The following is a 72,089-nucleotide window of genomic DNA, read 5'->3' on the forward strand; positions in this document are numbered from 1 at the left end:
ATTCTAATGGATTCACACTACCATGGGCTTCCCCGTAGTGGAGGCTATCCCTAAAAATCAATCTCAATGTAAAGGATAGAGTAGCTATTGGCTGTTGTGTCAGGAAGAAGTCAGTTTAGGAAATGCAGAAATCTTCTCAGGGATATGGGATTGCTGGTTAGAGTTTTCCTCCCAATTGACTGAGTCTACATTCCCTAACACTGAAGGGTTCCAAATCCTTCTGGGCCATGTTGCACCAGCTGAAGGATTATTGATGTTGCTATTCTTCTCCTTTTCATAGGAGCAAGTAAGCACACAACTATGGGTCACTGATGCGAAGCAGCCAATTTGTCTGTGGAAAATGAAGTCTGGGCACTTTCTTTCATGGCTGAGGGTTTTTTATGCTCTCAAACCTCGTAAAGGCACGGTGTAGCTCCAGATGTATGTGTGGTTTTGTGTGTTTTTAATGTAGCTTCTTAGATTTTAATCCTTTAGATTAAAATCCATAATATTTTTCCAATATAGCAGAAGGTTTGGAAGGGTCAGCATTAATTAGTTTTATTATAGTTAGTAGCAGCTCTTGGCATACACGTATCTTTAATGGAATCTTCACTTCTGTGGGGCTGAAGCACATATGAATTTCTCACAAGAACAGAAAGGAGAGAAAATGCTAGTCTTCTCCATATTTCTAAGCAGCCAGTTATTTTAGAATCTATTGCAGATGTATCCCATTAACTGTCAACTTACTTAGTAAACCCACCAAATTACTGCACACTCACTCAATAAAAGTGCTAGATATATAAAATAGCAAGGAAGTTCTCAAGGTTTTGCTTAAATCTCAAACAGAAAAAAAAATTGGTTTTTTGGGTGGTTTTTTTTGTTTGTTAGTTTGGTTTGGGTTGAGTTGGGTTTTTTAAGCAAGGAGTGTAGCTAGGGAAAATGAATGTTGAAAAACAAGCAGCACAAAATGAGGGCTTACATTTCCAAACCTCGACATACCACATGTGCCTATAAAATACAGGAAATGGGTACAAATGTGAAGCTGCACACAGGATTAGAGGCACATGAACACATTTAAAGCAGGTGGAAATAATGTCAGCTGGAGCTGTAATGTTGGGTTTGTACCAGGGGGCAAAGAGTAGATGAGGCTGCACTGCTATTAAAGTACTCTTGATACAATTTTCTGAAAATAAACCATAAACACAAACAATTTCTGGCAGCCTTAAACAAATGTACAGATGTTAGTTGCATCTCTTCCCATTGCTTTTAAAACTGGAAAGTCTCCAGGCCTTTAGCTCAATTGAAAAAACTTCCAAATCCAGAGAGCTACTTTGTCAATAAAAGGAGTCTTGGGGAACACCACCGAAGTGACATTTTTTGTCAACTGGCATAATAATATCATGCAAGACCAACACATGACATCAAGCTATTGGAGAATTTGGTGCTAAATTATCATCAAACAGGTATGTCATGCATTAAAACAATGACGGTACGCACAGAGGGCAAGTAATAACAGAGCCTCTACTGCCCCCATAGACTCATCCCTGCAAGATCAGCACGGGCACAGGTTTAATCCTCTTCAAAAACGTCTGGTTTTCCCTACCACTTCCCAGTTAGGACCCTTTGGGATATCCTATGTCAGAAAGAGCCTGCCAGGATCACTAAAAGATCTACAGAGGAAACAAGTTTTTTGTCTCTTTTTGGAGAATTCTACCAGCAGTGAGGGTAAAAGTAACTTGCCATTAGCTATGCCCCAGGCTACAATCTCCTCCCTGAAGATCCTGGGGGCAGCTGGTGTTAAGAGTCCATCAGCCAGGAGAAAGTGCTGAGAGATGCCACAGAGGCACAGGATGGCCCCGACCCTGCCTGCATCCTCTGGGGTATGAGTAGTTCTGTGTGCACAGTTGGTAAAGTTTACAGCATCCTGTGCCTCTCCTGCCAAACTCTTGCTCACAGTGAGGATCCAAATCAAAGACTCTCTTACTTCTGTAGCCCTGCCTCCTCATAGCAGCTTAGATTACACATTTTCCATGGACTAGAGGAGCACCCATATCCTATGGCTTAAAAGCAGAACCTGAAGAATTGCCCAATCCAAAGAAATTTGTGTTTCCAAAAAAGACAAAATGTGAATGATTTCAGAGTCTGGAATCCCTTCAGTCAGCGTCTTCCAAAAACAACCCTGGCTCTACATCCAAAACCTACTGAGGGAGCAAAAACAAGCAAACCTTTCCCACTTCTGAAGATATGGAATACTTGCTTCAGTGCCCATTAAATGAGATAGTAAGTTTTCCTCCTCTTTGCCAGGTTAAACTACAGCTATTCCTTCCCATTCTCTTGTACTATGCTCTTCCAGAGCACAAATAAAGCACCATCTGGCCCTTCATTAACTCTATTTGATTCCCTTTGATCTCATGTAAACGATGAGAAAAAGATCTAAGCCTCCCTTCTCCTCTTTAGACATGTGCATAACTCACATCAGTGTCAATGAGAGTTAAACATGCCTACGGAGAGGAAGAAATAGAGACCACTGTGTTTTTCACTGTAGCATCTTTGCATTTGCAAAATGGAAACAAAACGGTCCAAAACCTAATTCCCAGATCAGATTCCTCCAGGTCTCAAAGTGAATCTTAGAGAGGATATAGAAATACCAAGGTACTGTGACAGGGCATAGTAGGGTTGTTGATGTTCTTATTCATAAAGCAAATCGTCTCAGTTGTCATGAATTCAAGCATCTGCACCTCAAAGGAAGAGAAAAAATAATAAAATTTAAAATGCATTTTGAAGTTTTCCACAATATACTTGATCTCCTGTTTATATACATGACAAAATTTGCTGTAAATTAAAGCCCAAGGTCACAGCACTTTCCAAAACTCCTCTTATATTTGCCCTCCCTGACCCCCCCTTCCCAAACAGCACCATCACTCCCCAGCTGAAGGGAGTAAGTTTAGGTTTATTTTTTCTCATTGCTGGTCAATTTCTATGAGCAAAAAATCCTCTCTCTGGTTTGCATTGCCCAAAGAAGCAGTGGATCTGGAGAGTTTGCAGTTGCCAGCTAACATACCACACTTTGAAAGGCATGGGGGGAAGTTTGTGCCAATGTAACATCACTGGCAGTGAAGGCTAGCGTTACATGCACTCGCAGGAGAACCCCAGTCACCTGCGCAGTTATGGTCAGGCAGGGAGGCAGGGACATTGCATTGCACTCACATCCCCTAGAATGGTATGCTTGGAGTGGGATGCTGAGGCTTTCACCCTGTCCTGCACCACACCCCGGCACTGAGCCTCCCTCTTCCTGTGCCCTCCTGCTAGTGGGTTTTTCAGCCTCTGTCCCACAGCTCAGCATTCCCTGCTGACCCTTCAGTGAGGCTTTCCATGGGTCAACTGATGGATCTCAGGGTGCACGAATGTGGTGAGAACTGACAAGCCTGTCCACGAACTCATCGTTCTAAATATATGGCTCTTTCCACCCAGCTGAAGCCCTCTATATGTATGAGTATATATTTGTATATATACACCTACACACACATATATAAGGCCTGTTTCTGCAGTCCAGGTGTTCCCAGCTTGAGCATCGCCTGTAGAGCCGCACTCCTACAGGACACGACGGATGCTTTGCTGCCGGACCAGGACCAGAAAAAACGGCGGGAGCGGAACTGAGGAGAGCGCAGCGGCTGCGCGGGGCTGCGCGGGCGCGCACGGCCCCTGCCCGACAGGCTCCAAGCCGTTTCGAGGCATCGCGGGTGACGGCTTGTCCTGCCATCCGCGGGTGCGGAGCGCGGCGGGAGCGGCGCGGAGCCGCGGAGCTCCGGCCCCGGCGAGCCGCGGGGAGCCGCGGGGACCGCGGGCGGGAGCCAGGCCCTCACAGATGGTCCATTTCGCTCCCCTGGCGTTTAATGCGGGCTCTGATCTAGTACAATAATCAATAACCATCCTTCAGTCTTTGAACACCAGGGGGCTGAGAGGACTTTTCAAGACAAATTCCTCGGGCGATGATGTATATTTCACACTTACTGTGCACTTTCCACTAAGAAAAGAGAGAAAGAGAAAGGAAGAAGAAAAAGGAGAAAAAGTAAAATCATATATAGAGAAGAAAACACTAGAGGAAATAATTGCATTTATCTACAGAAATCAACGAGTGAAAAAATCCCGCCTGCAAGGCATGTCTATATTTAATAGGGAATACTTATATGGATATACATGTATGTATGTATGTTTAGACATACATATTTATATTATCATATATTAATATATTATTATCTTAATATATTATATTTATATTATTATGCATGCATATACACACAGACATTTGTATATTGTCAAAAAGGCACCAAGGGGCTTTATCCACGCAAACCTTAAAGGTGGGTGATTTTAAAGCCCCGCTTTGCTAAAGTCCACCACTAGCACCTCGCCCTCTCCCCACTCCCCGGGAAATTACAAGCAGAGTACTCGCACAGTTTTTAATAACTGTCTCCCTTTCAGCACATCGAAAAAGCAATATATTTTGAAGATATATTTTGTATGCAACACTTGATAGGGAACTCGGGGGAAATGATCTCCTGGATGTTATTCTGAAAGCATTTTGGTCTGGCTGATTGCAGAAGAATTTACTTTTGACAAGCGAAATTTCTTCTTTCAGGTGACAGGGTAAATAGGGCCATGTTCGGGGGCTTGGCCGGCACCTCCCTGCAGCGGGCACCGGTGGTGGCGTGGGGAGCCAGTGTGCGTGGGCTGCTGGGCAGAGAAGCCTGGTTGATGACTTCAAAAATCGCTGCCGAGATGGAGCTCGGTTTTCTTCTCGATCAGTACCTTTCTACCCCTGTACCCTTCCCTCCTGCCTCTTTCCCCAACAGCTCCCCTATAACGTGCTCGCCCGCTGCTTCTGTGTGTCCCGGACGGGCATCGGGGCGCAACGTCCCCCTTCTCAGGCAGTCCCCCTAAAAGTAGGTACGAGGAACGGAGGGAGCGCGACTGCGAGGGGTGGTGATGTCCCAGCACATATAGAGGACTGCGGGGGAACCTCGGTGACGTCCCGGGATGCGCATTGCCCCATCACCGTTCCCAGACGTGGGCCGCCGCCAGCCCGCGACTCGCCTGAGCTTTGAGGATGTTTGCGGGGGTGGAGTAGGGGGGCAGAAGGCAGAAAACGAGTGCTGCGCCCCCGAGTGCGTGGGTTTGCTCTCCCTCGGTAGCGAGGGACAAGCGGGGTTGATCCGAAAATCCGGGCGTGAGACTGCGAAACGAAGCCTTCGGGCTCCCAGCATCGCATCCCTCTGCCTGGATAAAGAAAGACTAGTCGGGGAAGGTGCGTTTCAGTCAGCGAGACAGTGCAATTCCCCTCGCATATAAACACAGGAACGGCCTTTCATGAAATTCAGACAACTTTGTAAAACACCGTCTACTCACACGTTCACACCGAGAAGAGCAGTAAAAGGATATGAGTGCAGGGTCTGGATTTTATATTTTCCTGTTCTCTGGGGTCTGGTTTTAGACGGAGGGGATTGTGTTTTTTTTTATTTTAGGGATTTTTTTTTTTCTTTTTCTGTGTGGGGAAAGATTAACCTTTCGAGCTGAGAAACAGAGGTGCTCCCAGGAATTTTCCCCCCACACCCCCGTGACACACACATCTAGGCGAGAACGGCCGAGCCGCGTTCTGCGGAGCGGGGAAAGGGAGGTTACTGCGTTGAAAGCTAAAACAAAGGGCTCTCGTGTTTCCCACCGAGCAGTATTGGGCTACTCATGGCAGTGGAAAAGTCAAGTCCTTAGCAAGTGAGGGAAGCAGGAAGAAAGCCAGTTCAAGGCGGAGAGGCAGGAACTTTCGTTCAGAAATTGATCTACGCTTGGAACAGGAGAAATTGACTCTTCCCTTCGCATCTGTCCGATTATTTCGGTTTATTTATAGCTGATGGGGAAATATGATCTTCTCCTTCCCCTCCCTGGAAACAGGAAAAGCACTAGTAGCTCTCTTCTACGGGATAAGCTTTTCTACTGCCGAGAACAAGCGCTGCCTGCGGGACCCGGTGGGGGAGGCGCCGCTCACCTCCTGCCCCCGCCGCTCCCGCCACCCGCCCGGCCGCGCCGGACCGCTGCCCCTCGCCGGGATCAGTCCGACAGAGCCTTGTACCCCCTCGCAGGTCAGGGTCGTGTTTCGGGGGAGTTCTGCCAGGCGTGGAAAAGGCGGCCCGATCCTGCAGTCAGACTCGCAATAACGTTCAGAGGAGGACTGAACTGAGCAGAGACCGTAAGGTCAGCTTCTGAAGCAGCCCGCTGGGCTCTTTCGTGGCCATTAAGTCCTTAAGTAACCTTGCATTAAAAACACAGAAAAAAAAAAAAGAGAGAGAAAGAAAAAAAAGTGCCTTCTTTGACACGGTTCAGTAATAAAGCAATCGAAAAAGCTAAACTGCTCCCATTCGGGTGCTCCAAGAAGGGAATTTGCAATTAGCTGCAAAATCCCCCTGTGAGTTAATGAACTCTAATTAATGAGGTATAAATTCACTAACTGTCTTTGCTTTCTTCTTTTATTTTTAACTTTTTTTTTTTTTCCACTGGACCTCCATGGAAATGTCTTCATTTTCTTGTCATAATACAGAGAAACTACAACTGCGACATTCTGCAATATTGAAAGAAGAGAAAATACTCGCTTGGGTACCCTTAGCTTTGTAAATAACTGCTTTGCCAATAGATGGCATAGTGTCCTTTCCATTGTGAGGAAGTTCCGCTTCCCCGTTTATTTACCTGGCTTGTTTGTTTTGCTCGCAGCATTTTTTTTACGCGTAAACGTCTCTTTGCATTTCCTTCCCTAGAGTACAGAAAACATAGGTATCTTTAAAAAGGTATATTGCAAAAATTAAAATTACAGATGTAATACATACTGTGAAACCTATAAAAATGCGTTTACAATGGTTACTTAAAAAAGAAATTTATAACTTTCATATGTACCTTACTCATGCAATATGCAACTGCCATATGTTTCCTAGTTCCATAATTCAGTTTTTCCTGGACAGCTGGAGCAGGTAGTACTTCTTAAAGTACATTTCATGTAATATGAGAACTAGCCCTGACTAAAGACCGAGGGTTGCCATAAAGACACAAGCCCTGCTTAAAAAATGTTGTTTAACTACACATCATTTCTTACAATGGTATGATATAAACGTTCCCGTATACTCACGTTATGATAAAAAGGGGATATACTGTATCTTTTTACTGCTGAAATCTCAGTCTCGCAAACATAAATATTTCCAATTAGTTCCTCTACCCTAAACTATAGTGATTTAAGGCTACCTGATTTAATTTAATTCTATACGTTTTCACGTTTTTCCTGAGACAATAGTGAAAATCTGAGTTAAATTTATAGAAAAGCAATAAAAAAATGTAAAGCCAGAGGTTTCTTCAACTCTCATTTAGGGTTTGCAAATGTCTATTTTGTGACTGGAGTAATAAAAAGGCTATTTTTAAAAATCGTTTGTCTGAAACGAACAATAAATATAAGTGGGACATCGTATTAAAGACTGGAGACTTCCTTAAAAATTATTCATACTCGTGGCTGCGTTATTACAAATTAAGATAGTAATATAAGCGCTATAAAACTCAGTCACCAGAATATTTACAATTTTATCATGGATGCCTTTATATTGTGTTTTCAATTCTTTAATGCATTTTCTCGGCATTTTCACCCGTCCGGAAAGCCGGTCGGTTGGCTGCGCGTTTATTTCCGTACGTTGATCTTATTTATACTCCGCAGCAGGGGAGCGAATACTTTTTTCCCCTAAGTTTTAAAACGAGACCTGAGGCTGCGGGGGCACGGCGGGCAAGGACGGCCGTGCCGAGGAGCTTGCTGGGGTTCGCGGGGAAAGGTTGGTGAGGATGGCCGGGGGATGACGCGCTCCTGGCCAGAGGACCGGACTCCCGGTCAGCGGGCACGGTGAGCCGGCCCCGACCCGTTCGTCTCCTCGATGCGCGGCCGTCACGGCGCAGTGCGCCGCGGTGCTGAAGGGGGAACAAAATGTGCCACGCCGCACCGATTAGCCATCCTCTAACTCCACTCGCGGCGGCTGTTTGAGGGCCGCCGTTCCGCCGCCGTGGACACGCTCCTGGCTTGGCTTCGGGGCGACTGGCAACAGTCGCAACGAGGCTTCTCCCGGTCCGGGCTAAATCTGGGTCACCGCAGGCGGCAAAGGGCTCAGTGTGCGATGAGGGCGCGAGGGATTGCCCTCGCCTTCCCGGCTCGGTTCCCTTTTCTCGGCTCCTGAGGTAGGAGCAAGGAGCGGGATGCTGCATGCTTTCTGGTCCTGGAGGCTGAGTCCGGATCGGCCTCGCCGTCCCCTTGTTGTGGGAACCGTCAGTTGGGTTGTCCAGTTTGAGCCCAGGGAGTCTCAAGTGGTGGGAAACCGGCCCCGCTCCCTCTCGTCCCAGCTCGGCCTCGAAGCTAAAGCCCGTCGGGCGGGTGCACGAGGCAGTGTGTCCGAGACGAGTACTAGGGGGTTACCAAGGCTCCGTGGGCCCGGGCCAGGCGTGGGATGAGTTGGGACCGCCCGCGCCCCTCGCTATGAGCCGCGCTCGTTATGCGCCCGCGGAAGGTGGCACACACAAGTGGGAGCAAGGTCTGGGCCGTTCTCATCGGAAACCGATGGAGAGCCCCGCCGCCGCTCCGGACCACCGTTCGTGCCGACTCCCTGGTGCCACCTTCTCCGCCGGGCTGCAGCCCGCCTGGCAGGGGGGAAAGAAGCCTAGCCGGAGGGTACCCGGCGGAACGGAACGGGTGGGCTGTAATACCCCACCGTGGCCAGAGGGGCTCAGGGGGCTTTCCTGCTTCTTTTAAATTTAAGCCGCGCTTAACCTTCTCTCGACCCTCTTTTGAAGGTCATCTGTATCTCTGGGACAGTCGCTCTAGGCTTGCCGTTCACCCCGTTATAGGAAAGTTGAAGCGGTTATTAGCACGCGACACCAGCAAGCAAGAGCAAGGGAAAGGGACGGGGGCGAAGGTGCATTCGGTATGCACAGAAACGGAGTTTGCAGACGACTTTCTCATTGGCGTCTGTAATTTTTCTTCAGTTGATAATGCTTGACTGACTAGCCGCCGTCAGCTACCTGCTGTCAGTTTTACATGTCACGTCTCCTTAGGGTGAAGCGATTAAGCTCACTTGAGGGGGGGCGGGAAGAAGCGGTTAATGATATAAATATGTTTTCCTTAGTGACCGCTCCTATGGGTCCCTGCTGGGAAGTTACAGAAAACCGTGTCTTTGAAGGAAAAAGGATGCTGTGGATATTTTACTCTCTGGTGGCACCCGGTTTCAATGTTCGAAAAGATTTGCAGAAATCACACTGTGAATGACAAAACATGGCCACAATCATCCCTTTAATGTCACTCGAAATTTTCGAAAGAAAGGCAGGAAAACACCTTTCTGGTGAAAAACAGTATTTCTTTCCCCTGGAAGTCTAAATATGTGATTGTCCTCCGTCAAATAAGCAGCACCTCACCCAATCGCCTTAAAATCCGGAGCGCATTTTAAGGTCCAGAAATAAAAGTAACCCCAGAAAGGTGTTTTGGATACATATATTACTCCATTAGCAGATCATTATATAGAGAGATTCTTCTCTCTTTCATCATCCCATAAAAAAATTAATCGGACAGACATATGGATCACAGGTTGTTCGATAAATTTAAATCCAAACAGTTATTTTAAAAAGTCAAGAAATGAAAACACCATGCCACACAGCAACCTACAGAAATCTAGCGAGGAGGAAAAAAATCAACAAGCTCCCGCCCTCTAGAAACAAAAACAATACGTGCGATCTGTCCCTCTGCCGTAGGGCGGGCAGGCTGCGCGCACCCCGCGGTGCGGCGCGGTGGGGTGCGGAGCGGTGCGGAGCAAAGGGTCAGGGTCTCCTCGGCGGGAACGCGCGGCAGCTGGTTCTAAGGGGAGGGAAAAGAATAAAAACTGGGCAAGATCAGCAACTCCGTGCCCAGAGGCTTCTCCGGGACCCCCGCGGCAGCCCCGCCGCTTCTTTCCCGTCCCCGCCGGCGTTGTGCCGAGCCGCAGAGAGCCCGGCGGAGGAGGGGGGCAACTCGCCCCTGCACCGGCAGGTCCCTGCGGCGGCTCGGGGCTTGCCCCGCTCTCCGGGCCCGCGCCGCATTTCTCCAGACGCGCAGCCTCGCCCCAAAGCCCCCGCGCCCCCGCCACCCGCAAGCCGGGCCCCGCCGCCGCGGAGCGCGCCCTCCTCCTCCCGCGCTCCTCCGCGCCGCCCCGGGCTGCGGCGGCGGAGTTGGTACCTGCTCCCGCGGGCCCCGCCGGGGCCGTCGCACCGCGGGCGGTGTGGCGTGTGGCCCGGCGGCCGCGGTCGCTAGGAGAGCGGAGCGGGGCGGCGGAAGGTGCCGTCGGAGATGGCGAGGAGGCTGCCGGAGCGCTCTCGGACATATAACATCCATTTCCTTCCTTCCTCTCCCCTATCGATCTCATCCCCACCGCGACGGCGTTTAAACTCTTGCAAGATTCTCTAGCTTAGCACGTTTCGATCACTCTTGCACATCTGATTTCCTTCAGATTCAATCACGGCTGGAATAGGCAGAGCAGACAGACTTTAGACCACGGAACACTTAATATGTCCCAGATTTAATGTAAAGATAAACTAACTCCGCAGCACTGTTCGTCGGTGACAGGCATTAAGCATTTTTTTCTCCCCTATCAATTCAGAGCGACAGCCACTGCAGGGGAATTTTTTTCATGGTGACGAATCTTAGACAAGTTGCCATCTCTTCCAATGTGGAGAGCGTTAGTGTTCCTACTGCGGTTTCGTTTTTGTTTTGTTTTATTTTTTCTTTAATTAATTATCTTTCTGTCACATACCTAATTTTTTCAGGTCTGGAAAGCACATTTACAATTTTAACGCTGATAACCTTATTTGAAGGGATAATTTTTCTCTAGGGAGTATTTATTAGTGAGCCCATTCCTCACATTCTCTGACGAAACAGCTATTGAAATTAGGAACAAAATTGCATTTTACGGGTAGGTAAAATGCGATAGTGGAAACGCTTATGTCTCCTAAATGGCAGCTATTTCCGTTTTAGATTACGATCAGAAATCTCAGCTGTGCCACTCGACGGCCCGAACAGGACCTCCAAGGCTGTGACACAGACGAACCACACCACGAATTTCCTTCTCTCTGTTGCCCAAAACAGTGAAGTGAGTTTGAGATCCCAGTCCCCTAACAGTGAAATTTGCCCCATTTTTTTTTTTACAGTTGGAGAGTTTCTCTTCTGTTTCTTTCAACGGAGCACCTCACTCCATTTATTTCTGAGGGAAAAAAAAAAAAAAAGAAAAAAATGCCTCAACAAGAGAAGAAAAAAAAAAGAAAACACAACAAAAATCTCAAAACCTTTTTTCATTTCCCTGAACACGCAAAGAAAAGAATATCTGTTCCCAAACCTTTAATAGTTTTACTCACTGGAAAGATACGAAAGAGTTTTCCCCGTAACTATTCTATGCACCTGAATATAATTATTATTAAAGTTGCTGTGGCTGGATGCATCTATGTTCATACAAGGTTCAGCTTAATTCTTGTTTTATTGCAGCCTCGGCGATAATGGGTTGGGTTTAGAGTGGGTTGTGGATGCTACGCTAGAACCTCTCTGCAGCCAGAGTTTGAATAACAACGCGATGAATCTCCGAGCGCACAGCCGAGTAACACCAATAATTCCTAATCCTTAACGCAAGACAGGGCACAACGTCATTTTTGAACGTCCGAACGGTTTTCCCGACCGAGACACTGCGCTCCAGGAGAGCTTCCCTTCCCTCTGAGTTTCGGGGGGAGACGCGAATGGGGGGGGGGTGGGGGTGTCTCATTAACGTTCATTGCGGGGCGCATCTGCCGCGGGATGGGGGCACGGGGCTGTTTCGGCCTGGGCGGAGGCGGGCGCGGGACGGTGGGGCACCCCCCCTTCACCGCCCGGCCGCCGCGGCGGGGCCCCCTGGAAGGGCGGCGGGGCCGGGGCGGCGGGGCCGGCGCGGCGCTGATTGGGCTGCGGGCGGCCCGGCCGCACCGCCCCCGCACCGCGGCTCCGCCCGGCCCCCGCCGCCGCAGTGACACTAATGAGCGAGTTCTTCCCACAGGTCTCCTGCCTGGAAGTGCTGACAGATCAAGGCAACAAATTTCAATTACAAGCCCTAATTTGTGTCCGCAGAGCGTTTGTTACCCATGTCAGTCCTGCCTGCCCCATCAGACAGGGCAGAACGTGGAGGAGGAGAAGGAGGAGGAGGAGGGGGAGAGAAGGAACGCATCTGCAGAAAGGAATAGATTTTTTTTCCACTTTAAAAAAACCCCAAAACAACCCCCCCTCAAAAAAAAAAACTTGGCTGATAACTCGGATTTAAAAAGAAAGGCGAGGAAAAGTCCCAGCCCCTTGCCTGCGCGGTCAGGAGGAAGGGAGGGCGGCCGGCGCGGCGGGCCGGGCGCGGGTGCCGGTGTCGGCGGCCGCGGGGCGCCTGGATGCGCGGGCTGTAGGGTGTCGGGCATGGCCGACAAGCGGCGGTCCTCGCCAGGCACCACCATGAGCCTCAAGGCTCACGCCTTCTCCGTGGAGGCTCTCATCGGGGCCGAGAAACAGCAACAGCAGCAGCCGCAGCAGCCGCCGCGGCAGCCCAAGCGGCGGAAACTGGGCGGCGAAGACGAGGCGGCGGAGGACGAAGGGGGCAGCGGCTGCTGCGCCAAGAGCTCCCCCGCCGCTGCCGCTGGCAGGACCTGCGGCGACATGGACCTGGGCTGCGGTGCCCGCGCCCCCGCCGGTGAGTGCCGCCCCGCGCCCCGCCGCTGCCCGCGCCCCCGCTCCTCGGCTGGGCTGGGACTCCCCTTCCCCAGACGCTACTGCCGCTCTGATTCCCCGTTATTCCTTCTGTCTTTCCACGCTGCATGGGCGCCCGCCACCCCTCCCGCCGGCGCTGGCGGTGGGAGCCCGCGGCGCTCCTCGGCCCCTGCACGGAGCAGGGCGGCTGCCGGCGGGGCTGTGGGTGCCGCAGCGCGGGGCAGCGACGGCGGCGGGGCCTGTTTCCCAGGGAAGGAAAAAGCGCTTATACAGTACATAAATGTATGTGTGCTGCTAAGAGTGCATATGCAACTACGTATATAACTATGTATGCATATACATATATATACACACACACACGACGCACATATATGTGCGTGCAAATAACTGTGTGTGGAGGGGAGCGCCGTTTCACGCTGCGGGGGCAGAAGTCCGTGGCCAAACGAAATGCGTCGCCGGCTCCGCACCGCGGACTCGCTGCCGCCCGCCTCGGCCCGGGCCGGGAGTGGCTCGTCCCCGAGCTGAGCGTCGGGGACCCTCCGGCAGCGCGGCCGTCCTGGGGCGGCCCCGGCACTCGGGTCAACCCCCGCCCCGGATCCAAGGATGCGGCCCGGGCCCGCTCCGGCGTACTCGGTCGCTGCCGCGGGGCGCGGCCTCGGGTCGGCCGGGGCTGAAGGGAGCCTCCTGGTCGCGAGGTCCGCGCTCCCCCGACCCTCTCGCTTCCTCCGCTCTCTCCGCAGGCGGCTGCGAGGAGGGTTTCCTGGCGGCCTCCCCGCCCGCCTCCCCCGGCGGCTCCCCCAAGGGCTCGAGGCCCGGGTCGCCGCTGCCCACGCCGCAGGCGCCGCGGGTGGACCTGCAGGGCGCCGAGCTCTGGAAGCGCTTCCACGAGATCGGCACCGAGATGATCATCACCAAGGCCGGAAGGTAACGGGCACCGCGGGGCCGCCACCCGCGCTCTCCCGGGGCGGGCGGGCACATCAAAGCGGGCGAAAACCGGGGGAACCCCCAGATTTACGAGGCAGGTAGATGGCGATAATATTGGATGGGCACGGGAGCATGCGGCGTTTCGGGTTTCCTGTTCATTAGGGCGAGGTCTGGGAGTGTCGTGCCCTTCTGGGGGGAAGCTTTTTCCGTTTCCAGGGGATACACATGGTAAAAACCTGGGTAGTATAAAAGTATCTGAACTTATTAGAAATTAGAAAAACATATTTTATTGAATCCATATGCTACCGTCTACATTTTCAGAGAGGCTTTATTAATGATTGAAACGCATTCTTAAACAGCACAAAGCAACATTTGTCTTAAGAGAGTCCAGTCGGAGATTTTCTGTTTTATCTTACAGGTGCACTGAAATAACAGCAAAAAACAGTTAACCACAGTCAGGTTTTTACCCTCCTACTTGTTCAGAAATGACGGAGATAAGATTTTTGTTTCCAGTAACGACTTTTAATTGATTTTTATAGATATGTGTATACATATATATATATTTTAGGACAGCAGCAAATACTAAATAAACTGGAATAGTTTTCATGTTTATAAAATACAGAAAATTATTTTATTAGCTTGCAGTCAGGTAGTCAGCTCATCAGTAGGATATTGTTGTTTTTTTAAATTTGACTTCAAGAATGAAGTTTTCTGATAAAAGGCATGCCAAACTAAGAAGGGCATTTTTATGTTAAAATCACCTCATTGGTTAATTAATCCATTTTCTCCAAAGAAGGGTCTAAATCTTCAACGTTTGGGTTGTGATCTTTTTTGTTTTGTTTTAGTGTTGCTTTGGGAGGTTTCTGGTGGTGGTGGGGAGTTAGTTGTTTTTTTTTTTCCCTCCCAGAAATGAGCTCGTAGTTTCGTTTCTGCTTTCAATAAAGAAGTTTTACTATACCTTTCAAAGACAGAGTAGCTCTCGCACTTCACCTTTAGTAAGTTGCAGACAGGAAGTCCCGTCTCAATAAAGACCATATTGTTGGGTTACGGCATGGCACATTGGCTTTTATAACTGCATCCTTGCGGTGTCATAATTGTATCACCGTGGATTTAGCTTTCTAATTTGCTGATATTAGAACGATTCACCATTTTCTACTATGAGTTGAATCTTCAGTGGCAATTTGCCTTTCTGTACGACTTGGTCTTCCTGAGTGGAGGTGGTGTTTGCGTATCTCCAGGAATACATTTCTAACTAATATCTCAAACGGGCTTTAAATGCGTGTACTGCTAAGGTAAAGTCTCAAAACCAAATGATTTACTGTCTAACAATAAAGTTGAAATGATGTGGTAATAGCTCTACTCCCAAAGCGTATCCCCAAACATACGAAGCATTGTTCCAGTAAATGCACTTTAGAAATCTGTTTTGACATATCGAATGGGCCATTTCATGGCTATGTAACTATAATCGTCCAAAAGGACTCTGTAGGCTAAAAGGAAGAACGAGAAAAATCCCACGAAGCGGTTACTTTTCCTAAACAACCATTCCCGAGTCTGTTTCGTATTAAAAATGACCTCTCTCTCTTTCCATGTTCAGGCGGATGTTTCCCGCGATGAGAGTGAAGATCTCAGGTTTAGACCCACATCAGCAGTATTATATTGCTATGGATATTGTGCCAGTGGATAACAAAAGATACAGGTATGGTGACTTTCAGGCAAAAGATATCTGATGCAAGCCGTAGGGAGCAAATAGGGAAGAAAATGTTAACACGGTATAAATTAGCAAAAGATCATGTTTAACTCTCTGTAAAGATTTCTATTTTCATCCTAGTGCATTTAAAAAAAAAACACAAAACCATTGTGCCAAGTGTGCAAAAGCAACTAAGATTTCTGTTGAAGCTCTTTACGATATATTTGCCTCACATTGTGTATGTACTGTTGGCAGATGCTTGGGTTTTGGCTCTCAAAGTGCAGTTCTAGTGTGGTCAGGAAATGTTACCATATTATATTCCTCATTCTGTTAGTGGGAATTATTTTCTATTAACAAATAAATAAGAAAATGTACGTTTTCTAGTGTTCATTGGCATTAACATTAATAATATTAATGTTAGTATGTTAATATGGAGGTCTGATTTAACTACGTATAAGTTTTCTTTGTCATACTTGAAATTGATTATATAATTTAATTTAAAAGTTATTTATCACTGAGATATTTGGTTCCTTAGATTAAAAAAGGGTAATGTTTCTAATTACTGTTTTTTAAAGAATTAATGGTATTATTGTCTGAAAAATAATGTGAGGAACCAAAGAGGTTGTTCTTCAAACATTTAGGAGTAGGAAGAGCTGAAACTCTCACTGTTTCGACGGTAGTCTTTTGAGGGAGCTAGTTAGACACTGCAGAAACCTCTGGTACTGTAGAAGTGCTTGCAGGATTGAGCCCGCAGCAGTTACTGTTGTGAGTTGAAGTTGTTTCGTAGGTGTTGCTTCACAAATGCAATCCCATAGTAGCCAGAGGGAGCCTGGCCAAAGTAGTTCAGCGGAGACAGGATCAGGTCTTTACCAATTGCTGGTTTGATTGTTTTAACCTATACTTAGTATAATGTAGGGAAAACCACTGCAGATTTAATTGTAGAACTAGAAATATTTCAGACCAAGACTAAAAGGTTGGTTCTGCAGGAATGCTGCTTTGTTTCCTAACCAAACACTGCCCTGTGTTTTTCCTGTACTTAACTCATTGACTTCTATTTTGTTATTTTCTCGTGTGGTGTATAAGATCTTTCTTAGGACCGTTTTAGATTTTATGTCTTTCAAAAAGGGACAGATAGCAGTGCTAAGGATGCCCAGCATATACAGTTAGGGGAGACTTTACTGACTGTACCATAGAGGAAGAATGCCTTTTTTCTTTGGACCAATGCAGTACAGTTCAAATGAAAATCTTTTCTTGCCTTGTGTTGCATGTGTGCATTTACTTAACAATCTAAACATATAATTCCTAGAAGGTCTGAGCAATTCCTAAATTCACAGAAAAAACAATGTAATAATTTCAAATTAATTAAAATGTTAATATTAAAAATTAAAAGCAGTTATATTGAATATGAGTTATTTAAACCTAATTTCATTTAAAATAATTACAGTCATAATGACCTGCACTGTCTGCCCAGTATGATACGTGGTGCTCAGCTGAAGTAACTTAACAAGAGTTGTATGAAGGGCAGTATTTTCTTAGTTGACAGATATAAATTTCTGTAGTTATGTAGTAACCACACTTTTAGCTATTTTGCTAAATATTAATATTTTACAATTTTACTTGATGTAAAGTTCATTCTTTGCTGTGCTTTTTATTACTGACTGTTAGTTTATCTCTGGCTGTTTGTGCGGCTTCACAAACTGTCTTGCAAATTTTTAAATTTCATAGACATGACAGCAGTTACATAGAGCCTAGTCTTTAGCTGACGGAGCAGATATCAAAACTAAATGTAAATGAAGAAAATTATATCTAGGTACAGATTTCTAGGAAAACTGGACCTTGTAAATACTTGGAAGCTTAAGTTGTTGCTCAAAATGTTTTATGTGTATTTATAACTTTATTTACTTTTGTGGGGAAAGCATATAAACCAAGAAATACAAAATAAATGGAAAATGTTATAACAGTGATCTGGGGCTGAGAATTTGTCCCCAGGAGAGAATTTCACCACCATTCCAGATCTTAGTTATGCAGTTTGATCTGAATTGTATGAACCGATACGTGCATTGGATCACTCAGTTTTTTGTTCCGATTATGTTGTTTTTCTAATAAAGAGCTGAATTGTACAAATATATTTGATAAAGTCTTTCTTGTTTTTATTAAAAATATAGCTGAATTACTGGAATTTTACTGTACTTGAATAAAATGACTTTCAGTTAGTGCTTTTTAAATTGCTCCGCGAAATGTCCGCCTTCAAAATAGATCTTCTACCAAAGTAGACGCTATTTTTACTATAAAATTACTTTGTCAGCATTGGCCTATCAAATGAAATACAGACTCTTGTGTTTTCATTTTTAAGCCTTTATGCAATACTATTCAAGCCAATTAAGATGGTCTGTGGAAATATCAGGAGCATAGTTTGACATACTTTCATTATTTTTCCCAATCATAGTGTTCTTTCCCTTCAATGGCTTTATTTATAGACTCTTATATTAGACTCAACATGTTAAATCTTCCAAATATGGAATTACTACTCGATTTGATAAATGAAGGACCAGATTCTTCCCTCTTTGCTGATGCCTATTCAGAGCAGAGCTGTAGCAATCAATGAACTGACACCAGCTTAAAGCTCAGTGTGGAGTATTAAGACTGATTGATTTTAGGAAGACTTAGGTCAAATCAGAGCATGGTTTTTAACCTCGTTTTTGCAGGTGCCAGAACTATGTTTTGAAACTAAAAAAATTACTTTTATTTACGTAGAATTATGTCCTTTCATGTTTTGATAATTGATGGGTTCTTGCTGTATGCAAGGGCCCTAATGTATTAATACTGAATGGATCTGATGAATTATTTTGTGGTTATAGGTATTTGTTTTCCTTTTGTAGGTATGTTTATCATAGCTCCAAGTGGATGGTCGCTGGTAATGCTGACTCCCCAGTACCGCCTCGCGTTTATATTCATCCTGATTCACCCGCTTCTGGGGAGACATGGATGAGACAAGTGATCAGCTTTGACAAACTGAAGCTTACCAATAACGAGCTGGATGATCAAGGGCATGTGAGTACTTGCTCTTCTGCAGTATTATATGTAGGCGCATTGCTCAGCCCTGAAAGGCTCTGACGTACAGCTTCAGGGTGCCAGAAATAGGCTTGACTTTTCGAAGTTATTTTGGAATTTTACTGTCCAGGTCTAAAATCTGCTTACTTTCTGCTCCGATAATTAACTGCTTATTAGACCCTGCTGTTTTACTCCCCCGCCCTCAAAAACAGAACTCCTTCTGCACAGTAAGACTTTACAAGGTTAAATTGCCTAATACAAAGGGGCAGAATTGCTCTCATGTTTTCCCACCGAGCGTGTTACTTGCAACTTCTGCTCTGATCGAAAAGGACGCTTAAATTCACAAGTGGCTAGAAGAAACATTAATAGTGTGTAATAACTTCACATGAATAAAAATACACTTAAGTATTTTCTTAACCTAAACATTTGTGTGAAATCCCACGAGGTGTTAATAATTGCAGTCAAAAACGAACAACATGGGAGCTGGGTTTGCTCCGATGATGATTTATTACATACCTTATGAAGCAAGACCCTTTCACAGCTGAGGCTCATTACTTCTGAAAAAACTGGCGAAGACGTATGCAGTATGAGTGTTCTGTTTGCAAGTTCTAAATTGTTTAGTTATGACATTATCTAATGTGACAAAATGTGTTATGTTAATATTTCCTTTTCTCTTCAAAACTGTTGAAACATGACAGATGTAAGCCAGTATCATTCCAGCAATCCCTAAAATAGTTTTACTTGACACCTTAAGAAATAATTAAAAAAGGAGAATTGTTTTTAGTCAGGATGAAGTCTTTGATTTTACAAACTCCCATAATAAATGGCAAATGTTGGCATCCTTTCAGAAGGAGCATCAAGTTCCAAATGGTAGAGTTTTAAGATGTTGGAGGCAAGTTTCGAGACAGGATGTGGATTCCATTGTCCTTAGCATAACCCGATTTATTAACCAGGATAGTTTCTGCTTCAGGGAAGGGAGTGAAAGAAAACGTACCTGGAACAGAGTACAAAGATACATGCATCTTTTTGTATAGCTGTAACTCTGTGACACTGAACCAGGTATTTTGTTAATGCATAGTCTAAGTTTAAGTATGAGATTTTTTTCCCCCATTTGTGTTTGCCAATGAGATTAACAAAGGCAGGAATATAAGAGAGTGGCTGAGCTGAGGTAGCAAATACGATAACAAAGATAAAAAGCCTTCCATTTGTATAATAATATTCATAATTTTATTTTATTCTTCCTTCAAAGAAATGTGGGGGTATTCATGTCTCTTATGTTAGCAGTGCTTTTCTTTAGGCTAATAAGAAAGATGTTTTATATTGCTTCTTTCCAGAATTACAATTAGGGAGTGTTATTTGGCAGTGTCCATTTGAGTCAGGATTAGCACACTAAGTTCCCTTAGTTTCCCCATCATTTGTGTATTTGTGACTCCTCTTGAGTGGGAGTTGCTTTCTCTGAGTCGTGAGTCTATTATAAGGGCTCTAAAAGTGAAGTGGATGCAAATGGGTAAAGTGTTGCTTTTCCACCAGTGAGCAGGCCAGCTGGTTTGTGTACTGCCTCATTTCAGAAGGGAGATACATGGGTACTGTGGCCTACCCATGCAATTGCAGTTGCAAACTGCCCTATGATGAAATCTTAGCTATGCAGAGAATTGTATTACTGTATTTTTCCATTCTAGATTTTAGCTTTGTTTTTGTTCTGAACTGAAACCTGTGTAGTGTATGCAGCACACCATTATTCATAATATGAGGGGATATAAATTTTCTGGTCTTTAGTTAAGTATTTCGACTTGGAAATGAGTGAAGCAAAACCCGAGTGCAGCGATTTGAGACACATTGAACTGATTCAGAGCTATGGCAGTGTCCCTCCTTCCCAAAGTAGAAATTTAAGTATTAAAATAAAAGGACAAAAGAAGGATGACTGTAAAATAATTTCATATTTCTCAAATCTGGGAAATTGCAAACATGTCATTCATAATTACCAGAAAAGGCAAAAGCAGAAAGCAGAAAAGTGTCTTTTCCAATGGGTACATTTTTTCTTTTAAAGCTATGGCAGTGTGGAATGCTGTATTGAAAAAGCTGTGTAGCCTCTGAATGCCTCTGGCAATAATGGAAAACGAATAATCATATTTTGTGATGAACATGAAAAGCAATTGTTTCTCATAAGCAGGAAGGAACCATTTCTCTCAAGAGGCTACCAGGGGAGGGATGAGGAATTAGAAGAACCAGGGGTCAAGGCTCTACTGCCCCTCCAATATTTGTTCTTACATCAAGTGTTCTGACTCTTCCACTCCTGTATGGGACACGAAGTATATTTTATATTATTAGAAAGTGAGTTTTCTCCTCTCCTACTTAGGCAGAGTGGCTCAGAGAAACCTTGGCGGGGTCTCTACCAAGCAGTGTTGGGCTTTAGTTCTTTGGGTGTGCTTTCCCTGCTCTCTGGTTCTGGTAATTTAATCCTTGCTGAAATTGTTCCTTTACTCTTCCTGTGCTCCTCAAAGGCATAAACCTTTGCAGAATTTTTGTGTTAAAATCCATGGGGTAGGTTTTGGTCTTGTAGGGAGCTTGCATGACAACAATCCAGAGCCTTTTTACCTATGTTAGAGTATTAACTGTCAGAATCTGTGAGAGAAGTGTGGGAATGGGGACAGTATTTGCAAACAGGCACTGAGTAGTATTCTTAAGCAATATTTATGTTGTGGTAGTAGTTCCAGGTGGCCAGCTGCCCTTGCAGTGTATTGCTCGGAGGTTAGCATCTTGTGAAAGGAGATCAGCCATCTCTAAGATGACTTGCTTTGCTGCTCAAGTGCTTTCCAGTCTCCTTGTTGCCTGCTGCTGTTTTCAACGGTATTTTGAGTGGGAGTTTGTGCGGATGCAATTTTATAGCTCTGTTTTGAGGAGAGATTTTGAAGTACATCTGCATATAGGACACTGATATATGGGTTTCACTTGCAGGCTTGAGAAGATCAAGCAAAATTTGTAAGGATGTGTTTTCCTTGTGTGTTTTTGATCTCAAAAGAAAGTTCCAGGGTGAATTCCCTACTTTGGAAATACTGTGTTCTTATAGAGACATTAAGACACACACTGTGGCTTTTGTGTCTTTCATCTAAATAGTGATGGTAAGGAAAAGTAAAGCTGGATTTTGCAGTTGTCACTGAGAAGTGGAGTAGTGCATGGTCTGGATGCTCTTTTTTAATGCCTTTCATCCCTCTCTCATTTGTGGACTAAGTGCTGCATTGTAAAAGCAGTCTCTCCCTCCGGCTGGTTAGAGCTGGCTGATTTTTCTGTTTCAATGCAGTTTTTAATCTGAATTTCAGTAGAGGGGAAAAGTCAATATTTTTTATGCTATTTTCCATGCTTTTCAACTGAGTATTTTTTGATGCAGAGGAACATCTTTTAACTTCTAGTGAAAATGAGGCTGTTAGCGTGTTAATTGTTCCTTGGTGGTTGGGGTGGTTTTTTTTCCCCATTTGAAAGTGGGGCGAGGCTGGAAGCAGAGGCGGACTGTTACTCTGCCCAGACTTGGCTCCAAGTAGTGAGCTCTGCTTACAGTCAGTGGGTAGTTATATATTCTTGTCACAATGAAAAGCTGTGAAACATCAGCATTTGCACTTGCAGATTTTGTCCTAGTCAAGAGGAAATCCATACTCCTCAGCCCCACACTTCCGTGACTGCAGAAAGCCTGATTGCATGTGCTTTGGAGAGAGGATGAAAGAGGATTTTTAGTAAAACCAGCAGCAAGGACCACACTGGTGGTGGGGAGGTAACTGTGTAGTCTTGGCACTGTCAAGCTGCCTGAGGATTGGCATCTCCCCTGTGAAGGAGCATTCGGCTCTCACTTGTTCTGGCTGTGATGGTTGTGCTCATGGTCAGATCTGAGGCCTCATCGTGGCAGCAGCTCTCAAAAACCATGTTGCAAAGGTAATCCCAGCTTTGTGCGTGTACAGGTGCTTTTGGTCACCTTTGCTCTGCCACCTACCTGTGGTCTTCCTGCTGCGGCATTTTCCGTCTGATAATGATTTCTTGGCAGCTGCTGTGGCCAAAGTTTAATTTTACTTTTGGTGGGAGAGGTTTATTTCCCCATGAAGTTTTTTTTGGTCTTGCCCTGTGAGGGGTTTATAGAGAGAGGCAGGCTTTTCAACTGTGAGTTGAAAGTAATGCCAGTTCATGTTTGGGAACACAGTGGGTCTTCTGATTGGTGTTTTTGTTATTGGATTTTAAGGCTATGAAGGGAAAGTTGCTGTTTCTGAAGCTAAACTGTTAGATCCCGTTTTTGCTTTTAAATGTGCAAGCACTGTGAAATGAAAAACCGGAATCTCCTTTTCCTTAGCTTTTTCTTTGCAGTAGCTTAGGTGATGCTTAGAATAATACAACTAAACTGTTTTCGGAGTGGATGTTTCATCTCCCTCTCCTTTTATGTCATATCTTTGTAGTGTTGCTCTTTAATTCACCAGGGCTTTGCAATTATGTATTATTTATTTAGAATTCAGAGTCCTTCTGATCATTAACAAAGATTCCATCATTATAAGGCATAGTACAAAATCAATTAAAAAAATTTATTGCTTTGGATTTGCTAGCTGCCAGCAGTGTGTCAGTGCAGGAAATTTTAGTATAGGACAGAGGCCAGACAGGTTGCTCTTAAGAGATGCCACAGATCAGTTTAGCTGTAATAGCCACCCAGATAAGCAGTGGGAGGTGTTCCTCTCCATGCTTCTTTGATTTCCCTTGTTCAGCTACATGAGCAGAGCTGTTTGTAGCTGCCAGGGTTATCACTGCTGTGTGGGCAAGTGGTGGTTTGCACCACAGAGCTGATGGGGTCAATCAGTTTGTGTGGGAGCAGAACATGGCATGCTCAGTGGCACCTAGGCGAATGGCAAGGCAAATAGCAGTGGGTTTGAACAGTGAAATGCCTTTCGTTGATCATTTCTTTTTCTGTTGCACCAGTATCTCCCATGGTATCATTGGATATTCATAGGAAAACAGGGTCAGGAATGTCCTGTCCTCTCTGCATTTTCATTTTGTAGATATTTGCCAGTGGAGAGTTGAAATGAGTGTTGTAAAAGAGAATACACGTTTGCACGATAAAAAAATCTCACTCTGTTCAAGATTTCAGAAACTGGAAAAAGGCTTCGTATGAGAACATCCATAGGGCACTCCCTGAGCAAATTAATTGGAGCCTGTGATGTCATTTTCAAAACCTTACTCACAGGCTAATAAAACCCCCGATTATGCAGAAACTTGGCTTATCCAAAACAGGGTCATGTCATCTGGCCAGGACCAAATATATTAAACTGGCCAAACTCTAGTTTATCCAAATAAATGTAATGTCCTCTATATCATTTGGATGAATGAACTTCCATGGTGTCTAGCATAGAGGCTCTGTTGAGTACTTGTGCACACGCACATTCTGAGGCTACTCAAGGAGCAGGAAATTAAAAAGCTTCCCCAGAATGTTGATTAGAATGTGGTTCCACAGGCCAATAGCCATAGGACTATTTATTTATTGAGTTACTAATTTCTTAAGGCTTCCAACAATAATAGTTGAACTTCCAATTTATTTTTTTTCTTGAGATCTTCTATTTTAATAGTGGTTAGCCGAAGCGGAGTAAAATAGAGGAAAAATTCTGTATTTTAAATCTCCTCTAAAATTTAGGTGCAGTACCAAAAGGTTTTTTTGTGTTTAATTTTATGCATTATGAGTTCATATACTTCTATAATTTATTTTTGATTTTTTGTATGCTGGGAGGGGTTTGTTAATGGATATTCATTGTCTGTATTATCAATCTAGTTGTTATTAACACTTTAGGGGTTTGGATTTTGGTATCATTTTACTCTCAAGTTTATGCTTCTTCAGAATGTGAGAGTCTCAGCTTGTGTTCCAGACAAGATTTGTTTCTAGCCTTTGGAATACAAGGAGAAAATATTGCTCCACTAGCATATCCCAAAGGTTTCAAAAACAAAAGGCAAATTTCTGCTGCTGTTAATCTGTTAGATCAAATTCAGACTTCAGTGGAAAAAAGTGACAAAACTTTGATAATTCCAGTGGGACCTGGACTTCACTCTGGGTTTGTCTTTTTTTTCTTTCTTTTTTTTTTTTGAGTCAGTTTCAATTAAGCCAGTCTCTGAATTTGGAGCTCCTGAGTCGTAATTTTTAAATGCTTGGGGTTGGCAATAACATAAATGCACAGGGATTAGACTACTGTAATAAGAACCTTCAGAGGTAAAAGAAAACATTTCATTTCCAGTAAGTGGCATGGTAAACACATACCATTAATCTGTTCCAAAAAGCTATTAGTCTTGTAACAGCAGGGCGTCCTTTCTAATAAATGTTATCTTTTTCCTTTCACGACTGCATAGATTATCCTTCACTCTATGCATAAATATCAGCCTCGTGTCCATGTCATCCGAAAAGATTGTGGTGATGATCTGTCCCCTGTCAAGCCTATCCCTTCAGGAGAAGGGGTGAAAGCCTTCTCCTTTCCAGAGACAGTTTTCACTACTGTCACAGCATACCAAAATCAACAGGTAATTTGGGCTATCTGCTTGGCACTTTACAGGCTTTTCAGAGTAGACCAGGGACATAAGAGATAGGAGAAAAGCAGATACTTTCATTATACTACTTATTAAAATAAAGTTGTGTAAACATTTTTTGTGCTGCAAGCAGCTTTCACTGGTAGCATTGCAGCAGCGCCTGGAGGCTATAGCTGAGACTTGAGGCCACATGGGCTAGATGCTGTATGTAAAAAATCATTGTTATTATGGGGATCACACAGTCTAATTATCATGTCTAATGGTGTCTTAATTATAAATACAGCACTGAAGAACAAGGCAAAGAGCAGTGTAATTTTTAAAGGGGTTTCTGTACCTTTAAGTGTAGATACATGTCTGGATAGAACTTTTAAAGCACTTTTATTCCTGACTCCAGTGCTTTCAAAACTCCCAGGTCCTTAACAGAGGTCTAAAGAAGGTTGCAGTCATTTTCATTAACTGCATTCAGCTTATATTATTAATGACAATTTATCTGGGTCCAAAGTAAACTGCAGGTTGCATCACTCCAATGTTTGGCTCTTATTACCACTTGTTTAAGTGTTAGCATACATAGTGACATCATAGTTAGTGTTGTGACATTTTATTAATTCCATGTAAGTTACTGCAGCTGTATTTTTTGAAATTATATATACATTGATATCTTTACAAATGGAAGAGTAGGAGAACTGTGTAATTACTGAAATATAATTATTTGGTGCCTTTCTGATTTTTTTCAAATAAATTACAAGTATTTGGAGTAGGGAGTGTTTTGCTGGGATATTTTTGTTTGTTTGGGTGTGGGGGGGTGGTGTTGGTGGTGGTGTTGGTTTTGGTTTTGGGGTTTTTTTGTGGAGGATAGTAACCTAGAGATAATCTGTTTTTTCACATTTTCTTCTTGACCCGTACAGAAATAAAATTTAGTTTAAATTTTATTGCAGTTATTCAGTATACTCTCTTGGGTGAAGAATGACATTTACCGGAAGATTTTGCTCAATAGTTCCAGCCTGCCACTTGGCAGCATTAAATACGTGTTAGTTTCTCTGGGGATCTGCAAAAGTAGTGATCAGAAAATTGGACCTTATTTTGCTATGTTTCAGGACAACCATCTTAAACCATGCAAATGTGAAGATGTTTCTACTGTCAGCTTAATTCTTTCAGACGAGTCATTTTATGTGCTATTCAGCTGAATTTACAGGTAATAATTTCTCTAATCATATTCACAGATAACTCGTCTGAAGATTGATAGGAATCCATTCGCCAAAGGGTTTAGAGATTCGGGTCGTAACAGGTAGGTGTTGGGAAGGACGTGGGCTTGTTACTGCTCACAGGCTCACAGAATCACTTTGTGAAGGCTGTTCAAGGTGAATATGTGTATCTACAGACAAACTAATTTGAGAACTCAGACTCCTGGAGGGAGCACTTAGATTTCCCAGCAATGTTCTCTGTGGTGAGCTCTCATTCCTGCTCCTCTGACCATCTAGGTCAAAAACAGGCTGGCACTCGGCTTGACGCATGTACTCAAGTTTCCTTTCAGTGTAAGCAGCGACATACCATGAAGGCTGCAAATGGAATTAATGCATGCTCGGGTCTGTGATTTCAGGCTGCTCTTGAAATCTCCTCTTTCTCCTGGCTGCAGACACAAATTGCAAATACCATTGTCAAACTATAAGCCCAGGTTCTCTTGCATGTAAGTGGCATTTAGTATGGATAAATACACTTGCACAGGAGGTGGGAGACCTGTGTTCAAGTGTCTTTTTAGTCTAAGGAGTTTTAAATCCACTTCCTAGGTGAATGCCTTTCCTAGTAGGCTATAAAAGACTTTGAAATAAGGATGGTTTCCATTTCTTCTGTTGTGGATGGACTGATTAATTGCTTGTTCTCTCTCAATCTGTGAATCTTTGAAAATAGCAATGGGAAATCTGAGTAGTGCAAAGTGCAGACTTGAGTCTAGTCCGGGCTGCCAGTGCTGATGAGGTATTCTATCCAAAGACTGTTTAATGCAAACTACTTAAGCCTGCTATGAATTGTATGTTAAACCGTTTCAGCTAAAAAAGGCAGTGTTTCATTATGGTGTATATTGTACATCAGTTCCAGTGACCACATTGCATTTGGTGTCTGCAGCTGCTATATTTATGCCCTAACCCTGCAGAGAAAGGAGCAGACTGTGTGCTGGCAGGAATGATCAGAGAGTTTCTTTTCGATAGTTACTTTTATTGAGCTTCTCTGTTAGCAGAGGCTACAGCATTAAAGCCTGTTTTTTGCTTCCACCTGAGTTATATAAAAATTGAGACTGGACAGCAAACGAGTAGTTTTTAGAAGATGAATACTTACAGAAGGAGTAGGGTAGTTGTAAAGATTTACAGGAGTTCACTGTAAATATCTTTTCAGTATCTCTGAGATTTTGTCTTCTATCGAGAAACAATTTGACATGTTTTGTTCTGGGGCCTGGAAGTGGTGCCCCAGGCACTGACGTAAATAGAATTTTGCCCTCCTTTGTAGCCTTCTAGTTAGAAATTAAGTGAACAGTAACTTCCAGATAAATGCACCGACTGAAGAAGCAAAACATGCTGTGTGTACTTGGGGAAGAAAAGAGTTGCGATACGTGCCCTGTTTGAAAGCTCTCCGTGGGCAGTGTCTTTGGTATGCTTGCTTTTTGCAGAACTACTAAGGAACCTCCTAAGAAGTGTGAAATCCTGATCCTTTGAATTAGATGAGTTTAAGTGGATTTAGAATTTCTTCCATAATGTTATATAAAACAAGAGAGGATTCCCTTTAAAATAAAATGGAAAGAATTGTTCAGAAACCAGTTTTGAACAGGTTTTAATGAAGCAGGACAGCTCTGGTATTACCTGAGGACAATGTAGGTGCTGTAAGAGTTCGGTATCTGCAACCACACAGATCCAGTTGTAGGACTGGGGATATCCAGAGAGGTTTTTTAGGTTTGACTACTAGGAATAGTTTGGTTCAGGCATTAAAAAAAAAGCAGGATATTTTAATTGAAAGACAGTTATATTTTATGGAAAGGGATTAAGAAGGCCAGTCCTGATAGAAGGGCGAGCCTCTGTAAAATGTTTTGGAGCAGCCTTTAGATGAGATCTGAATGCTTTTATTGTACAAACACAGTCGTTACAGAAGTGACTGCAAATTCTTGTCCATTGCAAATTGACATTGGTTTACTGAAGTCAGTATTGCTGTTTTCTTTGATAGTCTCTGTGGTACCGAACAGGAGTGTTTGAGAATGCGGCTCAGATTTTTAATTGTCAAGGAAAATGTCTATTGGTTTACTCAACGAATGATTAATACATATTGAAATTAAATGTTAAGGTTTTGTTATCTTCATTGTTGTAGCTGGTGTGTTTATCATTAGGGTATTTCAGACAGCAACAAAAGGTTACAAAAATACTGTGGTAAAATTATATCCAGCTTTTCAATATTGCTTTAATTATTGCAGCTATCTTACTCTGCACTGCTGCATGCAATAATTAAATTGCATGTTTAATTAAAAATATTCCCTTTCAGGTCATTCCCATTCAGTCCCACAGCCCATTCCCATTCAGCCTATTTTACAGAAATCAGTAGCTTCACCTTTTAAAAGCATTCCCCATGCATTTGCAAAGTGCAACAGAATTTATGTGCTGAGAATAGTTTCATTCTTCAGTTGGGCCTTAAGTTTGACCCTATAAAAACTTTTACTCAGGAAAGGACCAGAATTTCTCCCTTTAAATACTTCAGGAAAAACATAACCGTTTTGTTAAATAAACTCGGCCATTTGATAGCGCAAATTAGGGTGGTGATAAAAAGTGGAAATTGTTCGAAGGCATCTTGTATAAATTATCGCCTTGGCTACACTCCTCCAGGAGGTGGCTTTTATCTCCACTTTTAACTAGAATTGAAAATTCACCGTTACTGCAGAAAATTAAGGCTATCTTTTTAGTCCAGGTTCAGCTAATAAATACTTTATAAATGTTTCCTGACACACATTTGTGTTCCTGCTGGAAATGCAGTGGGGAAGGAGCAGTATCAGAACCTGTTGGTTGCTTCAAATTGGGCTATTTGCATAATTCGAGTTTACAGAGTGCTACTGCTGAAAGGCAAGCACTTGTTTTTGGTGTGTGCCCGATGCTGACATTTAACAGGCCTCTGGGGCCCAGCAGCCAAAAATAACAGCAAAATTATACCTCTGAGTATTTATGCTTCTGAGGTGCATTATTCATAAATAATTGTCAGAAAACAAATGGGCCTTTACCTTCAGAAACAGAGATTCTTATAAATAGTGTCTGCCAGCACTATCTACCCAGTTATTTCAATTTTCTCATTACATTGTTGAAAGAAAATCGCTGAAGATTTTTGGTTTGTAAGGGCATTTCGCTCAGCACGTAATAACTGAGACACAACATTGCTTTATACATTTTAGTGGCAAAAGAGCTGTACACCCATGCCTTGCTCATGTTCTAAGTGTAATCTTCTAGCTCATCAGTAATGAACGGAATCCTATTTTAATAGAAGTTGTCAGTGGATCACCTTTGTTCTAGGCAGAAATAGAACATCCCTCTGGCAGTTAGAGGCAGAGGAATGATCTCTTAAGGAAATATCATACTAGGAAAACATTTTAACATTTAGCCAAGGCTCCCCACTCAAATAGCCCTCTCAAGAGGCCCAAAATATTGAAATAGAGAGCCAGACTTACGGAATTGGAAAACTCTGTCTGCTGCAAGCCCAGTGGTAGCAGATCTCAGTGATCTCATGGATAGGATATAAGGCTCTTTTCTACAAAGCAAAATCAACTTCAAAATTATCCTGAAATGTTACTAGTTTTTATGTGTTTCTGAGGTAGAGTATCCAGAGATATGTGACAAAATACAGCTTGCTTTCATGCCACCTTGGTTCTTTTGTTCTAAATAGAATGGGGCTGGAAGCTCTGGTAGAGTCCTATGCCTTCTGGAGACCTTCACTGAGGACGCTTACATTTGAAGATATACCTGGGATACCCAAACAAGGTAATGGCTGTCTTTGTGTTCTTTCAAAAGAAAAATGCATGAAGATAAAGCTTTGCCCATCATACTTTAGGAAAGTCTGTGTCTGCTTGTAGAGAAAAAACAACCAACTAACCCCAGTGCAGGCTATCACCTCTCATCAGAGTTATTCTAAACTGAGAAGGTGATGCTAATTCAATCACTCTGGCAAGAAAAATGTTAGATTGTAAAGATAAATCAGATCACATGTGGAGGAGAATTCCAGTTTAAAAGTTTAAATTATTCGGTTTAAAGATTGAATAGCCTATTCCTTAGAGCTATGCACTGGCTACATACAAAAGGTAGAGATCATTTATAGATGACATCTATTGTACACATCCAAACTCCAATGCAGGAATTTCTTGTGTTTTTAAGAGAAAAAAAAAGGGAATGAGAGAATAAATGTCCTCTTAAGTAGTGAGTAAATAGTGGCAAGCTTAACTGGGTTTCTTCTTGGAATGCCTTCTTGATTCTTAAAGACCTAAAAATTTTTCAGTAAATGTGCCAACAAACTTTATCGGCATTCTAGAGCTTGAAAAAATGGATCTCTCTGTTTTGTTTTTTCTTGCTCTTCAGCCTTGGTTGGAAACCTCTTGGTTTCCACTTTCCCCGTCATACGGGTAGTGCCATGAATTAAATAAATAGCCTTTAAATGACCTTTTTGGATAGAGAGTAGAATCTTTGTACTCTTTTCTGAATTCTTTTATTTCCAGAGAACCCCAGTGCAAATATTAAACTTCTCATCTTTTTCCCAACAAAATCAGACATATTGCTCCTGATTCTTCGCATTTCCTGCTGCCAAATTTACAAACATCCAGTCTACTTTCTTGATAATGTATTGCAAAGTTGTTAAACATCTTAAGAGTAAAAATCCAGAAAATACAGAAAGTCAGAGAAATAACTTTTATCAGCTTCTTAACTCATTCCTTTGAGAAATCCTGAGCATCAGTGTTTGATGTGGGCAACTCAAAAGGAGGTTTTGGGCCAAGTCACAGATACATTGGCTGAGTGTTGGCAGAGTTTTGAGTGGAGCACAGGGGTGAGGGACGCTCTCATAAAAAAGGCCTGTAACGAGAAGTTAGCATCAAACCTGAAATGCCTTGTCAGACTGTAAGACTGAAAGGCAGCTCACTATGCAGTTAATCCATTTAGGAGACAGACCAGCTTTATTGCCCTGTTTGTATGTAGGAGCATTGTTTGAGAGCAGGGGAACTGCTGCCATGAACTTCTCGCTTCCTGTTCTGCTGTTGCCTGGGGTTAAGGAGCTTGTTGAAGTTACTGTTGATATTCTGAGGATAGAAACTGGGATCCTTGCAAAGTCTTTAGTCATCTATACCTTAGACGTTAGGGTGGTTTAGAGACTTTCTGAAAGACCCCATTAGAAATTTGCCTGGCTTATTAATGCTGAAAGTACCTGTCATCAGGTAGCAGAGGCATTGGCATAGATTGGAAGAAAAAATATGTCTTATACTAGGATTTATGGAATGTGGCAGTGTCTAATGATGCTTTGATCTTGTGGTGTCCTGTTAACAGAGCAAAAAGCAGCAGGCGTTGTTCACTAATAACGTATGTTTCTTTTTACTAGCTCACCTATCATGATAACCTGTCAACATATTGACAACATATATCTCTTTGCAGCATCCAGCCTTTTGATTGTTAACATGATTCACAAATGGGAGAGTCTGCCATGTTAAGAGTCTTCTGCCTGGGAGACTGTGAAAGGCTCAAATTAATTTTTCTACAGTCAGTTTTCACGGAGATACAATCTCTTTAAGAAAGGAAGTGTTTCTTGCAGCTGGGAAACTTTCAGTCCTGAGAAAAGGTTTCACCTGTAGCAGTGTGTTTTCAGGAACATTCAGCACTGGTATTTGTAATATAAAAAGTTCTTATATCAGTAAATAGACAATTTGCAAACAGTTTGCTGCAGTCCTGCCTGTTCAAGAAGTGAAGCAGCTGTGTGCAGTATTCAGCCTACACTCTTTCGGAAGTTGTTCTGAAGTTTCGTTCTCAGATTTTTTTGGTTTGAAGTTGGAATTTTTTTGTTCTGAAGTTAGTAGCTTTCCTGAAGCTGTTAACTATGGGAGCCTCTATCATCTGAGCTAAGCAGCTGGTTCCTCAGCTGGTGCTCTGATAGTGACAGTCAGGCACAGAGTGCTTGAAACACACTCCAGACTGTAGTGAGAACACAGACACATCAAAAATCATCATTTTGAAGAAGGCTTCCTGTGATGTGGTACTCACTTGGCTACATCTTAACTGCCGTGCAATTTCCTTCCAGTGTCATATAAGGAGCAGTTAATCTTTTGGGCAGGAGCTCTAAATATTGAGTGACAGTTGTAAAAATGTAACTTCAGTTCTCTTTCTTGGTCAAGTTGTTTGTTTAGAAATATGCATGTGGTTTACTCACACACCCTCCTGCACATATATGTAAAAGATTTTTTTTAATTAGTTTGAGTTGTGTTTCATGTCAAGGGTTATTATAAAAGCCAAAGGTCTTGTTCTGTCACCTAGGAAGTGAACTTCCCCAACGCGCTTCTTACGCTGTAACATTCTCTTCCAGGAAATGCAGGTTCCTCTACTTTACTCCAGGGATCTGGCAGTGGAGTGCCATCTACCCACCCTCACCTTTTACCGGGTTCCCCTTGCTCATCTCCAGCCTTCCACCTCAATCCCAACACTAGCCAGCTGTGTACCCTTGCTCCAGCTGACTACACAGCTTGTGCCCGCTCAGGCTTGACCCTGAACAGATACAGCACTTCCTTGGCTGAAACCTACAACAGGCTCACAAACCAAACCAGTGAGACGTTTGCACCCCCGAGGACTCCCTCCTATGTCGGTGTGTCGAGTAGCACAACTGTGAATATGTCTATGAGTGGCAATGATGGGGATGCATTCAGCTGCCCACAGACTGGCTTATCTATGCAGATTTCAGGGATGTCTCCACAGCTCCAGTACATCATGCCATCCCCATCCAGCAATGCCTTTACCACTAATCAAACCCACCAAGGCTCCTACAACACGTTTAGACTGCACAGTCCCTGTGCGCTCTATGGATATAACTTTTCCACATCTCCTAAACTGGCTGCCAGTCCTGAGAAAATCGTTTCTTCCCAAGGAAGTTTCTTGGGGTCCTCGCCAAGTGGAACCATGACGGATCGGCAGATGTTGCCCCCTGTGGAAGGAGTGCACTTACTTAGCAGTGGGGGGCAGCAAAATTTCTTTGACTCTAGGACCCTAGGAAGCTTGACACTCTCGTCTTCTCAAGTGTCTGCACATATGGTTTGATGAAGCCTTTAAGTAAAAGTACAGTATGTTTGGTGTCTACAATGTATTTCTTTTGGAATATGAAGGGACACTCGATGTAGCTTGTAAAGTGCGTGTATATATATATAATATGAGAGGAAGTTTTAGTGAAATTTTGACTTGCTTGTGGCCAGATTATTTTCCTATTTTGAGTTACACAGAATTTGCTCTGTTGCAGACTGCTTTAGTTTTCTGGTATAATACACTTAGTTGTATAACACATTGGGACATATGCAACAAATTAAGCAAGACTTCCTCCCCTTTCCCCCTCCTCTGTTCCAGCGCCTTTAAAGAACGAAATGACACTTGGAGTATTAAACAACACAAACAAGCCCACTTGCCCATTTCCTATAGCACTAGTGAGTTTCTTTAAAACATTCATACAATGATAAGCTGATGCACCAAAGGCATTTTACAAGTTTCTTCTCTGTTATAAGGGATACAAAGGATATTTGGACTTGTAAGTGTTGAGCATGAAGCATCTAGCCTAAAATAGAAGTTTAGCTAATGGATTATTTACAAAGTAAATCGAAAGATTAGTTTGCCTTCTCATGATACATTGTTTTTAGTTTATCAACAGCACAGCATTCTCACTAGGATTTTTTTTTTTCAGCATTAGTCTAGATTTATGGTTAGATATTTGAAGACTAAGAATGTGTATTCAAATTGTGGTGATAGAAATAATTTAAACCAACAGCACTAGAAGCAGCATTCCTTAGTACGGAATGAAGTTCAGGTTGCTTAGTTTTTGTCAAAGGAAGGGCTTGATGCATTTTTTCCTCCATAAATATTGCCTATAAGACATTTACTGGACAGTAGGATATTCTAAAGTATCTTTGTTTCTGTATTTTTACTTTTTTTAAAGGAAAATGCAGGTTCGATTTAGAAAAAAGAAGTGAGCAGAATGAGAAATTCCATTATTGGTTTTACCTGTTTTGTTTGTGTATTTGTTGTGTTTTGGATTTGGTTTGGTGTTTTTTGGGGTTTGTTTGTTTGTTTGTTTGTTTTTAGTAAGGGCAAAAGTATCTCAGTATCTGAAAAATACATCACCTGTATCAGTTAGGCAGATGACCCAGTTTGCCCACAAGTGTTTCTGGAAGCAGAACATTGTCATAGCTGACTTCCTGTTGCTTTATTTCTGTCAGCGTTTGTCCTGGAATTGGAGAGGCTTCCTTCATTCCCACCTCTGGTTTTTAAATGGCACTTGTAAGAACATAGATCACAATCTGCTCCTGACCACACTTCTCCAGAGTGACAAGGACACAGGGAAACACTTGTCATGGTGAAATTTCTGCCCTCATCTGCACCTGCACAGCACAGGTGTGTATCAGTCCTTCTGCAAAAGCTGCCTCTCAGCTGCCCTTCTGTCAGAGTTTAACCACAGAGATTGTAGAACTAATTTTAATGCTTGAGAGGACAGGTCATCTTCAACGGTATGCTAAGCCTCATTTATATTGTGCAGGTGATACAAAGGCGTTATAAGGTGGGTACAAATATAGATGAAAATGTTTCCCCAGTAAGCATTGAAGAAGATTAAGGCCTTTCAAGTTTTACGCTGGATTTTTTTTGTGAAAGTGGATTTTCATGTTTCTCAAGTGTTCCTATGTCTTTTCTAGCAAATAGTGCACTTAACCACTCCCACTTCAAGAAGGACTCATTTCAGCTTGCATTTCATTAGTGGGATGGAGATAATGCAGGCAGAAACAGCCCTCTTGCTATCTCCTCTTATTATGTGGGAATAGAAGAGAAACCACAACTATCTTGAAGCCTGTGCCTGCAGAATGCTTTATTTTTATTGCTTGCGTATTTGTTTCTGTTAAAGAAGATACATATAAAGTTCTCATTCAAAGTTAGAAAGACAAGAGGATGCAATTGAGGAGATGTGGGTTTGCTTCTTTGCTGTTTCAAACTTCCTAAGTGACCTTGAGCAGTTCACTCAGTCTCTCTATATCAGACTTTTTTTCTTCTGTAAAATGTGATAATAGCACTTCATGCCTCGTAGAAAAGGGTGACAGTATATTGAAGATGAAGATCATCTTTACATCTTCTGTGCTGTGGACAGTACGTTACAGATGAATGGCTAGGAAGTGTTCATATACAAGGATAAGAAAGAGCATTTGTGTACTTCAGGTCTGATGCTGGTTTTGGCATTGCAGTGTCCTTGAGGCAGATCTTAAAGAAAAGACCTGCAATGCTGAAAATGCTATTCAAACTCACACTAATGATTTTTGAAATGGTTCTAAGATGTGTACAAGATGGGCAAGTTTTCTGTTATGTAAATTGTCATAGCTTTATTGGTTTAAATTAACAAGTAACTTGTGTATAGTAATTCTTGCTCCAGCCAAAACTTTGAAATTTTGTAGTTGGACAAATCTTTAAATGGCAAAGATGGTACAATTAATCTGTACTTGAAAAAGGGTAATTACCCATGTTATCTTAAGGGCTTTGACAAGGTAGAAATGTGGAAAAGCTAAATCATGCATGTTCTTACGAGGAGAAAAAAAGGGTTGTGCATGGATGTTCATGGAGGTGCTCCTGACATGACTTTATCATCTGGGAATTTTTTAGAACTGGTCTCTTATTTTTCCTCAAATTACTTTTATCATATAACCACACAATATTGTTTCATTTGTTCCTTAAAATTTGAATCATATTGTAAATACTGGTGTGTCATTGTGAAAAGACTAGCTTTTTATCAATACAGTAAATGCTATATATGCATTATATCTATAATTATATATCTGTATTTTACAAAAATGCCACAGAAAATATATTAAAGTGTGTATTCAAACACTTTTTACTACATTTGGAAAACTGAGAGGCTTGGGCCTTTTTTTTCTCTACAACTTCTGCAAGAACAAAGGAAGTGACTGAGGTAAGCTCTGGGTTTCAGAGACTTAATACAACAAGCTGCAGCTAGTCCACAATTCTTACATGGTTCAGTTTAACCATCTGCCATTGAATCTCTCTATTATTTGTACGCAAAGATTCCAACAGATGTTGTGTACAAGGAGATACTGAGGCTGATAGCAGAGCTCTGAGGGTTTTACATGAGAAAATGGGACTGAGCTGCTTGCCGGGCTCTTTAGCCAGTGATGGAACTTGGTTGCTTCCTTGTACCCCATGGCATCCCATCTGCTAGGACCAATTCAGCTGCTCCCTATCAACTGGATCTGGGAAGTTGGCACTTCCATGCGACTTGAGCAGAAGCTTGGTACTCTGCCTGTTTTCTCTCTCTGCTGTTTCTTTGGTCATTTGCTCTCTGTTCTGCTAGTTCTAAATGCAGAAATCGATTGATTTGACAATTTGCAACCTATAATCATCTGACTGTACTGTTACTCAGCAGTGAGCAACATTTCTTCGTCAAGAAATACTGTTATGCGTAGTGGCCTTATTTCCTATTGTACTGCAATAAATGATTCTCTGTGACATAGGGCAGAGGGCCTGAAAATCTGATTACTTCAGAGACTCTGGTTTCATAGTCACTTAACACCAGCATTGTTGCAAACGACCAGAATTAGGGCAAGAGAAGTAGGCATGAAATGCTTGATCATAAATATCAGACCTCCAGAGAGAATGAAAGCTTCTGTTTTTAATAAGAGAAGAGCCTTTTTTTTTTTTTTTTGAATAGCACAGTCAGATTCTGAGAGGGCTCATTTCTGCTGCAGCAGTAGGCATCAGGAGAAAGCTGAAAATCATGGATATTGTTGTCTTTAATAGTAGTAAGCCAGTACTGTGAGCAGTTCAGCAGAAGAAATATAAATCATCATCAGAAGTAGCTCACAGATTCTATGGATATATTTTACCTGTAAAGATAATATACCTAGTCAATCTGTACCTAGGTATGTTTAAAAAGTTTGCAGTTTATCTAATTACCTAATGAGTTAATGGTTTTTGTGAGCTGACTTTGCACTTCAGGTGACAAAATATATTAACTTGTCAGTTGAGCTCTTCATTAATGTGAACCTCAGATTCAATGTTTCACCTTGTACTTAACACAAAGTTGTTGATATGTCAATTTAATATATGCAAAAATACAGGAGAGTTCTTGTTCTGCCTTGTGTTCCACCATATTCCTCAGCTACCCAGTTAATTCAAAACACTGGCATGCCAAGATGACACACACTTTTAAGAGGTGATGCCTTGCTTCATTAGAAAATAACACTTCTAGAGAATTAAACTTTGCTTTTAGTCAGTGTTGTTATCTTCAAGCTCTGAAAAGGTGTTTGTTACCCAAAAAAGCATAAGTCCTATGCAGTCACCACTTATTCTTGCAAAGTAATGTTGAATTGGCCATAAAACTATCTCAGATAGTTTGGTGCCCAATGCCCAGACAGAGCAGTTCCAGCAAATTTTAGAATTTGAACTCCATAAAGTAAATGTTTTTAAGAAGCCTCAGTAAATCAGATCAGCACTGCTATCAGGAAGACTAAAACTACTGTGGGCAAATAGAAACACTTTCCTGAATTTTATCTGTCACCTTCAGAGGTTTATTACCCTAAATAGTTAATATCCAACATGTTCCACTCCATCAGAATGAGCATTAAACCTCCATGAGCTGGATGAATTTCCACATTTTTCCATTGTGGCCTTTCTAAATGTTTGCAGTAACAACCAGGTTTCAAGACAAGCACCAGTGCTCCAGGTTTGCAGCGGGGAATGGCAGGAGAAGTGCAGATAGCCCAAATAGACCCTGCAGTCCCACCGTACACTTTTGGAATGTCACAGGTGCTGTGATGGCACCCACAACGTATAGTTCTATCCAAACATAATTCAGTGCACCTCTCACAAGGGTAATTACCTATGTTAGGGGGCTAAAGCCTAAAATAAGACCTGACGTCAAAGACTGGTCAGGAAGGATAAAGCATGATGCGAAAATACTTGTACTACCCAAAAGCTGGTCTATGGCAGTGAATGTTAAGTGTAGGCCCAGCACAGACTTGGCCTTTGTCAGTACTGCAGCCACTTTGACTATGCTGCACGCTTATGTTCATTTGCACACCACTGGATTTTATTTGGATGCTATAATATAGAGCCAAGAATAAATTTAGAGCACATTGAAGGAAACCTGGACTCAACTGTGGCCAGTGGTAATGGTGCCCCCGACTTGAGCTTTATGGATACCACATTTTCAGACTCTAAGCCATCCCTCTTTCTGTTCCAGAGTGCTTTACCCATGCAGCAGTTGTAGTCATAACTCTTTTGTGCATTTTTCTGTCCCTTTATGGTGCTTTGCAGATGGATGACTAGCTTCTTGCATTTCACATGCTCATAGTTTGTTTTTAACTTTGTGCTTCTGCAGTTTTTGAGCCATAGTCTGTCTCAAAATGAAAGACAAGACAAGGGTGGAATTTGGTGCTCCATCCCCAGTATATTCCTTTCCACTGGAGATAATTGACTATATATTTCCCACAATGTTTTTATTGTATTTTAAAGAGAAAAGTAATAAAAATAGAGGCTGTATCACAATCAAAGCAGTGTTTCCATTCCTCAGGCAATATTTTTCACTAACCCAAAGGAAAACACCTCCCCACCCTTTCCTGGTTACTGTACTCAGTATATGGTTCTCGGTAAGAAGAAAACCAGATGCCATATTTAAATGTAAGATGGCAGAAACCAGAAAACCAGAAAAATGGATGCCAATTCAGGAAATGTTCCTGGATAGTCTTTGTGTTCTTTGAAGTGCAATAGGGGCACTAATGCTTCCAGAGACATCTGCAAAGACCCTTTGATATGTCATTGCTGTTGGTGTATGATAAATGCCTTGCTGACAGCGTGCACTACAGATTACCTGCCCCATACTCAGGCAGGACGTTGTCAGTGTCACACAAAGACGTGCAAGCGAATGCCGTTTATGTTGTTCTAGTAAATCCTACACCAAAGTGTAGCTTCACAAGTGTTAGGCAGATCTCAAAGCTATGTTAAGAGACCAATTCTCAGGGAGAACTCATTACATGCCAAGCCCATGCACTCCAGTTATACTCTGGTGGTAACTAAAAAGCATCTTACAATGAATATAAAAACAGTTAATCTAAGCAGGCATTTCTTTCACTTTGCTACAACTCAATAACCCACATTTTGGTGGTGGAGGGAGAAGGGGACCAAGCATCTGGCGGTTGTAATACTGAATGTTTCAGTCACATAGGAATTTTTTTTGTGGAGAGAGAGAAGCCTTGGAAAATGAAATTTAAATCAAGAGGAGGCAAGTGAAGACTGGTCTATGAGAAAGGATCCTTTAGACATCAAAGTATACCATTGTGAATGTCTAAAAATGATCTGTATGATGTCACATCCTTGCATTCAGTAGAGGACAGAACTGTTACATTAAGGAGTGTAATGATCTGTGATACCTTTCAATTATGAAGTGTTGGGTAGAATGAAGGTGTTTGGTAAGGTAAAGGCTGAACTACTTAAAATAATCTGAGATTGAATGCCATTGATTTTAAGTCTTAACATTCTGTTCCTTTTCTCTTTTTTTTTTTTTTTGAAAGATACTGCTAGCAAAGATGAGATGATGCTTAAAAATTTCCATCCAGATGTGTCTCCAAACATTCCCAGAGATGACAGATATTCAAATGTAGTTTGGATTAAACCCAATATATAGATAAGTGTCTTTTATAGCTGACTGCAGCTGTGAAGTCTGGAATCAGATCTGTAACTCCCCTAAACTTTGAAGACTGTAGTCAAATCTGTGGTTTTGGATTTGAATCTTCAGTTGCTTGTTGCATCAGACTGTCATTCACATCTGTTACACCAACAGCTCGGTGCAAAACTCTGATACCAGTTTCAGACTCCACAAAGCTGAGGTTCAGAAAGGCCACTTCTCAAGCACATTGCTACATATGAGCAGCGACAGCAGCATATTATAGGTCTGTAGGTTAACAACTCTCTACATGCCATCTAATGGCTATCGATGACCCACCATGGAACACTGGCTCATGGGTCACAGGTTGTTGGCTCCCACCCTGTAAAGTATGCTTTACATACTTCCTTCATATTATGTTTCTGTGTAAGCAAATGCTGTAGCTTCCCACAGGGATATTACATGATCCAGTGTGGAAGGAGAGAGGGTTGGCGTAATTGCAAATGGGATGAAAGCTGCTCCTTGAGGTACTCTCTAAGGGCTTATCTATACACAGCAAAACTAGGAGTGAATTTACAACACCCCAGCTCCACAGGTGGGCACTCTTCACATGCAGTAAGCAAGGAGAAGGTGTTTCATGTGGAAAATAAGAAAATATTCCACACAAGCGATGTTCCTATGAGGATACAGTGCTTTGAGCCTGAGGTCCTGCAGTTTCCCTCTCTTGTTTTGCTCTACAGGAAGACCTTAAGACTTCAGCCACACTGCAAAAAATAACAACCCACAAATGTCTGTCTGGGAGGGTGTCACTGGTTGTCACCGTGGCATAGACAGCCTCACCAACTGCAGTGATGGAGCCACCCACGGTAAATGCTGGACAACTCTTCTGACCTGTTAATAGTTGGCAGACTATATGATGACAGTTGCAAGAATCTGATGCACAGCAGTATCCTTTACAGCAGTTTAATCTTTGTCATCAAATCCCTCGGCAGCCATGATTAATAGCAGCACTTGAGCTTGTTTTGAAAGTTGTATATTTGGCAGCTATGAACTCTGATCTATGGTTTCGCTTTAAAGAATCATTATGACACAAACTTTTCCTGTAATCCTTCCATCTAATTAAACCACACACAAATACTGTGTGGGGAAATATGATGCTATTGATATAAGCTGTGTGTTTATTACATTATTTTAGGCACTTTATTAAAGTGGATAGTTGTTCCCAGCAAGATAGTAGATAAGCTCCCCCAAAACAATAACATCACCCAGAAAGAATATATAAGAGAATTTCCCAAGGCCAAATTTTATTAGAAACTTTCTTTGTTGATTAATACTGTGCCCTTGAACCCATTAAGGGCTCAGATGCTTTAACTTGAGCTAAAATTACTAGCATTTAATGAATTCAGCCTACTAATGTGTACTTTTCCACAAAACGTTTGCCTTTGTTCCAGATGGTCAAAGGACTCCAATGCCTAACGTGATAGTGTTTGTCTTCCTGAAGTAGTTTTTTTGTATTTGTGTACAAGTTAATGTGGAAGCTTTTGAAAATTGAAGAAAATTTATTTTCATATAAGTATTTTAAACAACAGAACATCCATCATTTTGTAGCTGAATCAGTCATAAACCAGCCATTTCTTGCTGGTCGTTATCCTGCTGCACACTTTGTAGTGAAATTCCCATGGGCAGGTAATACTCATGTTTTCAAGGCGAAAATATGAACTGTGGATCAGTCTGAGCAGTGTTTTTTCTAGGGCTGAGGTGCAGGGCTGCATAGTCTTGACTGAGTTGACTTCCTTGTGTATTGCACCTTCATGATGCCAGGATTTGTGCAGAAGAGGATTCCTTCCTCTAGAGCAGACTACCCAGCCTCTGAGCAGTAGTTATATGGAGCTACCTGGAATTCCATGACTTTCTCCTGGTTGCCCCATTTTGATCTCCTAACCTGGGTGCCACAAAACAGAGATAACAGAGGTATAAGTCACTGTCTTGAGGCTGCTGTGGCTGCCAGGCCCAACAGTGTTTATATTTGCCAATCACCATCTTTTCCATATTTTCTGAGTAGACTTTCAGCCAGCTGGCTTTTGGCTGAAACATTACTCCTGTCAGTACTGGTTAAGCCCAGTCACCATGGTTTCTGAGTCAGTTGGAGAGCAGACAAAGTACCAAATATAATAATTTTCCCAAATTTTCTGACAAATTTCCAGAGAGTTCATATAAATGTAGGACAGCTGAAGCAACATGAGTGATCCCTTAGAGAATTCACAGCTGAGCACCCTCAAACAGAGGGAATAGCTGCCCATCACCACTCTCTGGACTTCATCAGAAAGGAATGAAACAGAACTGCACTAAAGCAGTTCCATCTGCTCCTGCCAGGTTCTCCAGTCTTGGTATTAATCCCCTGTGATGAGCTGTGTCCAAGACTACCACAAGACTGAGCAGAATTAGCAGGGACATTTGTCATGTGTCCGCTGTCATGAGGAAGGCTGGATCAGTGGCCAGAAATGGCCTTGACCTTACCTGCTCCTAAATAGCTGGGCACAAGCTACTTGAGCTGTCATCCTGTCTTTAGTGGCTCTTCTCTGAAAAGCAAAACTTGTTTAGGTAAACTGGAATCCTTCTGACATCTGCACATCCAGGGCTTTGAGTGACAGTCGCAGCCTGGGCAGAGTGGAGGTGTCACATTATTCTCAACCAGCCACAAAGTCTTGTGGGTGGATATGGAGTCAAAATGTATTTTATATACAACTAGAATAAAGTTTTGTATAAAGAGCTAATAAAACCTCATAAGGACTCTTTACTAGATCAAGGACTGCCTCTTGTTCTTATTGAACTCAATGAGAATTTTGCTACTGACTTCAAAGGAAGTTGAAAGGAGCCATGAGGGGTTGATTTCTACTCCTACATATGTGCTTCTGCAAACCAAATTTGCCTCTGAAAGGACTGTGTTTTAGTTAGTTTTTGTTGCTATAGTTGTTGGGGTTTTGCTACTTGAGAGTTTGCATAAGCACAAGATCTGCTACATGTAGGTTGTCTATACACATGAGCAAATGGCTTACTTCTGTTGTACAAAACTATCCGTATGCTACATACATTGCATGTATGCAATGCAAAAACGACGCATTGAACTACCTCATCTGAGTGGCTTCATTCTCTTGGGAGACAAAAATCTCTCCTAAGCACTTAATGATTGGTGAAGAAGGTTCACTGTAAGATGGATAAAACCAAATCAAATATAAATTGATCCTTTTGCAGGTTTTTTCCCAGGCTGCAAAAGGGAAAGCTTCAGTGTCTATTCTTTGACACCGTCTCCCGTAGCATTCTCCTGTGCCCCCACAGCTTGGATGGCGGCACTCTGTGCTGGCTTAGGAACTGGCTGGAGGGCTGGGCCCAGAGAGTGGTGGTGAACGGTGCTGCAATCCAGTTGGTGGCCGGTCACTAGTGGTGTCCCCCAGGGATCAGTGTTGGGCCCAGTCCTGTTTAATATCTTTATTGATGATTTACATGAGAGGATTGAGTCCACCATTAGCAAATTTGCAGATGACACTAACTTGGGGGGGAGTGTCGATCAGCTGGAAGGCAGGAGGGCTCTGCAGAGGGACCCAGACAGACTGGAGAGTTGGGCTGATTCCAACAGGATGAGGTTCAACAAGGCCAAGTGCCGGGTCCTGCACTTTGGCCACAACAACCCCATGCAGTGCTACAGGCTGGGCACAGAGTGGCTGGAGAATAGCCAGGCAGAAAAGGACCTGGGAGTTTGGATTGACAGGAAGCTGAACATGAGCCAGCAGTGTGCCCAGGTGGCCGAGAAGGCCAATGGCATCCTGGCCTGTATCAGGAACAGTGTGGCCAGCAGGTCCAGGGAAGTGATTCTTCCCCTGTACTCAGCGCTGGTGAAGCCACACCTGGAGTACTGTGTCCAGTTCTGGGCCCCTCAGTTCAGGAAGGATATTGAGGTGCAGGAGCAGGTCCAGAGAAGAGCGACAAGGCTGGTGAAGGGACTGGAGCATAAGTCCTATGAGGAGAGGCTGAGGGAGCTGGGGTTGTTTAACCTGCGAAAGAGGAGGCTCAGGGGAGACCTCATCACTCTCTACAACTCCCTGAAAGGAGGTTGTAGCCAGGTGGGGGTTGGTCTCTTCTCCCAGGCAACTATCAGTAAGACAAAAGGGCATGGTCTTAAGCTCTGCCAGGGGAGGTTTAGGTTGGATATTAGGAAGAAATTCTTTACAGAGAGGGTAATCAGGCATTGGAATGGGCTGCCCAGGGAAGTGGTGGATTTTCTGTCCCTGGAGGTTTTTAAGATGAGACTGGATGTGGCACTTAGTGCCATGGTCTAGTAATCATGGTGGTAGTGGATCAAGGGTTGGACTTGATGATCTCAAGAGGTCTTTTCCAACCTGCCTGATTCTATGATTCTATGCTTCTATGATTCTATAAGTAGGCATAGAGCCTTAAGACCAGATTCAAGGATCCAAGCAGTTGTCAAAATGGTTTGGAACTTAGCTTAACCACTTCTGAGTGGTTCTCCATTCCTTCTCTGCAGCATTTTGTAGAGCATGAGATTTATCAACTGCACCCAAATACACTTCTTTAGGCAAGAGGGCTTCTTACACAGAACTTTGATTGTTCAGAAACAGAAAAGACATTGTTAGAATGGGGGCACAATTTAAAAACAAGCGATTGAATATGAATTCCTATTTGCAAATACATGGAAGTTCTGTACAAATCCTGTGAGAACACTAGAAGCTCCTAGAGACCTAAGCAAAATCAGATAGAACTCATTTCTTTGTCAGTAATAACATACTTTTTCTGCTTTACGGTTAATTGAGACCTGGCTGCTGCTAACTTTCTTTTAGGGATGATTTCATAAAATGTAGATCTTCCTGTCAGGAAACACTCCTGCACTGTGTGCTTCAGTAGTTGCCATCCCATTCTTGATAGTTACACATTCTCTATGACCCTAAATAATGCCACTCTTGCATAGATTTTTATGTACTTCAGACATTAGAAAGCATTATTACAGCCTTACTTGGTGATCCTGTAGGCAAGCCATATGTATTTAACTCCTTCAACCTTCCCTTGTGAAAAGCTTTCAGGGAGACCAGAAGAAATAGTCTCATTTCTCTCAATGCATCAGCGCCTCTGAGCAAGGATACAGTAGAAAGCACATTGGCTGGGCCCTCAGCCTCTCAAAAGAAAACTGCTCTGGTGGGTTTCTGCTCCTGCATGACTCTTTTTCTGAGTTACTCAGACCATGGGCATGGAGTAGAAGATTGCTGAAGCTTCAAAGATTACTTCTGCCAAACCAGAGAGAGTTCAGTGACCAGTATGGTATGTGTAGGAAGATACTGACTGAGGCGATGGAGAGTAGCAAGTAGAGAGGCTTGGTGAAAGCCTGCACAACCTTGGGGTAAAGAGGTTGGGTAGTCCCATAAAGCAGCAGCACCTGGTTGCTGATGAGAACAAATCCAGTTTTCTGAGCTGACTGGTTTTTCTTTTCTGTTCATGAAAAGTATGTACTTTTCATGATCTCACACTCTGAAGCTAACCCAGTCAACTTTTCAGAATAGGTTTAATATCTTTTGTTGTATTTGAGGTCATAGGGCTTTGCTGCAGCTGCAGCACAGCCAAATAATCTGGACCTGTTGCAGGAGTTACTAGTCAGAGCTCTGATTTGTGTCAGGTGTAGGTTTAAACCAGATGTGACAAGGATACTTCCTGATGTTGAAAGCTAAGGAAGGTGTCCCACATTTCCTGGGAGCTTAGCCTTGGGCAATATATACCTAAAATATATTTAAAAGGTGGACAATAAAAAAGTGACATTGGAAAGAGAGTTATAATTCATCTAATAAACAGAAACATCCCATACCATGGTTGTGGTTGTGTCTAGTGCTGATTTTTTTATATTTTACGTAAGGCTTGCTTTATGTCCAGGATTAGCTTTTCAACATCCAGGAGTGATAGGGGCTTTTGAAGGGTTGTAGGTAGCAAGCCATAAGATAAAGCCAAAGAGCAGCTACTAGATTTCTTTGCATTAAAGCAAATATAGCTACCTGAGAAACCTGAGAAAGACAGTGTCCTAGAGACAGCCACTGACACAGAAGCCTGATTTGGATATTTGCATCTTTTAAAAAGGTGGAAGTTAGACTAAGACACCTTCATGGTCAAGAGAGAATGAGGAGACTGAAGGGATATTTACAATATAAATGGAAACTGGAGCTCATGATAGCTCAACTTGGCTAGGCTTGCCTTTCAGCTCTGGCAGCCCTCAGCGTGGAGTGAACAGATAAGGACACATCACAGATACTCATTTTGACCTACCAGGGAGATGTTTCAACCAGAGTGTTTCACACTATTTTGTCATCAGGATTTATGCCTATAGGTCCTGAGGGGACCTCACAGATCCTCATTTTGCATTGACAACAGTATTTCAGTATAAAATAGTCAGTGACTAAGAATACTTAGATGGACACTTTCATTGTGACAGTTAACAGGATTTTTTTCACATTGATACGTTAGACTTTTTTAAAGCTGTTCAGGCCACTCAGTATTCACTAAGGGTACAATACTGTTTCCCTAAATGTTAACAAAAAGGAAGAAACATGTGAAATACCTATATGTTGCTGCCTGCTTCTTAGAAACTCAGAATACACCCTGCATACGTAAAAGCGCAGCACAGCTCTCTTCAATAAGCAAAACGACAACACATGTATTTAAATATCAGAGCCTGAATGGAGTCTGCTTCTTTTCCCACACCTCTGTAAAATCAAAGTTTGAAACCCTGTAGGAGCTCTTTTAAAATATCCTGGCTTCCTTGCTGCAGACCATATGTTTTTTTCAAAAACCAGGACTGCAAACTCAAATAATTGCATGACTTGCATTCTATCACTGTGGATTGTGCTCTACTGGCTTCAACTGGCACGGTTTGGTAGCTGTTACAGATGCCACAATTCATTGCTTTGAAGTCTGCACATTAAAAAAACGGGGGGGGGGGGGGGGGGGGGGGGGGGGGGTGGGGGGGGGGGGGGGGGGGGGGGGGGGGGGGGGGAGAAGGGAAAAAAAAAGGTTTCAAAAGATTGCCTGACTTTCTGTTATGAATAAGTTGACATTTTGCAACATCTGTCACAGTCACTGCCACTTCAGCTTCCTTCCTCTGCTCAAGCTTATGAGTTTTATGTTAATACTGGAGCAGCTGTGGATGGTGTGGCCTCACCTTGAATATTGTGTGAAGTTTTGGTCACCACAATATAAGATATTAAGCTCTTAGAGAGTGTCCAAAGGAGGGTAACAAAGATGGTGAAGGGCCTTGAGGAGAAGCTGTGTGACAAGCAGCTGAGGTCACTTGGTCTGTTCAGCCTGGAAAAGAGGAGACTGAGGAGAGACCTCATTTCAGTTACAACTTCCTCATGAGGAGAAGAGGAGGGGCAGACACTGATCTCTTCTCTGTGGTGACCGGTGACAGGACCTGAGAGAATGGCCTGAAGTTGTGTCAGGGGAGGTTTAGGTTGGATATTAGAAAAAAGTTCTTCACCCAGAGGGTGGTTGGGTACTGGAACAGGCTCCTGAGGGAAGTGGTCACAGCACCAAGCCTGACGGAGTTCAAGAAATGTTTGGATGATACTTTTGGGCACAGGGTGTGACTCTCATGGATGGTCCTATGCAGGGCCAGGAGTTGGACTTGATGATCCTTGTGGATCCCTTCCAACTCAGAATATTTTGTGATTCTATGATTTTTGCTACGAGTGAGGTGCAGCAGAGTGATAAGTGCAGGTAACTCCTTTCTTTGAGAATCAGGCCTCTAGGTGCTGCTCTGTTCCTGCTGACATGAAGTAGGGGGCACAGAAGGCATGTATTTTGCAGTAATACCTGTCTGGAAGAAGAAAATTGTCATTACAATAGTTTGCAATAGTCTGTCCTTGTGCAAGAGGCTCAGATCATTCCCGAGGAGCCTACAGGTAGCCCAACCACCTCGCAGCACTGCTCAGACATCTTCCCCTTCTTGTCTACTGCTCTGCACAAGGTGTTATGGACAGCTGTGTCTTGAGTCACTGGGGTACAGTGAACCTTCTCCTTTTTTTGCTGTTTGGAGCCTCAGGGCAGTGAATTCATGCTCTGCTCCGCCCATCATCATGACTAGCTCAAGTATGACTGTCAGAGGAAATAAGCCTTCCCTGTACTGTTTCTCTGGTTATTAATTTTCATATTCCTAGATGCAATCTGTGTAACCTCATTCAGCTGTTAATGAGGACTGAGAGAGAAAAACTTGTCCCAGGTGGACTTATCAGCTTGTTTTAATTAGTTTTTGAAAATAAATATTGCCAACAGGACAAAGCAGTGCTATCAGTGATAAGATTAAGCTTTGACTAATTAAGCACTTGAACACTAAGAAACAGCATCTTCACTTTGGCAACTTCAGCTGGCTGCTTGGAGAATTTGCAATGTGATATCATTTTGCATGCAGTACAATTTCCCCATTAGAAAAGTGACACCAACCCCTCCTTGGCATGTACTAGCAGGGTTCCTCACATAGTGCTTGTGCCTGGGGAGGTGCCCTGGCCTTCTGCAGGGTCCTGGCTATGTCGAACTTTGTCTCTTCCATTCAGACTCCAAATGGAATAATTCCATCTGGGCTGCTTTCAGGTTTGAATTTGGGGGCTGGAATTCATCGCCTCGGAGGCTGCTTCCCCCAATTCACTGGTGTGTTCGATCACAAGCATCTGTAATCCCTGTAATCCATTTCACCCTGCTTGCCTTTCTCATGGAGGATGGGAAGAGAAATGGTCTGACTCCATAGAAGCACGTAACACTGCCTATGACCCTGCTTAAAAGCCAGAAGAAGGTGTCCTTGAAGTTATTAAGAGAAACTGTGTGACAGCTCTTTACACTATTATTTTAAGTATCAGCTTCAACTTCCTTGTTAATTTCCAATATATTTTTGGTTTGGTTTGGTTTTATTTGCTAATAATATTTTGAACACTGTGCTCATCTTTTTTAGCTGAGGTGGTGCTACTGAGGTGGATTCAGCCCCCCTCCCCCCCGATATTGTTGGTCTGCTTTATAGAACATGGGAAAAAGGTCAGGGGAAACATAATTAAAATGCCAGCACATGAGCAGATTTTGTCCACATGTTCTTAAGATCTTGAGATCTTGTTGTTCTCGGGTTTGCTGTTTCTAGGCACCAGGTGTTAAGACCAAGCTATGTTAAAAGGGTTTCATATTAAAAAAGTATATTTGATGTGGTATATTATTAGCTGCCAGTGCTGCTGTCTTATCCCAACAAGGTAAAATGGAAAGTTTTTTGCATAGCACTGCACTTTGCAGTCTTTTGCAATGTGAAGCATCTAGGTCTTGAGAAAGTGAATGCATCTCAGCAGATACTGCTTTGTCTCTCCCTTGTGTTAGCCATGATCTGGGATGGTTTCAAAATCTTTGCCACTTGAAATCCAATTGATCTGAAACTTGCCCAGGAAACTGCCAGCCTTGTTGCTTATTTTTCTTTAACATGCTGTTCATTATTTCCATATACCTTCCCCCACAAATGAAAAGTGCCAAAAAAAAGGATGCAAAGGACTTTTAGAAAAAACAGATTTCTAATTGTTGATGATTTACAATATTTGTAAACAATTAAGACTCCAATGAACACAGAGATTTCTTTTTTTTATTTTGATGATTAACATTGTGATGAAAAATATTTTGAAGCTTTGAGATACTGATGTTTGAAAAAATTAATTAGAACCATGCTGTGTTTTTCATAAGGATATGATTGTCTATCATGGTGCTTGCAAAAGTTCAGATTTAAAATTCAAAAACATTCATCCAGGATCCCATGTTTAACTAATAATAAATAGAAGAGGCAAGCATGAAAGAAGAAGTTGTTAGAGGTAGAAGGGAACATTTTTCTCAAGTAAAATACTTGAGCAGAAACCACCTTTTTCTCCTGCTTCTGCCCTTTTTAGTTAACAAGATGCCTAAACTAGAGATCAAAATGACACACAAAAGTGATTCTCTGAACAAGCAAGGTTAAGGATCAGCTCACCACTGTCGTTATCTCCTGCACCTTCTAGGATACCTCCAGGGGCAGAATTTGGGGGAGGGGGAGGGGCAAGGCTGGAATGAGGATAGAACAACGTTGAAATAGAGGGAAATGTGACTATATCATGCATGCATGAATATGCCATGCTAGGGTCCTGTCATTTTTTACCATGGAAGCTCTACTAAGGAGGCAGCCTGGGAACCATGAACTGAGCAGCCACCATTTGTCAAAGACTGGGGTCTGTGCATGTACGCACATTTTATTCATGTTCTTTATAGATAGCTACAATACATGAACTGGTTGTCAAGTTGCAACTTGATAGCCCATGGCAGAAACTTGGAATTTCTGGGTTTCCATTCCTCTTTTTCACCTAAAGAAGACATGTAAAGCAGGTCAGATCAATTACTTTCTACAAAGACTATATGCTCTCCTGGAATTACAAAGGGCACGTAAGAAGCCCAACTCAGATGTAGGAAGATGTTTGTACTTCAGTGGGATGAACCTTATCTAAAATCACTATGTTAATTATTCTGTGTATATATATATATATACACACACATACATACATACATACATACAAGCCCTGCCCTTGCACACAGTAACTGCTTGTCATTTGTCCAAGATTTGCTCCTTCCAACCTTGTGGTTTCTTTGGAAAAGGAAGTGCTTTTCTATCAGTGCTTTGCAAGGTGCTATCTCTTAGACAGAGTGACATTTATACCTGTGCCTGGAGCAACAAGCTCTAAACTTTGCTGGGGTGAACATGAGCCCTTTCTATTTCTCTCCCCAAAGTGACACTTAGGAACATTTTGCTCTTGGTGCTGGATGTGCACAACTGTCTGTTCAGAAATCTAAAACATTAATGTTTTGAACATCAGCTGTGGCCTAATTTTTCTGGCACTGTAAAACAACACTGGCAACAGAACTTAGCTGTCTCTGTTCTTAAACCAGGCCTTGACTAAAGCTGCTACACTGTGACTTTTTACAGACCAGAGTGCAGAGAAGATCAGTAATTTCAGCAAAGTTAAAATCCCTTTCCTTTGTCCAAGACCTCAGAGAGATTTAGTATAACTAAGAATGACATGTGGGCCAGACTCTCCCCCTCTTTCCTGCCTTTTTTTTTAGCATAAAATTGAGCTGTACTGACACAAAGTTGTGTTGTTATCAATATAATGGTAGTGAACATTAAGTGGGTAGTTGTTATTTCAGTCCTTGTAAGTCATTAACAGTAAACTAGACCTGTATATTTACTTATCTATGCTGAAATAAACACAGTGCAGCAGTTGTGACTCATAGTTGAGACTGAAGTGAAACTTCCAGTTGCAGCTCCCACTTTTATACCTAATTATAATGTTCTTAATCTTATACCAACTTGGCTTGGCTGAAACATTGTACTTGCACTCATTGAGAAAAGCATTCATGTTTTTTCAGTCATGAGTAATGTAGACATTTCTATTTCATACCAATAGCCACACAATCTTGCCTTCATATTATATATATATATAGTGTTTACATATGTATCTTGTTATTTTATATGAGTACATATTTACACATACATATACAGACATAAACTGATAAGGAAAAATATTTTAGCATTAGACTTTCAAAGAATTATGAAGTTAGAACAGAGTGAAAGGTTCACAGTGAAACTTAAAACTTTACTAGCTATAAGATTTCATTACTAACACAAAACTCAGTCCAATACTTTGCTCAGCCCAGGGTCAACTTATTTTTAGCAGGAGAGATAGTCTTATAGTTAAAATATAAGGTAAGGTTTGAATTTCCACACAAAAACTTTGCATTGCTCAGTAGCTCCTCAAAAAAAAAAAAAAAAGAAAAAAAGAAAAGGAACGAGGTCTGTATATTGGCAAGAATGAAACTTTGCTAAATTTAGTGCCACAGCTTTGGATTTGCCTTGATCTGTGTATATGTTTGCTTCTTCACATGTTTTCTTCCACCACACAGTATCACTGCTTTATCCTTCTACTGACATTGCAGGGGCAAAGTGGGTGTGAAATAACTCATCCATGCGCTAGCCAGAAGTATTTCTTTAGATACAGATGTTGGTGTGGTTACATTCTGTGTCCTCCCTCCTTTCCCATGTGAGTGTATTCGTGCCAATGAGAAGGTTTTCAGAGAAGGAGGGGTGTTAATGCACACAGAGTTGCTCCAAGTTCCTGAATAACCATCTTGGAAACAGTTCTACAATTTCAGGAGTTGTCTTCTCAGGCAGGAAGCAGGAATGCTTCCTATTTTAGTCAGCCAGCAGGCCCAAGGTGTCAATGAAGAGAAAAAATATCTTGTAATAGTAGTCACAGCACACAGTTAACATGAGCAAATCTCACAACCAGCGTTCATTTACATGATCATTTGCTGAAGGGATCAATTCTGAATAAGAAATTAATTTCTAATCTTTATTTGTAAGCGGGGTGTATTTTCTAGGTATCCAGAAACATAAAGTGGATATAAACAAAGTAGGTCTTAGAAAGATGAAAAACAGGAAAAGGTAAAGCAGGTGGTTTTTTTCCCTGGTAATTGCTTAGCATTCTTCACTAAATAATTTATAGTTATAAAAAAAGATATCTTGAGCTAATAAAACAACATAAAAGTTGATGATTTTGCCGATAGATCTTACATGTGAGATTCTAGGTTGAGAAGGGAGAATGAGTCACTATGTGTCAGACAATAAGGATTCAAAACATTCATCATCAGGAATTAGGTTCTTGCCTCTCTGAAGCTATGACACAGGCTGTGACATTTTCCTCAAAGGATTTTTGAAAAATACATACACTCATTGAAATTCTACACCTGCCCTCAGTTCCCTCCCTTACATGTTGGGGAAAACAATACTTTGTGAGCAGAGACATTTTAAAATCCTTTTATGGAAAGACCATTGTGCCCAGTATTGTGCTAATATTTTCTTAATCCAAGCAGATGTTTAAACAAAGTTGTAAGACTGCAGCATCTGTGGCTGCTGGGAATCATCCTGCTCCAAGGCAGAATCAGAGAGAGTTGCCATAAGGAATTATTCCTCCTGAAAATGAAGCATAGATTTGGAGGTGACAGACTACCCTTGAGGAGATACAAGGAACCCCTGAGGAAGTTCTTTTCTTTGGCACTTGGCTTTATATGAACTAGAAGCCCCCCTGGGTCTTCTGCAATTTTTCCAATGGGTGGAAAACACAGATAACATTTAGGAAAGCAATTTTTGACTGCCAAAACTGCAGTGCCTGTCAGTTTTGCATCCAAGCAGAACTGATGAAAATCCAAATATTTGTGGATTTTGCTTCAGATGCAAATATTTAGTATAGCTTCAATCCCAAATTGAAGTCCCAATGGAATTTTGATTAGAACTCCTGATATTCGTACCTCAGTGTTTTCCTCATCTCAAATAATATCAAGCTGAATATTTCTTAATAATGTTCTGAGTGTATATACATGTCAAAAATATTTTAGCTTAGTACATGTTCATAACATGGTATGTGTGTTTTCAAAGCTGACTTCAGTGAGGATTTTTATGCAGGATGTGTGTTTATGTCCAAAATAACAAGCAGAAAAATTGCCAGGAGGTATCATTCAAACAACCAAACACACACTTCTTGGCCTTGGGTCAATCGTGCTATCAATTGCCTTCACAAAATCAGACTCTAGAAAATCACAGCTTAAAACAACAGTCAAGCTTGTGACGATGTTTGGATTAGCAGAAAGGATATTGCTGAGGCTGAATAAGTATCACTGTCTTCTGTCAACTAAGTAGACACAGAAGAAATGGCAGAGCTGATCACTGGAAGGAGAATGATGTGTAAAGTGGTCTCAGTTTTAAAAAGATGTCTCAGATTCTGTTCAACATATTCAGTGGTTACAGATACAAGTTTTCATATTAGTTCTTTGAAGCATGCAGATCAGGAAGGTTCAGCTGTTTTGTCCTTCTTGAAAATCCAGAAAACTTTCAGCAAGGTTTCCTCACCAATGCCTGCTAGGGAAACTAAGCTGCCATGGGATGAGAACCAAAACTCTGACATGCTCTATCTGACTAAAAGATAGGAAAGAAAAGGTTAGGAACGAAAGGTGGAGGGAAGTCAAGAGTGAAATCCTGCAGGATCTGTGTTCTGGCCTGTGCTGTTCAACATGTTCATAAGTGATATGGAAAAAGGAGTGAATAATGAGGTGACAAGGTACACTGATGATAATAAGTTATTTAGGGTGGTAAGGACAAGGGCCTCTTCACAGTTGAAGAAGGACCTGACAAGATAAAGTAACCGAGTAAACAGAAGATATTTGATGTCAGTAAATGTAAAATAATGCATAAAAGAAAAAGCAATTCTAGTTTTACCTATTCGGTGATGGGCCTCAAGGTCTGTTTCCACTGTCTTTCAGAAATGAGATCCTTGCACACTTCCATGGAGACACCATCCCAATGCGCAGAAGCAGTGAAGAAAATAAATCAGAAGTTAGGAACTGGTAGGAAACAGAGGACAAAAAGTACTTATGATTATACCAGCATAGAGCCTGTGGTGGTGGTGTCTGGAGCAGTGCATGCAGTTCTGGCCTCTGCATTCACAAGGATGTAACAGAGCTGGGAAAAGGTCTAGTGAAGGAGAGTTGTCAAAAGTAGGGCACAGCTTCTGTAAGAAGTGACTGAGGAGAGCATGAGACAACTGACAAGAGATACGGTACTGCCCTCTAAAATCATGCTTCTCCTATAGAAGACAAATAGATACCCACTGTCTCTTCCAACACAAAGCCAGTTAAAACAATGAGACCTTATATGGAACTAATGGGTGGCAAGTATGAAAGAAAAAAAGGGGATATTTCTTCCATAAGTCGATGGTTAACTGTGGAACAACTTGTGACTGAATAATTTGGATGCTAGTTGTTAACATGGGTTGAAAAACCTAGACAAAAAAAGAAAATAAATAAAACCCCACTGAAGATATCCAAATAAACAAAAAAAAGCCGTTTCAGATTAGAATACTCCCTAAACTACAAGTAACTGGTGACTCAGGTTGTATTTTGAGGAAATATTACTGCAGACCTGACCTGTTCTTGCTGCCTTCCCTAGACATCTGCTACTGACATTCTTGGAGACAGGACCACTGGTGTGGCTCAGCCAAACTACACTTAGATTCTTGTGTTTGTGACTCGAGATCTGTGTTAGCTTTTTTACACTTCAGTGGACAAATGAACTTTTAATTAGGAAAAGTAAAAATGCTTCCCAGCTCCCCAAACCAATAAAACCCCAAGTGTTTCTGGTAAATTCCTGTATAACTAGCTGAATAATCATTTACAATCAGAAAGGAGTTTGATGGTCACAAATGTTTCCTTGGCCATTTCAATTTTACATGGAAAACCAAAGGTGACTAGTGTGAATCCTTCCCTCCATGCTCAATATACACATCTTTGTATTTCTCTTCTCCATCAAATCACTACGGTGTTTTTAATCCTGCATTTGGAAAAGCCACAGGAATATATCCATGGGGCACTGTAAAAACTTTTGTTTCTTTCCATTTGCCGCTTTTTACTAAAATAAACTCATATGTCAAACTTTTGTGATACATGGTTTAGTCACATCATAGAAAGCTACATTAAGGCATTAGTCAGGCAATATTCCTTATCCAGTCTTTCTACAAGCCTTCCCCCTTTAGGAAAAGAACTTGACCTGGCAATCACAGAGCACACAGGAATGACTCATTATGTCAGTCCTGGAGATTGTACAACAAACAGGAATAGCATCGCTGCCATCAATCCTGAAAAAATAAGAAATTCAGAGTCGTTGAAATGACAGACATGAATACTGTTCTTGCAGAAGAGATAATAATGCTACCAACTAGAAAGAAGAGCAGCAAGAGCAACTGTTGCTAAACACAAGGGGATTTTTGACAGGCTGTGATGATAAGGAGATTGCAGCTGGCAGGCAGACAGAACGCATCCCTGCAGAACATCTTCAAGTCAGGGGATGCCTGTTAGCCAAAGTGCCTGCAAAGGAATAGTGTGATGTGAAACAGGAGTGAAAGATAGAACTCATGTGGCAGAAACCATCATTAGGGATGGAAATTTTGAAAAGTAACTCAGCCTTGTGCCACTATGACTCCTGTACTTGAGCTTTTCCTGGTCAAAGTTGACTGCTGCAGCAGAATCTGTTTCCAACATTCCTAACTGTGCTGTCAATCACAGAAAAACTCAAAAGTTTTTAGGAAATCCTGGTTTATGGAGCTCTACTCCACCAGTTGTAATTTTGCTGTCATCAATGGGAGACATTTGTACTTACTATTTTTTCATCTCCAAAAGCTTTTTGTTGTAGCAAAAAAAAAAAAAATAATCCAATACCATTTTCTTTGGGTTGATGCTTAGAGAAAAAATTAATTATTTTGACTTTTCCTTCTGTCTTAAAATGAGAAAGTAATTTGAAGATCTTAGTATCTTTCAGTATAAGAAAGAAAGAGAGAGAGAGAAGGGAAAGAAATACTCTACCACCAGTAACTACTTCCTTCTCTGTTCTAACAATAATTATGTAAGTTCTAGAAAATGTGTTAACTCATGTTTCGCTACAGGTCTGTCTCTCAACTTGTCAGAAAGAATTTACAGGTTTGCTTAATTATGATGAACATATCTCCAGTAAGAGAAAGATACAAATATACAGACTTCTTTGAAGACTGTAAGGTCAAGAAAAACAATTGCAAAGACAGAAACCTCATTGACCATTGAAATAACTGGTGTCATAAAGGTTTTATTCCAGGAAATTTTAATCAAAGGCTGGATATTTAGATAGAACACAAGTTATATTCAATGTCACCTTTTGAGCTCCAGGCAAGAATTTGATCAGGAAAGTCCTGTATCACTGAGGCCCTGAAGAGCACTGTGTCCCTTTTATAGGTAAAGAAAGGTAGAACTCCTAAAGAGAATCACATTTATGACTGAGAGTTGGCGCTGGCAGAATCAGCTATTAAATGGTCTTTTTGGGAAGGGGTCACTTTGAGCCGATGTTCAGGGGTCTCAGACAGTGTGAACAGCCATCTGAAGCCCATGCTTTTAAAAGCCCGTGGTAGTAGCTTGAGTACTACTCCTTAGGCCAGAATTCAGGTTCCAAATAAGAAACTCCATCTTGGTGCCAATTCTTTTCTGTTTCAGAGAACAGCTCAGCCTGTCAGTACCTGATCTGCTCTTTTTCAGACATCACAAGGGCAACCTTCTGTGCACACACAGACATCAGCTTAATCAAACTGAAATGATGAACCTCCTGAAGGCATAGGAAATGGGAGCCTTGATCGTCTTTCCTGCAGAGTCTCCATAAGACAGTCAAGAAGATGAGATGGTATTTGTAACAAGTCTGAGACTGTTCTCCTTGAGGGCTTCTCCTTATTCTACCAACAACATGTCCTGAAGTGTGTTTTTACATTCCAACTGCCACATAGCAACACTAGGGGCTAATATGTAATGAATTTACAATGATAATAATTTCAAATTTTGCATTTCAAGATCCAATAGGGGACTATAGTGACTTATATATGGTCCTAAATTCTGTCTCTCTGGTTTGGTAATCTGTGCAAGGGGAATTTACTGAGATGTAATCTGTTCTATACTGAAGAATATCTGGTTAGAATAAACCCCACCACAACTGGTTTTAGATATCTGTTCTCCTTACCTCTCTTCAAGAAGTCTTGAAGATAGGGAAACTGGGAATATATTGCAAAATTCTTACCTTGAAAAACATAACATTTAGAGCAAATTTATCTGAAGAGGTCATTGGAGATGCCACAGAGCTTTTCTGATAGGAGCTTCTTGGATTCCCAGACATCAACTCTTTTTACTTCAGCATTTATCAGTAATTGAATCCTCCATAAGTCCTAGAAGTTTATTCTTCCACTTACCATCTAAAAAATAATAATAAAAAGTAAACTGTTCAGAAGAACATTATGACATAGGCTTCCTGCCATCACAGCTATGTGCTAGCTTCAGCAGAGCTGCTGGCTGTTGCACTTAAAGCATGCTGACATTTGCTGGTGCCTCTGTGAACAACTGGCATGATTTGTGATCTGCTCTTTGGGCAGGTGAATGGCAGGAAAATGCAGGCAGTGCACTTAGCTGGCGGGCACCTGTCCTTGCAATCCAAATCCCTGGCTGATATAGGAGAGACAGTGTATTGCCATTTCTGCTCTCTTGGCTGCTGCTACCACCACCTTCTTAGTTATTTATTTTTAGCTGGGAACGAGAGGAAAGTGGCAAAGCAAGTTACTCAGCAGATTCACATATAGTTTGGTATCAGACAGTTTCTTTGAGTTTGTCATATTCGATATCAATTGTGGATTGCTATCTTGCAGCATAAAGAAGGAAAGAAGGAAGGAAGGAAGTGGGGAAGGGAGGGAGGGAAGGAAGAAGGGAGGGAAGAAACAGAGGGAAGGAAGGAAATTTAGAGGATATTAGCAGCAACACCACCAGGTTCTGAGTCTCTGTACAGTTACACTAATGGATAAGGAAAATACATTTACATTTCATTTACATTTCATTCATATTCAGTGTACATGACTGTAGAATGTAGTCATTTGTTTCCAGCAGGTTATTTTGCATGTAATTGCCATCCTTGGACAGAACTTTTCATGTGTGGAAATCAAAAACCAAAACCAAAGAAAGAGAGGAGAAACGGAAAAAGATATGGACATGTGCCCTGCCGAGCTTCTTTGCTTGTGCTTTCTTTAGAGTTCATCAAGATGAAGAGGAGACTGAGACACGTTCCTGCAAATCTGCGAAGTGTTGAATTCACTGAATCTGGATCAAATTTTGGGATTCTATGTGTCATGAGGTGATTGAAGCTTCCAAACATTGGGTCAGCTTCAGAGTTTCAAAGCATGAAATACGGAAGTATGCCTAGTCATATTAGGAACGAGTTTTTAAGGACAAACTGAAAGTACACAACAGCAGAACTCTTGCTGGGAAGGGAGTCACTATTTCCTCTTTACTGTTGTGGTGCGAGCCCTGAAATGGTTGAAGTCTCTGGGCGTAGGAAGCTTGCTATTGACATCTATTGATGAAGAGGAGAAAAGCAGCTCAGACTGGCCTGAAAGCACCACACATCAGAGGCTGGGAGCCCTTTGTGAGCATCTGCGGGTGAACAAAGGGAAACAATTAAACCAGCCTAAACTTATTTTCATCTCTTTTTTCGTGGACTCATTTGCTAAAAGAGCTTCTGGGTAGGGATCTATTCTGAGAATCAGTTTTACTTCATAAGAATTAAAGGTCAGATCATAAAAATCTGCAATTTACAGTTAGCTATATGAATATACTGATTTGTCCCATATGCCATTCAGTTTTTATCTTCTTTAAGTCACAAGCTCTTATCCTAAAATGTTATACAATATAGTTGCACTAGTTTGCCTTTTTCTACCAGAAATACAAATCATTTAATAATCACCATTATGATTCCACAGCACTTACAGTGTTGTCTTATAACGACTATGTATATACATAAATCCCAGCTTTCATTGTGTGTACACACTGCAAGACCAGGGAATCATTTTCACATGTAATTATTTGCTATAGTTCCCTCATTACTGTCTAAGCGTGGTTTTAGTTCATTTGCCAATTTTTTAGCTTTTCAAGAAGAAATATAGGCAGGAACTGCCATCAGGTTCCCATTTCTGGTGTTTCAGTTTGCCTTATGTCATAAAACGCTTTGATACACATAAATATGTTTTCACATGCATGCAAAGACTTGTTTTCAAAGTACAACATGATCCCATGGACAAGGAAAACTGCCTGAGCATGCTTCCAAACACAGTCCCAATGCAATCCTGATGAGTTTGTCTGCAGCTCTTCATAAAGTTAGAGTTCACTCTTCTGAAAAGTTCACTCTTCTGAAAGTTAGCCCTAACTTTCTTGAAACGAACAAACAAATCCCAACAACAACAGTAAAACCAAGCTTGAATGTATTAAACAGCTATTTAAACTGTTAAACAATATGGGCTTTCTTGTGCATCAGCAGGGAGCTAAGCTTTCCCCAACAACTCTGTGATGGATGGTGGTGCATTTGTGTCAGCTCAGCTGGCAGGTCCATGCATTTTTTTCAGTTTGTCCTAGGCTTGAAAAAGTTAGGAGGGAGAAAGCAAGCTTCTCAAATCATATGAAGGAAGGCTTTGGGTTTTTTCCTTTAATTGAGCAGATCCTGAGGTAGCAGGACAGTGCACTTTCACCTAAACTCAGGATGAGTACAGACAGAAGACAAGATAAGAGATGCAGGGGGATATGTGCAATTAGCAAATCCACAAATCCAAATTAGCCAGCAGCCCAGATTGTTCCCTGACACCTCCTCCAAGTTGTTTTTTTTTTCTTTTCTGTATTTAATGAAGTTTTCCAGTGCTAAATAAAAAGGAATAAGTGCCAACAGCTCAACAGAAGCCTTATCTTGAAACTCTTACAGCAAATTTTAGAAAGGCTCTTAAATCTACACAAATCCTAACGCGAAGACAATGGTAAGCCCCACTCATCATATCCCAGGCTTTTTCCACATTTCAGTCTTCCACCGCACACAGAGCCATGTGGTTGCTTTAGTCAGCAAAGCAAGCTGCATGGACAAATTAGGATGCTAAAAGCACTAAATATTTGAATCATATCACCTCTTCTGTACTGGCAAAGTAGGGACATTCAAATACACAATTGATTGGTTTTGTATGAATCAAAATACAAATTTGATAAACACAAGCATCACATTATATTTTGCCTTACCATGAAACCTTCAGACCTTAAAGTCGTGAGGAACTGTCCTCTCTAAGAAGTAGACATATTCCTAATAGGTGCTACAAAGAGTGCTGCACTGTGATGTAGACAGAAGTTAACAAACTCCTTACGTCCTCCTGATTCCCTCTGTGAACAACTACAGCTGTTTTTTGTATGGACAGAAATGTATTTTTCTGTCTATATGGTGTTATAACTAGACGTTGAAATAGGACAAAAGCACTTAGGCCACCCATGCTCTTGGATGCAGCACTGAAATGCAAATGTCCGGTGTTTAATCCATTAGCAGAAGAAGATCACTGCCTTTTTATTAAAACTTGCAATCTGTTTCATATTAAGATAAACACTGAGAAGAAGAGTATAAATTCTTAGTGAGCAGTGCTCCAAGTATACATTTGATTAAAACGATGCCTCTTTAGAGAGATGGACTGTATTTAAATGTTTTGGATGGAACACATATTTTTTGGCAAGCCCACACGTCATCATCATGGCTGGGCTTCACGAACGAAGATTTGGGAAGGGCTCTACCCACGTTTGTTGCAAGTGCGTTGGTGGCTAAAAAGGCCAATATGAGATAGACATGTCCAGTTGCAAAAGGCACAGCAGAAAGACTCCTTAGGTAGTGTGCTTCATTGTGTTGTTCCAGATACCCAACTTGAGTGTTGCACAGCAAGACAGACAGCAAAAGTCAGCACTGGGCACTTCTTACAGGCGTGCTAGTATCTTCCACTTCAAGACGATGTTAGGAACAGCATTTGAAAGAGGTAGTCTAGAAGGTAGACTTTGCTAAAGAAAAGCAGTAAAACCTTCTGAATAGCACAAGAAAAGAGGAATTCCTCAATATTTTTGAGGGATAAATAGAATGAAATTTTTCTTGCAACATTTTCCAATTACTTTAGTCAATCTTGAAAGGCTTCTGTTCTATTTGATTGGATGGGGCTCTGAGCAACCTGATCTAGTTGATGTTCCTGCTCATTGGAGGAGGGTTAGACTAGACCTTTAAAGGTCCCTTCAGGCTCAAACCATTCTATGATTCTGCTTAAGAGCTAGAAGTGATAAAATATTTAGGTGGCTATGAATTAGGTGTTAGACTTTAGAGAGGAATGCAGACTCCATAGTCAGGTACAGAAATTTTCAGTACTGTCTAGTGGGAGAGAGGGATTGCAATGCTCAGTGGTTACTAGTCCCTCCCTTGAATAAGTAGACATCTGGCTGTGACCTGCAAGGAGTCACCTATGGCCATCTGCATACTTGGTATCCATGCACAGAGACAGTTCCCCAAACCCAATACCTTAAAAAGCAGGCAGCATCTGCCAGCCCTGCCTATCTTTTGGTGGTATTTGAGTATTACAGCCCTTGGCCATGAAGTAGAAAATTGAATGGGAGCTATAGGTACCCTGCTCAGTCTTCATGAGCTCAAATTTCCATTTCCCAGGAAAGCATCCTAATCACAAATAGGAAGGTGCTGTATAAATGTGAGCAGCTTCTGAATGACAGGAATGGAGATTTCAGACCTTAATCTGCTTGACTTTGGCTGCAATTCTTATATCATTGAAGCAGAGGGGAGAAATCAACCCAAAGTCCCCCACCCAGCAAGAGTCTATGCACATTGCTGGCCATATGCAGGTGCTGCTTGAGTATCTCGGGCCAGGCTGGAGCAGGAAGGAAAGACAATGCAGTTCTTCAAGGACCTCCCATAAAATTACTTCTGTCCGTGTGAGATGTCAGGATGACTTGCTGCTTGCAGTAGATTGTGCAGCTGTTCAAACTATGATTATGCTGCCCTCTGGGTGCTTGGAGCTTGTCTCTGTCTCACACTGAAAATACCTCTGAGCAAGAAATTCCCAGATAATAGTGGTTAGATAACATGCCAAAGTAGCTGATACTATTTTTTAAAAGGTTTTATCCCTCTTGCCCTCCCTCAGTCTAGTGGTTGACATCTTAGATATTGGGCTGCTTATAGCAAGGCCCATGTGGTCCTATTTTTAGAATGTACCCAGCACATTATAGGTCTGATGCAAGCCAAGTATGTTATTGTAAGTAAGTATTGGAAAAAGGTTGTTAAGAGCAATGCACTTTTGAGGTTGCCAAGCAGGCTGAGGGGACTGCTAATGGCACACAGTGGATTTGCCTCCTCCTGCCCAAATTCCCCCTTCCACATTTCAGACACTGGGAAAGTGGCCACTCCACTGAAGATACTTGGCGCATGACTTCATGCCTGTGACACTTCATCAGAATGTTTATCTGCTCCCATCTCCTTCACGTTGAAAGAAAGAGGGATCACTGGCTTCTTCTTAGTAATTCTTCCTTCTCATCATCCTGGCAACTCCAGATTAATTTTCTGTGTGCCCTTTACACAGTTCCAGACTCAGGTTAATGACACTTATTGAGAGAAGTTGCTTCAAAAATCACTTCACAAATTCAGTTCCTTTTGAATTTCCATAACAATGACCTAAAAGCTTTCTTCAGCAAAAATTTTAGACTAATGCAAACCCTTTCTCAGTTAGGTACATCTATTTACTTATTTATTTTAAGAAGCCCTTTTCACTAAATTCTAACATTTTGTCTATCAATGTACATATTGATAGATACGTTTATTGTCTATGTATCAAAAAACTTCTGAGATACAGCTCTGAGTATTCATGACACAGAAGACTATTAATGATCTTTTCCAGGTCTCCCTTGCAACCTGATCACACAATTTCTATTCTTTGCTTGGATAAATTGCAAAAGCATACCTGTGACACTTTGGAAAAGAAGCAAGAAGTTTTAACAAAAAGACTTTTAATTTCTGATCCACATGTTTGTGCCTGAAGAGATTTACAGAGCTGGATACTTTCCAGTTAGCAGGGACCACCTATCTGGAAAAGGAGAGAAAAATAGAATTACCATTTACACCTCTCAGGGATATATTATGCTCTAAAGTCTGCACGATACAATAATATACTTCCAATTTTCCCTCCTATTCCAAGTTCCATTTAGAAATCAAAGGCAAAAAAAGCCAACACATTATGTTAATTTGTATTTAGAAACCTCTAACACACTTCTTTTCTCAAGTTTCATTTGTGATTTCTACCCCTATGTCTTTATTTGCTTTTTTTCGCTTCACACTTCATAGGAAGATATGCAAAGCTTTATTTGGATGGGTAACTGGTGTTGGTGATTTAAATGCGCTGGTCTCAGGACTATGTTCATTTCTATGTCTGTCTCATTTAATATCCCTTATACAAGCATTCTAAAATATGTAAGTCCGTATATATATATAAAACATTCTGTTTGGTTTTGTTTGCTCTAGCAATTGCAGGTGTCTGATCTACTTTTACCATGCACATCTGGGATGAATTATTCTTATAGATTATTGTGTGAAAAACAAACGCAAAATTTTTGTAAAAGCCAGTGAAATGCACTCAAATTAATTCTCGTTTCTCTGTAACTTATTGTTGTTTGTGTAGTTCATCAAGAATCAGCCACTTCTCAAGTAAAGGACTAAGAACTGACTAGAAAGCTGCATAGGGATATTTGATAAACTGTTGATATGGTATCTTAAAGTCACTCTAGAAAAAAATAAAAATAAGATTTTTTAACCATTTACGTCCAAGAAATACATGTATTTATCACACGCTCTCCACTGTTCTGTTGAAGATGATGGCCATGACCATTGGATTATGTATAAGTTTCTCAAGGAATGGTGTATGAGCCTAGTTTATTTCTGTGGTAAGAGCTTTTTAACTTCCTTTCTTTGAAATCTTTTAAATTAAAAAAAATATGTATGATATCCCAAGGCAAAGTCAATGCCGCATTGTGTATACTGGAATAGATCACAGTATAAATAGAGGAAAAATGAAAATAAAATTCCAGCTGAAATACTTGTCCAGGAATAGTCGACCCAGATTTAAAGTTTACAAAAAGCCCAAACCGAAGAAGTCTTTTCAACACTAATCTTATTTTCAAATTATTAATTTCTTTCCAATAATAACATTGCTTTAAAAGTAACAATAATATTTACCATCTACTAAGTGCCAGAAATCAAAGTCTTTGGGATATTCATTTTTAGTTCCTAAGTGACATATGGCAAGATAATATTACCTTCCAGGATTTGCTGTGCCTGGGCTGTGGTTTTAAATGTGTCTGCATTCTCCAAAACTTTGAGACCTGTCTCTGGAATGTGCCAAAAGCTTGTAACTCACTGTTGTTTCTGTTAGATGCAGCGACTTATTGCTACTGTTTAAATAGGTCATTAGCACAAAATAGAAGTAATATAGCAGGAAAAGACAGGCTAGATGTGGGGTTAGGAGTAAATATACACCTTGGACAGCATTTGTCATGTCTTTCTTCCCCTTTTAAATATCAGTTATATAGTTTCATTGTAAAGAGTGTCTCAGATTTGCTGCCCAAATTCACTATGAGACATTAGATTCTCAGAGTTGGTGTTTTTGGGAACATGTATGGCACTGCCAGGAACAGGAACCAGGAGTTAATACATGGCTATGGGCTCTTGCAAAACTACAGGTGACTTCCATGTGTATGGACATGACCTTACAAGAAATCCTTGAAATCTGCAATGCTTGTGCATACTTTTCTGGGCAGTAAAAGCAGAGAATAAATGTATTATTCTTGTCAAAGATGAGAAATCTTAACAAGGAAATCATCTTGGAGTGAAGACTTGGAAAAATTCTTCCTGTGGATTTTGCAACATAACTTTTAGTTACTCTGTGACTGATTCCAAAGCTCATCATCATGGTTAGGCTTCGTGAACGAAGATTTGGGAACAAACTCATGTTTGTTACAAGCGCGTTGGTGGCTAAAAAGGCCAATATGAGATAGGCACATCGGGTTGCAAAAGGCACAGCAGAAAGACTCCTTAGGTGGTATATTCTGCAAGACACGATTCTTTCTGCATTGTCTTTTCTCCTCGAGAGTGATCCTGCGTGCTTTCTCAAAGGCATCAGCAGCGTTATAGATAGTGTGTCTCCAAACCTCCTGACTGGAGGCCAGAGTAGACCAGTTATGTTGATCAATATGGCCAAGGCTGAGATGTTGTTTCAGGGAGTCCTTGTATCTTCTCTTTGGGGCTCCTCTCTTGCGGCAGCCAGTGGCAAGTTCACCATAAAACAAGATCTTAGGGAGGCGGTGGTCCTTCATCCTTGAGACGTGTCCTGCCCAGCGCAGCTGTGTTCTCAGCAACATGGCCTCAATGCTTCTGACTGCTGCTTGTTCTAGAACAGATGTATTGGTCACATAATCTGACCAGTGGATGTTTAGGATTGTATGGAGGCAGCGTTGATGGAAGCCTTCTAGGAGTTGCAGGTGGTGGCGGTAGATGACCCATGATTCAGTGCATTACCATATCTGACTTGGCCGTGCTGATCCTCATGGAGTGAGCTGATCATTTTAAGGAACTTGGGGGGACAACCTAAACGTTCCAAAATCTGCCATAGACCTTTTCTACTCACAGTATTGAAAGCCTTGGTGAGGTCAACAAAGGTTACATAGAGACCTTTGTTCTGTTCGCTGCACTTCTCTTGCAGTTGTCTGAGAACAAACACCATGTCTGTGGTACTCCTGTTGGCTCTGAAACCACATTGGCTTTCAGGTAGAATTCCTTCTGCTATAGCAGGTATTAGTCTGTTCAAGAGTATTCTTGCCAGGATTTTTTCAGCAATGGAGAGTAGAGTAATACCTCGGTAATTTGACCAGTCTAATTTAATTCCTTTCTTCTTATACAGGGTGATGATGACTGCATCTCAAAGGTCTGATGGTAGTTCGCCTAGTTCCCAACAGCGCACCACAAATTCATGAAATTTAGCATGGAGTGCAAGGCCCCCATGTTTCCAGACTTCAGGTGGAATTCCATCAACCCCAGCTGCCTTGCTGATTTTCACCTGCTGTATGGCCTTGAGGGTTTCTCCTAAAGTGGGGCCAGTATCCAATTCGTTCCTCACCGGTTGTTGTGTGATGGACTGAATAGCTGAGTCTTGGACTACACGGCTAGTACTGAAAAGAGTCTGAAAGATTCCAAAGCTACCGAAGTAGCTATTTCTGGGTGCAATCAAAGCAAGACAAATTTCAGTAGACATTAATTTGGTTTATGGTATTTTCAAGGATGGCAGTTGAGATTAAATTCACATATATCCTTGTGAAACAATATCCAGTCTGAAAACAATAAGAAAATTGGATAAAATCTACTGAACACACTGATTCTTTCTACAGTAAGCACTATTACTTGTGGGGTTTTTTTTAAATATCATGGTCATACTTATGATTGGTGACTCTGTTGTCTACATCAGAAAATAAATGAGTAATCAGACACCTTTAGAGAAAATACGAATAATTTTTAACAGCCTGATTTTTCAAGTAGTATTGCTTTTCTGTTCTTTAGCTCTGCATGTTCAACTATAAAGCTTTAAAGTGCTGCTCAATGGAACCCCAGTTTGATGTATTTTTTATGATTTATCTTTACAAAAAAATCATAAATGACCGTGCTTTCTCTAGGTAATGGTACTAACCAAAGGTATAGAAATCAGCTCCTCTTTGCCACCCAGGCAGCCAGTTGCTGTGCTGACCTGCCAGTCAAACTGAAGGGGCTGCCCTGAAAGCTGAGGAAATTCATTACAGTTTAGACACTTGTGCAGTGTCAAGTGAACTCAGTTACTGAGGCTGGAGATGATGTGAGGAGTGATTAGTACGGCACTTGTCCAAGGCACAGCAAGGGTTATGGCCATCCTTATGGTCAGCAACTGCACAAATATGAAATGGGCTGAGTGTGTGGAAGTTGGATTCCACAAATTATTTGAAGTGTGGGGCTACCCCCTAGCTCTATTTATTATTTCAGTTCTTGGTGTGGCGCTGATGAAAAACCATGTTTACATTAGGCTGTTCCCATTATTGGGACAACATTATAGCAAATTTTCCCCAGAGCTGCTTTTGCAAAGCGCTGGCAAATGTGACATGACAACCTTGTTTAAAAGTATTCAGCTTGAGATGAGGAGCTGTATTTGTTTTGTAAACGCCTTGGTATTTTAAAAAACAAACTTGCATGTCTGTCACCTTCTGGGCCTAAACACTCCTGCCACAGGATCTAAGGCAAATAAATATTTGTCCATTTTGTGTTGGGAGTTTGGTGAGGCAGGGGGCAGAGAGGAGCAGCAGAGTGCAGGGCTGATGGCCCCACCGGCCATGGGCTTTCTCAACGTGGCCATGCAGTTTGGGAGAGTGGTTGCCCAGAGCCTCAGATGAGAGCTCTTGTCTTGGATCACCTTTGTGAGGGGTCACAGACAGGCCTGGCTTGCCTAGGCCCTTGCTTTCATTTCGAGCAATACTGTTGATAGATAAAGACATACAAAGAAACCCATTTAGACAAGCTTTATTACTGCAGCTGCCTGGTGTACCCTCCTCCCCCTGATGGCAATAGGCTTGGCAGCCAGAGAAAAAGGAGGTTCAGAGAGATTTTACTGGTTTGTTGTCACTGTCAATAAGTAATAGCTCTGTTTTTAATAGCAAGCCTCTGAGTAGTGCAGCCTCCACCCGCCGCCCGGCAGACATCTGAGTAAGCACTTTTCATGGGGGCGGCAGATGGATGACTATATATTATATAACCCGCCGCTGCCAAGCCCTGCACAGTTCCATGTGCGATGCGTTAAGCAAAGTTTCAAATAAGCCCATGAAATGTGCATGCTTGCAGATTTGGGTCTGGCTGTAAGTTCTGCCAGATGGTTGCTGTGCCCCACCTCGAGCAGTGCTGCTGCACACGGCGCCAAACTGCATCCAGCATGGCTGCAGAGGCACCCCAGCCACCCTGTGGAGATGGCCATATGCGGGCCTTACTGGGGAGACAGGTGTGTCTGGACCTCCCTGTGGAGATGGCCACACGTGGGCCTTGCTGGGGAGACAGCCACATCTGGTCTCTCCAGGGATTTGGCTGCACGCAAGCCTGTCTGAGGAGATAGTTGTATTTATGCCTCTTACCAGGACTGGAATGCTCGTGGAAAAGCAGAGAAAAAGCCATGCATGACTGAGGAACCACTTGGTGAGGGAATGGCCCCGCAGGGCAACTGATGGGGGGAAGAGAGAACGACAGTGCACGAGCAGGGATTTTTTTGAGGTGCACTCCTTGTCTGCTTAGAAAGGGACATGCAGTTCTCCAGGGAAGGACAGAAAAGGAGTGTTGCTCTAGGCATTTTCTGAACCTTGTTCACCTGGAAAGCCTGTCGTAGCAGCCTATGTAATGAGAACCACCTACCTGCTACCAGTTCCCTGGCTATCAAGAGTGGTGTGAGGGCTTCAGAAAAATTGGGAACCTAGGTATAAGCACTGCAGATGTGGCAGGATTGAATGTCTCTTTGTTAAAACAAAAAATCAGATCTCAGAATGAAAAAAATTAATTTAGAACATTGCGTAGGTATGTGTTAGTGCTGCAGAAATACCTGACAATAAAACCTAGGTCATACAGAGTCATAGAATTATATGGAATCGTAGAGCAATTCAGGTTGGAAGGGATGTGTAAAGGTCACCTAGTCCAACCCCTCTGCAATAGACAGTGACATCTTCAAATAGTTCAGGTTGCTCAGAGCCCCGTCCAACCTGTCCTTGAATGTTTCCAGGGATGGGGCATCTACCACCTCTCTGAGCAATCTGTTCAATGTTTAACCACCCTCTAGGTCAGTCTTCAGCTGTCAAAATAGTTTATGAAGGAGGGTAGAGGGGAGCTGGCAGGAAGAGACTTTTCAGAGAAGACCTGGCAGTCCTGTTGCTGCAGTAGGTTGTTTACTCCTGGAACAACAGCAGTGACAACTGTGGGCTCAGAAGTGACTACACTCTTGGTTTAATGGCAACTCTACCTACTGAATAGGAAAATCTGAGAGGGAAGGCAGTCTTGTGCTGTTCTCTGAGTTCCAACCAGGGGCTATAACTTGTCTTGGGTGTACATAGAGTACTTGGACACCATACTAAGAATGGTGATAGAGGAACATGACCAAATAAACAAATTCAGCTAAAGTACAGGAGAGAGGCTTGGTAACAAGCCATCACAACTACAGCATCAGACTACAGAGAGTTCTGCATGCGTCTGTTTTAATGGGGATACAAATGAATGACTCACCCAGTGCTTTGTGTGGTAAGTCGCTAGATCATGAACATGGCGCAGCTCAGTTTCCAGCTAAGAAACACTTCATTCAGCAGTTAAGTGGGTTGTTATCTGGCAGTCTTTATATATGTGATTTACAAGGAACATACAGATCTCCATTACCAGTGTGAAAGACCGCCAATATAAAATAGAGCAAATGGGATTTTTATCTTTCAGCACACAGCAAGAGTGGATGCATAAGCCATGCTTTTCAAGCTGCATGTAATCAATCTAATGTAAGACATTATCTCCAAACCAGTCTAAACTTAGAACTGCTTTACATGACTTCTTACCTTTAATTATATTTGACAATCTGCTCCCTCGGTATCTTGCAAGTTCTCTGTGGCCACTACAAGATGTTCATCACCAGCATGAAATGGTTACTGATGCAATGCAAAGATATTATGTCAGAGGAGTCTGATGACAGGCTAAGGAGCAAACACTTAACAAAAATCACAGTCCATTTCTATTTTGTGTTTTAAATCAGCTTCAATGATCTCTCAAGATGAGAAAAATGTGCACAGACTAGGAAAGCAGTCAGTGAGGGAGTGAATACCTCACAACAGAGACAAGGAAACTATAAAAAATTGAAAGTTAAAAAACAAATTGAGAATTTAGCAGTGATTGTATATCTTTCATATTTTGTAGAGTTATTTTGTATCAAGGAAGAATCTGAGAGGAGCAGAAGAAAACATGTCTTAATGTCTTAAACTTTGCATCTGGAGCAGGATGCTTTAAGAATTCAAAGCAAATAATTTCTAGGGCTGGTTTTCAGAAAGTACAAAGCTTCTAAACTGTACTAAGGAAACCACCATTAGTATAAAATTTGGACCAACACTACTTTCCCTCAGACTCAGAGATATGAATGATCAAGAGACCTCCAGACCTGCTGGGCACCCTCAGTGGGAAGTGAGAACTCAAGACCTAATGACACTTGGATCATTTCATTCACTTAGGTGGGCTCCAATCTGGCAAGCACTTAGGATGTAAGGATTAGGGCTGTGTAAACAAATGGAAAATTATAGCCTTCCTATTTTTTAATGTTTTTTTCCTCAAAAGGAAGTTGAAAAAAAACCTACATTGAATAAAACATTTAGTTTAAACCAAACAAAATCTCAGATGCAAGCAAATAAACTATAGGAAACAAATTGTGTAAAAGTCAGAATAATTATTATCTGTTTCTCTTCTACAAAAATCAAGCAAGGAAAATATTTTCACTGGCAAAGCTATTAGACATTCCCCATCCAAACTTGCAAATAGACTTGGGATGACCAAAACTGCGTGTTCTGGGGTTCCCTGAAGGGTTTTTCCTAGTTCTTGTGCCTAATTTTCCGTATACAGGCAGTTTACTTGAAAGCAGCAGGGCTATTCCTACTTAAATAAATGCCAAGTGTTTGCAGTATGCAGCCTTCATGTGTGTGTTCCGACCCATCTCAAGATTTAGAGCCCATTTTGTTGTGAGTAGTCATATGGATATTAAGAAGAGAATTTTACATGAACATTGCTTTTAGTTTTAATGTGTTAATTGATAATAAACATTCTGTGTTTGCCAACATAGTAGTACAAACTCAGAAGGAAATGAATTTAAATTCGGGATAAATTTTGGTTTATATGTTTATGTCTCACCCAGATATTTAAAAATGTGTAGTGTCAGAGCAGGAAATTAATGTGTCCTATGATCTCAGTGTTGTGTATTTATAACTTGGGTTAAAGGTGACATCATAAACCTTCAGAAAGTCCTTGTATACAGAAAAAACAATGAGGGGGAGAAGACTGCTGACCTCTCATTCACAGCAAGAACACTCAACCATAAAATCAAAGGTTTGTATCAGTGATTTTTGTAAGTCTAAAGTTTCCCTGTGTGGTGAATCTTTAATGAGAAGTGCATTGCTCCTGTCTTGGAGATAAGCAGTTTGAGTGTCAAAATCCCTTTCAACTGTGGGGATTTGGGGGTTGATGATATTATAAATAGTCCTTTCTACAAGCACTAGTGAAGGAGAAAAGGAAGAATAAAACAGAGTTTCTTACCAAATCATCCTGCAAGGGTAAGGAAAAGGGCAATTTCTTTTCTGCCTTTTAAGGGGACAGGTCCTGGGACTTGATGTAGCCCAGGAATAGTGAAAACTCAAGGTCCTTCACTCCTTGGTTTCAGTAGCAGTAGGAAAAAAGTATGTTATCTTTCCCTGGGAAATTCAGCAAGGTTATGTGTATGCGTGAGCCCCTTCCACTACTCTCCAGGAATGACCTGCCCCACTGCTTCCCCATACACTCTTCTCTTTTTCCAGTTTTTCCCAAAGTTAATAAGTCTGGAAATAATTAAGAAATCCATTCAACTCTCTAACACTTTATAATTC

General features: G+C 41.9%; 1 protein-coding gene across 3 annotated transcripts; it reads left to right on the plus strand.

Moving 5' to 3' along the window:
* The first annotated feature begins 12,315 nt into the window (after positions 1 to 12,315).
* On the plus strand, positions 12,316 to 54,495 carry TBX18 (T-box transcription factor 18). Of its 3 annotated transcripts, none has more exons than XM_039382236.1 (8): positions 12,316 to 12,755; positions 13,513 to 13,696; positions 15,291 to 15,392; positions 18,263 to 18,434; positions 24,792 to 24,959; positions 26,186 to 26,250; positions 29,865 to 29,959; positions 54,267 to 54,495. In XM_039382236.1, the coding sequence occupies exons 1-8, from the start codon at positions 12,485 to 12,487 to the stop codon at positions 54,458 to 54,460; spliced, it is 1,251 nt and encodes a 416-aa protein (XP_039238170.1). In that variant the 5' UTR covers positions 12,316 to 12,484; the 3' UTR covers positions 54,461 to 54,495. The 3 variants fall into 3 exon arrangements, with proteins under 3 accessions (XP_039238170.1, XP_027565986.1, XP_027565985.1); XM_027710185.2 differs by lacking the exon at positions 54,267 to 54,495 and adding an exon at positions 40,601 to 41,150; XM_027710184.2 differs by lacking the exon at positions 54,267 to 54,495 and adding an exon at positions 32,535 to 33,301.
* Positions 54,496 to 72,089: the final 17,594 nt, after the last annotated feature.

Source organism: Pipra filicauda, unplaced genomic scaffold (genome assembly GCF_003945595.2).
Source record: "Pipra filicauda isolate LSUMZ 115617 unplaced genomic scaffold, ASM394559v2 scaffold261_size1826302_pilon, whole genome shotgun sequence".
Lineage (NCBI taxonomy): Eukaryota > Metazoa > Chordata > Aves > Passeriformes > Pipridae > Pipra > Pipra filicauda.

Excerpts from the sequence above, each read along its gene's own strand:
- TBX18 (XM_027710184.2), top strand. The coding sequence starts at position 12,485 with ATGGCCGACAAGCGGCGGTCCTCGCCAGGCACCACCATGAGCCTCAAG. Across the intron at positions 13,697-15,290 it reads ATCATCACCAAGGCCGGAAG|GCGGATGTTTCCCGCGATGA; the intron begins GTAACGGGCACC and ends TTCCATGTTCAG. Across the intron at positions 26,251-29,864 it reads AGAGATTCGGGTCGTAACAG|AATGGGGCTGGAAGCTCTGG; the intron begins GTAGGTGTTGGG and ends TGTTCTAAATAG.